Source organism: Nanorana parkeri, unplaced genomic scaffold (assembly GCF_000935625.1).
Source record: "Nanorana parkeri isolate BGI_ZX_2015 unplaced genomic scaffold, ASM93562v1 scaffold2971, whole genome shotgun sequence".
Taxonomy (NCBI): Eukaryota; Metazoa; Chordata; class Amphibia; order Anura; family Dicroglossidae; genus Nanorana; species Nanorana parkeri.
In genome coordinates this window covers 14,730-71,218 of record NW_017309239.1, presented here as the reverse complement: position 1 = coordinate 71,218, position 56,489 = coordinate 14,730, and the positions used below count along the sequence as shown (strand labels likewise).

Below are 56,489 nucleotides of genomic sequence, written 5' to 3'. Positions count from 1 at the left end.
ATACCCGTCCTCTCCATCCCTGCACTCCATTCCACCTTCATGGAGTGGAGTGAACTGACCGAATTTCATCAATCGACAGAACAGATTTTTGTCTGCGCATGTGCAGTGTTCATGTTGAGATTTTTGTTGTACGAAAACGCCACGAATCCATCGATTTTCGTCCGTTTCCACAAAAGTTTTCTAGTCTGCCCGTTCAACCAAATTCAGCCGGTTGTACAGTAATTACTATCATGCACTTCCCATCAACTGGTCGATTATAGTACAATTATAAGCGCATCACATTGGTTTTTCGGACGATAATTGTAAGGTGTATGATCACCTTTTAGTGCTAGTTTTTAGTCTAGGGGCTGAAATAAAAAAAATACTCACCTGATCATCCTCAGGCCTGGTTCACATCTTGACGGCCCAGGACTACACGTCCCAGAACCGCGTGTTGAATTCAATGGGGTCATATTCGCGCGGCAAAAAGGCTCATGCACCTTTTTGGGCGATGAGTGACCTGCGTTTTTTAGCAGCAGTGATTGTGCGCAACTGCACCTCAGCACACAAATGTGTGGATTGCTATCCGCGATTGGGGTGCCATTAGAAATGAATGGCACCGCAAGTGCAGTTTGCATTTGTGTTTCAATTCCAGGATCGCGCACGAAACTGCGAGGATCGCTCAGATGTGAATGGGGCCTAAGGACGGTTCACACCAAAAAGAGTGCGTTCCAGAGCATTCAGCCTCCGGAAGGCAACCTGGCCGGCTCCCTGTGTTCAGGGGCGGGAGGGGGCATGGCTGCGGTGCCATAGACTTTAATGCACTGCCCCGCAGTGCGATCATCGGCACCCGAACGCGTGGCACATTAGTGCCTGTGTTCCGGTCCAGTATGATCTGCAAAAATGCTGCAAGCACTATTTTTGCAGATTGCACTGGACCAGAACGCAGGGAGCCAGCCGGATTGCGTTCCAGAGGCCGAACGCTCTAGAACGCACTCTTTGTGGTGTGAACCAGCCCTAAAACATAATTTGATAACGTTTTCATACCTATTGCTATTCCGAATCCCTCCCACTGATGAGCCTCCACTGGCAGCTTCTAAAGATCTGTTAAGTGCCATACACTGGCAGACTTTTCTCTGAATGGTCATGCAAAGCATCTTATCAGAACATTCGATAATGCCATCAGAGACTCGTAGAATGTTGTTTCAAATTATGTTTGATTTTAACATTTGATTTTGGAATTAATGGAGTTGCTTGAATTCGCAGTTAGAGTTTTGTTTGTTCAAGAAAAGATTTGTGCTCTGTCCCTTCGATTTTTTTCATCATTGTGTGAAAACGATTGTCAATTTGACATTTCTGTTGGTGTACAGCCAGTTTTTTAGACTTTAGTTTTTCCCCCCGAAATATTAAAGGCTCAGGAGCCTTGACTCTAATGTCTGTTGGCCTCTTCAAGTAAACTGTAAAGTTTTTTATCCTGAGGGTGGTTGGATTGCGCCTGTGTGATTTTTTGCTCTTGCAGTTTCCTCATAATACAATACACTCTGGATTATGTTGGAGCTAAAAGAAGGAATAAAGTTTGGGATCTTTTTTTTTTTGCTTACCTTGAATAGTGTTTGGCTAGTTAATATTTGTTAGAACTGTAGAATGCATTAAAGGAGAACTATGAGGCGAGTGCTTTTCACTCACCTCATAGTTCTAGCCGACCTGTGACAATGAGACTGTCACAGGTCGGCTCAGTAGATCGGGAGGTGAGCGAACACATACCGGCGTTCGCTCACCTCTCGATCCTGTCACAGCTCTCTGCCATGACAGGGGAGTGGCTGGATTCCCCCCTCACCGTTCCGATCCGCCAGCGCTGACTGGCGGAACGGACGGCGGAGGGGGGCGCGTACAGCGGGCTCTGCCTCTAGATAGGCAGAGCCAGCTGTCAGTCACGCAGCTGGGCGGATCCAGACATAATTGTCGGGATCCGTTTCAGCTGCGGCGTCTCAGTATACTGAGCTTAGGGTTGTAGTTTGTGTCCTCCCGTTACCCTTACTACCGTTACTATGGGGAAAAGCCCTAACCCCATAGTTCTCCTTTAATAAAAGCTAGCAGTCTTTGTATTACTTGTATCAAACAGTGGTCGTTTGTCCAGTGATTGCAGCAAGAAGAGACAAAATGATCTCCTCATTGACTCTTCAAGGGGCACATCACTTAAAATTGATCATTGTCAGATTTTTATTCTTTGTATACCTTATTTTTCTTTCCTCCCCATTCTTCTCACACTGCTGATGTAGTCTTCCCAAGATGCATCTGTGAGGCCAGGATTACATCTCCAGTGCCTCACTCAACCAGGAAGTGGAAAAACTGTAATTGTAACGGTGGCCATACATTATTAGATTTTCGTTCAAAAGGTTTCCTTTCTGCCACGAACCCTCGTTCGATTATACCTAGATTTTCCCATCAAGTATAGTCAAATGTTGATTTAGGAAATCGCTCGTTAGCCATACTAGCCAACCAATTTTTGACAAACCACAAAAATAATTTCCTTTTGTGCATGGGCTGTGTTCTTGCTGAGATTTTTGACAAATGGAAACCCCACTGATTCATCGATTTTCTTTCGGTCAGAGAAAAATTTTCCAACCTGACCGCACAAAAATTTTGATCACAATATCAAAAACAAAAATCGGTGATGTACCATCAACTGTTCACTATTCATTGAAAAGACTGTTCGTGTACGATTTCCCAACGAAAATCTAACAATGTATGGCCACCTTAACCCCTTCACGACCCATGACGGGATAATCCCGTCATGTAGTTTGAAGGGGTTAAACAGATCCCCCAGGACCAGCATCTCGGGTGTCGTTGGGAAGCTGGGGAGGAGATCAGTGAACATCTGTTCACCGATTTCCTCCCCGTTCTATGGGACCGGGAGAGACGCGTATTGCATCATGTCCGGTCCCTGAACTGTCATTTCTGGGCTCCTGAAGCCCAGCAATAAGCTATTGATGTGCGATCTGCACTTCAATAACTTATTTGGAGTGTAAAGGTGATAGTAGGGGTCTTTTGGACCCCCAGTATCACCTTAAAGAGGACCTGTCACCCCCAATATGCTATCACATGGGGGGCTCATAAGCCCCCCTATGTGATAGCAATTAAAGTTAAAAAAAGTTTAAAAAATAATATTAAATAAATGATATGTAAAAAAAAGATTAAAAATATTTTAAAGTCCCCCTCCCCAGCGAGCAGGCGCATCGTCGCATAAACACGCGTCGGGTGAGCCTACGTATGAAAACGATGATTGCGCTACACATGTTGGGTATCGCCGCAGACGCCAGAGTGAGAGCAATATTTATAGGGCTAATATTTACACGTATCTCTAAATTGATGACTTTTAAAGCGTTGTCTATGGACTTTTTGGGGTACTGAATTCTGTCGCAGTTTCACGGATGCACACGATTTTTAACCTGGACGTGTTGGGTATCTATTTACTTGTTGTAACCTTATCTTTTATATTTTAAAAAATATGGTTTTATATAGTGTTTTGGGGCACTAAATGTAACTTAAGTGCATTTTTCACTAAATTTTTGGGTTTGCTAATAAGTTGTGCAACATAGAAATTTGAAACTGCCACCATTTTATTCTATAGGGTCTTGGCTTTCAGAAAATATATAATGTTTGGGGGTTTTAAGTAATTTTCAGGCCTAAAATGTGGATTATAACATGCGTGCAAAAATTTAAAAAAAAAAGCCTTTGTCCTCAAGGGGTTAAGTAAAAGCAAAAATTGTTTAAAGGAGAATGATGGGGGGAGTGAAAATCACTCATCCCCATCATTCAAGCCGACACTGTCACGGGTCGGCTCTATTAATCGGAAAGTCAGCCAACACATACCGCCGATCGCTGACTTACTAATCCTCTCCCTGCAGAGAGCGGTCACTGTCACTCATGGCTCCCCGCAGGGATTCTCCCCTCTCTGATCCTCCAGCGCTGACTAGAGAAACGGACGGGGAAGGGGGCAGGCACAGCTGACTCTGCTTCTAGATAGGCAGAGCCCGCTGTCAATCAGCCAGCAGGGTGGATCTCAACAGTATTGTCGGGTTGCGGCATGGCTGTGGTACGACTCTGCGCTCTCAGCATATAGCAGGCAACAGTCAGCTATATACTGAGTTTTGGGTCACAGGAGGTCATTAGTATGAGCAAAAAAGGTTAGGCCATAGTTCTCTTTTAACTAATGATTGTAAGATGATTTAATATTACCATGCAGAGCTGCATGCTGATGTGATGTGTTAGTGAAAGAGGGTAGAGGCCTGCTTTAAAAAAAAAAAAATTCTTAACGCTTGCAGTGGGGCTACCCACGCACTGCAAGTGTTAACTGCTCATTTTTGTCTAGGGTCAAATGGGGAGGTGGAAGGGACCAGTCTAAGAGCCAGCCGGCTCTGTAGTTCTGGCGAATATAACTTTGTTATTTTTGAACCTAGACAAAAACAAACACTTAATCCTTGCAGTGCGGGGATAGGATTTTCACATATAGAAATCAGGAAAGAATGGACATAGCATAAAATCCTTTGATGGTTTATTGCGCAAAATAAGATAAAAAACGTACATAATCACAGATGCAAGTCGGCACTGTATAAAAACGGCAGGATTCACAATCTATGCATAGAAATTCCCCTCCATCATTTATTAAACCTTAAAACAATATATCCAGCAAAAAGATATTTATCTCCAAACACTTTGACAGGTGGGGTAGCGTGCATTGCATCATGGAACCCAACAATGTAGTCCAAAGTACATGAAAACCATGCAAAAATGAATAGCAACACACATGGAAATGTGGGAACCCAGTATAAGGCAAGTTAGGTCCTATGTAGTGCACCCCTACCTGATCTCCTTAGTGACTCCATAAGAGTTTGTAGCCAATATGCAGTGAAAGAAAAGCAGGGGCAGATTGCACAGTGACCTGCAAGACAACTAGTCCTTGTTTTACTTGCAAAGTATTTATTGAGAAATAAGATTGAAAACATAGAAACAGTAAAACAATAAGATAAATGTGATTACCCCATGAGGTTAACAGCAAGTCATAACTAGTCCTTTTTTCTACAACAAAGTGCCTGCTATTGGAAGTAAACCAGGCGATTTACAGTGTGCACAAAGGCTTTGGGAGGTGGCTGTATTATAACTGACCTAGCATTTGGCTGTGGCTGGAAGGCTACCCGTTTGTGTTATTAAATAGTAGATATTGCTGGGAAATAACAGTTCCATGTCCAACAATATTAATTTATGAGTAAACATCATGCATGAAATGAATGTATACATGTAAATTAAATCCTAGGACTTGTAGAATTACATTAATTAAATAATAATCAATCAATCAATCTAAACACTGAAAGATTTACGCTGGCCATAAAGTAATAAAACAACCTTGTTCTAAAGGTTTTTAATTGTCGTTCCATGTCTGTAATTATAATTGATCTGAAGAACAATAGGGTGACATCTGTAGTCTTACCACACATGTAATAGATTAGATCTACAAAGAATATTTACTTATCCTCAGACATCCTATCAATAGATTTTAGGAGAAACCCAGACTAGATAACAACTCTGAGAATAAAGTGTGAAAACTGGCAGCTTCCTTTTAGAAAAGTCAGAGAAAAGCAGACAGGCCGGAGTCAAATCTTAAATAGTAAACTGATAAGGGATCCCCGTGTTCTGTAAACTGACAAAGTGTAAAGGGACAATAAAGGGAGTATGTCACAATGATATTTGCTATGTATCATTATCAAAATAAAAACTCATCTTTTTGTTGACAAAAATTTTTTTTGCTGTTTTAATATCTTTATTAAAAGTTTGTCAAAGGCATAACAAATGTTATAAAAAATACAGTAGTCAACAGTTACAATAATAGCATATAAACACTACAAAGAAAAGTAACATAATGCGGTAGCAAATAATACCACAGTAAAGGATTATGGAAAAGTTTTTATATTGTAGAAATCACACAGTTTGATCACAGCAAATATTAGATTAAATACATGATTGTCAGGTACAGCGGTACCAATAAGAACAAAGAAAATAACAAGGCAAGATATCATGTAAACATCATACGGAGTCAGAGAAACACTAGTGGATGTCGGTAGAAGTCAGTAGAGAGCAGCGTATGAAAAACAATATCAAAGTCAATAACATTTGTCTTTGACGTTGACACTGTTCAGTGCACTGTAGTACAAGGTACGCAGCCATATTTTTACAAAATTCCATTGTGTTAAATGTTTTAACACAATGTTAACACTGCACATTGGTGGTATTTAGGTACGTTGTCATTTTTCCTGCTGTCCATGCCGGCTTTGGTTAGAGAGCCTTCTATCCTATAGTGAGATCAGCTATCCAAAGCACCAGTTTAGCATTAGCTGTCAGAAGGTGCCTTGCAAATCTACCTCCTCACATGAGACATGTTAGCTCTCAGTATTTAGAATAGAGTCACCTTACTGTACAAGGTGACTTAAAGTTTTACCAACTACAAGTCCTATAGTCCAATAAGTAATTGTGTTATATGTCTTAGCAGATAGAGCTACTGCACAGAAATCCAGACGGTGATGTACTAGGAAGTAGAGACAGAATGACCTACACCAGTCTGTCTCAACTAGGTGTGGTACCCTGGCCTTCTCAGTTGTGCCAAAAAGTTTTGCACAGGGTCATGCCTTTCCATGGTGCAGGCCATGTAGCACCATGGAGACAAATTACACTAATCCAGAAAGTGTGGGATCCATTCAAAAAAGGTGAACATTTGCCTCAATCCAGTGCCATGCTGCTGCAACTCCTGATGTGATGGTAGAACTCTGATATGAAGGTGACTGCTGATGTAAAGGGGGAACTCTGATGTAAAGGGGGAACTCTGATGTAAAGGGGGAACTCTGATGTAAAGGGGGAACTCTGATGTAAAGGGAGAACTCTGATGTAAAGGGGGAACTCTGTAAAGGGGGAACTCTGATGTAAAGGGGGGACTCTGATGTGAAGGGGGTTCCTAGTTTGAAAGGGAGGGTTTCTGATGTGAAGAGGGGCTTCTGATATGAAAGGGGGGATTCAGATGTGAAAGGGGGGGTCTCTGTGAAGGGGACTCCTAATGTGTATTGCATGTGATCCCCTCTTTCTTGAATTGTATTGTGATTGTAATGTCTTCCTTATATTGTAAAGCACTGTTCAAACTGTTGGCGCTTTATAAATCCTGTATAATAATAATGTGGTCCCCTCTTTAAAACCAAATCAGACCTCTATCACTGATAAGGGTCTGGTATGGATTTTTGAAGGATCACACCTCGTTTTCTATATTTTTACATTTTAGGCTGGGGTGCCTCCAGACTTTGCAAACTTTTAAAGGGTGCTGTGACTAGAAAAAGGTTGAGAAACGCTGACCTACACTATTACTTTGTTAGTTTTCCATCACTCATGATCTTTATGACCCGCCTCATATATGAGAATATGTTCTTCAAATTTCAGAGAATGTCTATTTGCAGGCAACGCACTTATCTGCAAATTATGTTAGAATAAATGTTGTCAACACTCCACAGGTTTCTTGTAAGTCTGAAGTAGTACTAACTTAGAGAATATGTCATGCAGACTTGGATAGCTCTTGAGGAATCCTATCTTTAACAATAGGAAGCACATCCACCCATTGATGCTGATTTACAAAAATGTCTACCTAACATTATATTTGTAATAAGTAACACAAACTAAATAAAATGTTGAAATGTACTTCAGTACACTTAGTACTACAGTATGTCCAGAGTACTATGGCACAGAGAGACATGTGTACTGTATTTCATGGGAGGAAGTTTACATTCTTATACTAAGATGTACATTTAAATATTTGTAATATTTTGCAGAGCCACTTAAACTCTTCAAACTGAGATGCAAAATTTGCAAATGATTGCTTCTAGCTATGCTGCACATGCTTCCCTGCATACCTTTATACAATACATTCACTATCACTAGCAGACAGATGCACAGTGCTAGAGGTGGGGAAATGTAAGAGCTCAATCTTTGCAGCTGGAATTTAAAGCTCTGAGTTTAGCATCTAATACACAGAACAATTTGGAACATTTGTCATCAAAGAAATCTGCAGGCTACCACTGCAGACCACACTGAGCTGAAAAAAACCTTGCAATTAGTGAAGCTACAGTAAAGCTTGCAAGACACTGGTCCAAGACACTGGTCCTGCTGATTCAACCACGTGTGGTCCAGCCCCCCCTACATTCGACTAAAGTCAATTTTTCAATCAGCTGCAGTCACTGTTTGGATATTCTGACAATGGCACACCCACTTCTTTCAGCATACAATAGCCCTGGCCCTGCAGGGCTGAAAAAATGTATCACCAGCTTTAGGTCATAACTCTTGACATGTGTACTTGTTCCTGGTCACTGACTTTGAATCCATTAGAGCCAGAGGGACAGTATGACAGTCAATGAACTAGCATTTTTTGTTCAGAATATGGCACTGCTCTCTTATGTAAACTGAGACCACAATCTGCATTGTCATGCAGTTTACATAAGAGAGCAGTGCCACACTACCTGAACCCTCTTTATTGCTCAGTGGGGCCATCCAATACATTTTATGGCCACCTGGAAGGCACTGGTGGCAGGTAAGAGTAACCTGACTTATTTACACTTTACATGTATGCCAAGACCTATTGCATAGAAGGCATGGGAGTTGATTTATTAAAACCTAATAGGCTGTTCACTTTGCAAGGGAATTGTCTCTTAGCTTAGTGAATGTGGTAAAAATCACATGCAAGGAAAATAAAAACAAAACAGTATTTTTGCTTGCACACGATTGAATGATGGAAGTCATGTTTGAAGCAAGCTGAATAAATGGCTGTAACCTGGTTATAAATCAGCGGTTTTGTTGAATTTGGAAGGGGAGTGATAAGCTGTAAACACCCTTTGTTTTAGAAAAGCAATGTATTTTCACGCAGGAGCATACAGCAATCTAAAGAACCAAAATTATGTTGTCTTTAAACTTCAATAATATAGAGCAGGGGTAACCAAACTCTGGCCCTCCGGCCAGTGGTATAACTACATATTCCATCATGCCGCTGCCTCTGAATGTCATGCCTGTAGCTGTCAGAGTCCTGCAATGCCGTATGAAACTTGCATTTCCATAACAGCTGGAGGGACGAAGTCTGGCTGCCCCTGATATGTGGTTCGCAAACTATATACAGTATACATTAACATATCCACATATTTTTGCAAAATGCTATTGCTACTTGCACAAATCGATATGAAGCCAGATATTATTGGGCCCCATAAGAGTTGCATAGTCTGCTATGGCTAAAAGTAGGATGTCCCGATACTAGTACCGGTATCGGAGCCGATACAGGGCATTTTCATGAGTACTTGTACTCGTGAAAATGCCCTGATGCATAGCGCCGGTACCGGCATTTTAAATAGCTTCACCTGCATGTCAACTCACCCTGCAGTCTCCCAAAAGCCAGCCAGAGAGATCAGGATCATATTTGGAGCCCTGCCAGGACCTCACAGTGCTGCCTCCCACAAGCTACCCACAGAGATTGAGCTTGGAGTGTGAACTCTCCAGGGACCTCTGGATAACGTGCTGGATTAGTGTGATCCTAGTTCATTTTATTACTTCATTGCTGTGCTGTATGTGTATAGAGCAATACCGCGGATGGCGCTCGTGCAGAATAACTTTTTTGTTTAAACCTCTTAGTTGTAACGAAAGCGGAAGTCAGGCGGTCCCAGAACTCGATAAGTTCGAACTTTCGATCGATCACCACCTCCCACAAGCCAGCCAGAGAGATTTGCCTTGGAACGCCCTGGACAGCGCAGACACACCTGTGTATATGTGAGTGACAACACACCTGTGTATATGTGAGTGACAACACACCTGTGTATATGTGAGTGACAACACACCTGTGTATATGTGACTAACAACACACCTGTGTATATGTGAGGGACAACACACCTGTTTATATGTGAGTGACAACACACTTGTTTATATATGAGTGACAATGAATGAGTTACTTTACATTTTGCCTATCTAATTATTATGGGCCAGTTTGAACATTCTGCAGAGACTATCCTCATTTGTTGTGGCTCTGTGTGTAATGATCACTCAGTTTTCCCCACACCTATGAATATTCGCTCATTCCTTATGGTGCAGGAATGTTTTCGGGTGCGGGAAAAATGAGTGATCATTACACACAGAGTGTGGTATTGGAGCACATGGTGTTTTGCGTTTATGAAGACATAGACTGTTTGGAGATTGAGTTATACACTGATTCAGATTGGGACTGAATTGTACTAACTGAAATTGTTCCGATTTTTTCATTGTTTTTTACTTTGAAGATGTTATTGTACACGCATACACTGGTTCTACACTTGGTATTGCACCACATCATTTATATATTGAGTATGCTTTATGGCAATATACTGTATATATTTCTTTAGCTCGACAATAATAGGTTTACTTATTTTTTTTCAGAATGATAAAGTAACTGCCCTAAAATCATTAGTCTGTATTGTTTTAGAAAAAAGTCCCCTGTCCCTTTTTAAGAAAAAGTATCGGTAATTGGTATCGGCAAGCACATGAGGGGCAGTACTTGTACTTGGTCTCAACAAAGGGGTATCAGGACATACCCAGCTAAAAGTACACCCTTGATTGATATATGGCTTTTTATATGTTGCAGAGACAGTACCTGACATCCTTCTGAAAATACCTTCCTCTGTTTGCCATGGTTAGTGCTCCAACAAAGTAACATGTAATCATATTTACAAAACAGTGTAGTGTTGTCGCCTAAACAGTGCCTAAGCTGTAGAATATATTTATGGATATCTATGTTATCACTCCTCTAATAAATACATTTTAATTCATCACCCTTAGGCCTCGTTCACACACAACGCAAGAGCGAAATTGTATATTGCGTATATACGTGCACTATTTGCAATCCCACAATGCATCATTCGTAATAGAAATGTTAATGAACTGTATGTGCGTATATGTGCGCAAACACGCATATATGCGCGTAAGTACGCAGCAATACGCTGCCCAGACGCATCTCGGTTCCATTCTGTTTTTGCGCATTTTTACGCCACGCAAATATACGGCTCCATACGCAGCTATGTGTATGGAGCCATTTATTTGCATATGCTGCATATGGTACTGTACGCGCATGTATGCGCGTCGGTGTGAATGAGGCCTAAGAGGTGTATTTATAAAAAGCTTGCAGAGCCATTTGTTCTCTGAAACTGACATTAACATTTGTTTTGTGCAATCAAGGCAACATTGAATCTTTTTTTGTGTGTGGATCTAATGTAATTGTTGGAAAATACCTGATTATGGCTACTAGATGGAATCAAGGAGCATAGCATATGTCTTTACTCCCTATGCTCCTCAGCTCCATCTAGTGGCCATAATGTGGTATTTTCCAACAATTACAATTGTTCTGCACAAGAAAGCATTAACTTTTACCCTATTCACAAAGAACAAACGTAAATCTCAGTTTTGCAAAACAAATTGAGAACTTTTTAGAAATACACCCCTTATTTTTTCATGGAACAAATTCTACTGATATAAAATGATTTTGGTCTATGGCAGGTCTAACTCAAATATCGGATGTCTTGCCCTTATTTCTACATTATCTAACTCAACTGGCTTGGGGCTACGTCTTATTTCAGCCTCCAGTGCAGAAGCCTGGATAAGTCTGGTTTGTATTGCAGTATTGTCAATGTCTGTGTCATACATTTCCTTTTTTTTCCTTTGTAGTATAAGTCTGGGATTTTTCAAAAGAGTGTAAAAGAGGAGCCATCTTGTTCTGGCTTTAGCTGATGTGTGAGGTCCTATTAGGAAATAAACGTTGCACAAAGTGAATAAACCAAACAAATAAAGAGACCCTGTCACCAGACCATTCATTTACACAAATTAATTATCTGTATTCTTTCTATAAGGTTATATGTACATGTAACCTAGTTTATGCATGTTAGCCTCCCTTATGTAGACATCCAAAAGTCCTGAGACTGCTGCCTGGCACCACCATCTTCGATTTGATGTAAGCAGCCCCAGCAGACACAGCGCCGTCACTCAAGTGATACTTTATATAGTATTCTCTACAGCTACATAAAAGGTTATGTAGAGAGATGAAGGGAGGTGAGAAAGAGCTGGGCCAGCACAGTCTGTAATTAGACACTCCTAGAAGAGGAGAGGGCAATAACGTGCAAGGAGGGAGGAGACTATACTAAGGAGATGACTAGTCAAATTTTCTAGCAAGTTCAAAGGGACATTGCAAGTCAATAACAAATAATGCATGGAAGGAAAAACACTACAAGTAAAACTGTCCATACACTGAACAAATTTCAATTGGTTCTTGATAAACTGGCCGAAAATTTGCTCTATGGGTGGCCCTGCCGGAAGCCTCCCCCCTGACATCCTTCGATCAGAAAAGTGAAGTAGCCAGGCAGACATTTCTCAGCTGAACAGTGTCTGCAGCCAATAAGCTACAGTATAGTATACAATACTGTAATACTGAATACAGAATACAATAGGCGCAGCAGGAAATTCATCTATCTATCTATGTTTAGCGTAAATGGAGGTATCTGTCAGATTGTTCTCGTTCAGCCTAACAGAATATGGCCCGCTAAAGTGTTAAATACTTGATTTTTTTTGTGCTTTTACCTGGGACTTTTTTAAAATTGGGCACAGGGTTTCCAATATAATGTATAGTGCGCAGTTATTTAAAATGAGAGGATACACATATGAGGAAGCATATCAGTCTAAAGCTGGCCATATCGACCATTTAGAATGTCACAATGTTTAGCATGCGATCAGCTTTTGGTGACCAAAATGGTGGCATATTATACCGTAAATTATAAATGGATTGTTAAATGAATCTTACTTACCTGATGAATTACTAAAATTTGAGTACGTTGATAACATATTAAGTTTTCTTTCAGCTGTCGTTGTCAGAAGAATGTTGCAGAAACACACAAGCACTGGGTTTGTATGATAGTGATCCACAAATATCATCCCAATCCATGTGTTGTAACCTTGAAAACATTTAATAGATTTAGTTAGTATTTGCAGTATATGACTTAATGTTGCTTTATACAAAATAAAGGGAAACCATGATAGTTTTTATTCAATGATTTGTATGTGCTTAAATTGATAAACTGACTTTTGTGTTATCTGTATAAAGTTTTTATTGTACAAGTGAACGTTTAATACAGAGTTCTTCCATGCAACACAGTTTGTTATAAGAGAGCCCAGCACAGCCCTCCTGCTTTTTTTCGGCCTGGGTGAACTGACAAGCTAAGATGTTGGTGTGTCTGCTAGAAGAAAGAAAACAGAATGAGGAGAATGTATCAAAACTGGAGCAGACAAAATCTGGTGCATCTGTGCATGGCAACCAATCAGCTTCTCTCTTTCATTACCAAATCTTAACTGAACAGACTGAAGAGAGAAGCTGATTGGTTGCCCTGGGCAACTGCTCCAGATTCTTCTGCTCCAGTTTTGGTAAATTCACCTCAATGTGTTCATCTTCAAAGTGATATTAAACTCAAAAGGGTTTTAAGTTATCTCAAATGCTGATCACTTACAATGGATGCTGCTCCTTCATATTTAAAAGTTTTAGCTTCCTGTAGAATCAGCTGGTCCCCTGAGCACTGGTCCTGATATCCTGTTTTAGGGGGGCGCCTTTCCCTTCCAAGATCCTATGGAGCCACCCTTGTTTATGCTAGTAAGCTTTGTGTGTCTCCACAAACTCATAATATTATATACAGTGACGGAACTATCGCCATAATGACCCAGACAGCTGCTATGGGGCCCAGGCCACAGGGGGGCCCGGCTAGGAACATAGGGGTCCCCCTGATGCCGTGCGGGCCACCTGTGTTGCTATGGCATCGCAGGCTGCTGGCTGTCACTGGCGCCTGTGAGGAGGAACGCGCCACTGTCCAGATCACTGACAATCTGAACGGTGCGTTCCTTCTCACAGTCGCTGCCGAGTCAGTGAGGCCGGGGCCCGGCAGTGGAGGAGGAGGAGGTGGGGCACTCCGTGGACTGAGGAGGAGGTGGTGGAGAAGGCTGGCAGCAGATCGGGGCTGAGAGTTAAGAGGTGTGCAGAGGTGTGACCAGCTCACAGATAGTCTATGGTGGGCTCTGCAGGGTCACTCTCAGGTGGGCTGTGTGGGATCTCAGGTGAGCTCTGCAAGGGGCGTAACTAGAAATCACAGGGCCCCATACTAAATTTTGCTAGTTACGCCCCATATTATATACTTGTAATATTCGTAAGAAATGGCGGGGAATATGATGTCACAATGATGTCAGAAGGGGTGAAATAAGGTACGTTGATTGGATTATTGGTTTCTTCACTGATATATATTTATATATATATATATCAATTTGTTTGTTGCACTGTTATCACACTGATTGTTCTGAAACGTTGCGGTTCATTGTGATACCATGATTATCATACGCCAATAAAAGATGGATTGATAAGGTGGGCCTTGGTGTGCTGTTGGCCTGGTTCCTTACATTGTTCCACACAGCGCCATCTGTTGGTCACTACAGCACCCACTAAAGCAACATGTTGGATACTGGTCCGGAGTGCGATGGGGCACTTCTAATCAACAAACTCACAGGCACAGCAAGGCAATCCACTTCCCTGCTCTCCCTCCCCCTTCTCAAAGCTAGTAGATGGGCAGCCACTGGAGATTGAGCTGTCTCTAGAGGAACTTCAGGGAAGCGGAGCTGAGAGAGTTGGAGCCAGATGTTTAGAAACATGATGACTGTAAGTGCTTAGGGAAAAATGTAAAGAAATACTTTGCTGCAGTGGCGTCTCAAGGGGAATGCGGGGGAGGTGACACCAAAATGACTGACAGTTCCCTTCTTTCTTTGCCGGCGTCCATCACCTCCTCCTCCCCTCCTCTCTTTGCTGGCATCCATCGTCAAGATGACCTCCGGCAGGTAAGTGCATGTGACATCATTACTCGTGCATTATGACGTAGCGCATGTGTGATGACATCCCAGCACAGCTGCTCCGGGTGTCACCACAGTTGGGGACGCCTCTGCTTGGCTGGGCAACGTATATTTGTCTGATATGGATTCATTATTGAAAAAAGTTTGAGAGTTTAATACTTAATTAAGCTGTGCTATGCTAGTCACAATAAGATACACACAATGCTATTTACTAGGGATGCACAGATATCGATTTTTCGGTATCGAGTATGAGTACCGATATTTTGCTTTCAGTACCCGCCAATACCGAGTATTGATACCGGTGCTTCCGCTGGCATGGAGCCGGCTGCTCGGGCAATCAGAAAGCCGGGAGCCAAGTAATGACCCGCCTCCTGGCTTCCTGATTGACTGGAAAGCCGGCTCAATGTTCCCCTATGGCACTGCCGGTCAGAGGAAACCTCTCTCTGACTGGAACTTACGGTATCGGGGAAAGTATCAGAGCATTTGGGTGAGTACGAAATAAATACTTGGTATCGGCACCGATACTGATACTAGTATCGGTATCAGTGCATCCTTGCTATTTACAATAAAAAACATTTTCAGAAAAGATAGAGGCCACCTGCTCCCTGTATGTAATCAACAAATATTCTAAGTAAACAATATTTCAGTAGTAAGGAGCTCAATACATTCCTAAACTACACACAAACATAAGGTAGCGCCAGGGTCGCTGGATGTTGATTTTCCGTAGCTGGACAAATGTAGCTTACTTTTGATAACTATCTCTATGAATAAGCCATTTGGTGAAACATGTTAGAGTTGGAGGAGCCAGTGTTTGTTTACAGCATGTTTTGACTTCGGGAATGAACATTGTCCAGCTTGTGATATCAGTCGTTTGGGCAGCAATTGTTTCTGTGAGAGCCAGTATCAAACGGCAGCGTGCTTTTTTTTTTTTGCTGGGATGGGGCTGTGTGACCACAGGACAAGGAATATGAGGGGTTGGCTGCTTTGTGAGTTTTACTTTTGATATCAGTTTGAGACCCTTTTGAGATAATTCAAAACTCACTGGAAGGGGATTTTGACCTGCAATTGACCTCTGTCTGACTTGTATTTGACCTGCTTTAGGTTGCTTTTGCATCCTTATAGACTTCTATGGGGAGAGAAGCAGTTCTGATGTTAATTATAGTGGTCTAAAAAAAAGGCTGATTTTCGAACCAAAACATATTATTGAGAATATGACTTCTTTCCCTTTTAAGATTGAGAAGATTTAAGCCCCGTTCACATTGAGCGATTTATCGCGCGGTAATTCCCGCGATATTGCGGCAATTTACTGCGCGATATCGCTCTCCAATGCTTCTCAATGGGGCAAAGGGTCCTGCTGTCGCAGGTCGTGTGTCGCTACAGCAGGACCCTTTTTGGAGCGGATTTAGCCGCGAATCAAGCTTGCTCAATGCAAGCATTTGCGCGATATTGCGCAAAATGCAAAAATCGTGCGACATACGCGCGATTTGCGAACCGCTCAATGTGAACGGGGCCTAAGTGAGGCACTTCCTTATACTGCTTGTACATTTTTTAAATCAATATTAAAGTTACAACAGCCTTGGAAGTGTTGTAATCACACATGGAAATGCTTTTAAATCATCAGAAGGATAAAGGCAAGGTCTTCATAATCCCTTGAATTTTCCCTTGTCATGTTAATATTTGATCCACAAAGCTTTTTCACTGTGTCAGAAAGCTTATTTCAGGTGGTAGGTTGTAGCGGTAAAAGCTTTTAAAGCGTCACCTATGGTCAATTTTGGGCATGGTAAATTTTTGCGATTTTGCGGGTGCGCGCAATTTTAAAGCATGACATGTTTGGTGTCTATTTACCCGACGTGACCCCGACTCTTATATTTTAGCAAAAATATGGGTGATAAATGGGTGTGGTTACTGGGGGTGTGGCCGCTATCACCAGTAGCAACTGAATGCAGAGGCAACTATTTATGATAATAAAGAGTAGATGCATAGTCCTATACAACCGGCCCTTTGAGGGTAACCATACTGCTGATGTGGCCCACGATTAATTTGAGTTTGCCACCCCTGCTCTAGCATGTCACCTAACAGAAACAGGTGACTAGCTAGTTATCACATGGCTTGTCAGTGTAGAAAAACAATAAAAACATTTCTAAACTTTAAACAGAAAAAAATTTAAACATGTTAAGATAATAAAACTAATTAAGGAATCCTGGCCATGCTCCTGATCTGTGGATTTGAGATTGTGCGAAACATAGTAGCACAGACTAATGTCCCATCGCAGTCGGATGGCACTGCTCAATATCAGAGAAGAAGGGGTCACTGACACTCCAGTATGCTGATAAATACGCCTTTGTTGACACATGCTCAGTATCACATAACACGATGTTTCATCACCACTGTTTTGTGTGATGAAGGGGACCCTGCGTGGCCCTGAAACGTCGTATTGATCAGCATGCCGGAATGCCAGTGACCCCTTCCCTTCTAGTAGCTCAGGCCACTCCATCATTGCCTCCCAGACTTCTACTAGAAGATGAATGGCATCTTGGCCTGGGGATAGTTTTATTTCCCTTTTGGATACCATGTGAAAACAATCACACCGACCAATTAAATATCTTACCCATGTCAGCTGACTCATATCCACGTTGCAGTATTGTCCTGTCAATCCTTGCAATCAGCCAACTCCCCAAAATCAAACCAATGAATAGCCGGAGTAGGCAAGCACTTAAACCAAGGATCACATTATAGAAGAAGAAGAAATAATTGAAATTATGAAAGGCTTTCCTAAAAAGTAAAAAAATGAGTTAATTAAAGAGGGAAATGATTGCCAATACTACAATTTTAAATGGCTTTATGACACCTTGCTGTGATGCTGAGTTACATTTTTTATCCATTATATTTAACAATTTAAGAGTAGTAATGGTTTTTCAGCACTTGTGGTGGAGTACGGATGATAGGTGGTTATGTTAAAACCTTTTTTCAAAAGTATTTAAAATTGATACTAGAGTAGAGCCTATGTGTTTGATTATGCTAGTGTTAGGCCCCATTCAAACACGAATGACACCCAGTGTCATGTTCGTTATGTGCATACAGAAAACCCACATAATGTATATATGTTCCTAAATATGATTCTTATGACCTTTTTAAAAGTGGCTAAATCATTCGTAAACTGCTTAGCTCACTATTGGAACGCGGTACTAGTTCTAATACAGAGCATCTCTTCATACAGCATCACATGCCATGATGCACTTGCCCTGGAACTAGCACCGCTTCAAAGTGTTGGGCAATAGCCACCTCCAGCAATGGACGTTAGCATTTGCTATGCTGATATGATCCATCCTAAGAGGTTGCTTATAATTTTACATTTTAATCCCCAAGATTACATATGTAATTGCACATACAAATCCAAATAGAAATAATACCTGTTGTTTAGAGCTAGGGGCTTCTGTTTATCTTCTGGTGATATTTTCTTTTGCAGAAAGAATTGCCCAGCTAACACAGTTTGCAGGACCATCAGCAAAATAACAAATAAAATTGTAAGGCTTGAAAAAGAAAAATCATAATTAATGGAATGTGATTTGAAGTTACAGTGAGTAATCTGTAGTTCACAGAATCATGTTTAAGGGCCTGTTCACATGATATCAGGTGCGGATCTGCAGATGCGGTGCTACTGATGCAGTGCGTTTTTGCCGCGTTTTGGATGCGTTCCAGGTTAAAAAAAAACATTTTTTTTGCTGGAGTGGGGCTGTCAGTATGTTAGCTGCAGTGCAGTGCGTTTATGACATGTTTGGCGTTTTCGTTCCATTTCCTGACCGTACAAAATGTGACATGCAGTATTTTTCTGTCGTAACCTGAACGGACTGCGCATGTGAGAACTGTAGCCCATAAAACCCATAGGGATACATTGGGATGAACAATCTGATTAGATGCAGGCATTGTTCAGGTATTTTGACAGCCAGCGGTTTTTTTTTTTTAGCTGGAGTGGGGCTTTCAGTATGTTAGCCGCAGTGCGTTTATGACATGTTTGGCGTTTTCGTTCCATTTCCTGACCGTACAAAATGTGACATGCAGTATTTTTCTGTCGTAACCTGAACGGACTGCGTACGTGAGAACTGTAGCCCATAAAACACATAGGGATACATTGGGATGCATTTTTAGTGCAGGAGCGTACGGATCAGGTCAGCACAGAAAACGGACGTCGTGTGAACAGGCCCTGAGTTCTACCCAGGTCATTTTAAAAAAAAAAATCATTATCACAGGTGATGGTACATGAGCCAACCCAAGACCTTAAATCCAACTTGAAAACCACAAAATGAAGTGGAAAAGAGCTGGCACTCTTAGGAATCCTCTTAATGGCGTTTCTGTATTAAAAAGTCATAAAAGCAGCTACAAAGGGTGCTAAAATGTTTCAGTCCCCCAAGGAACCTTAATCCTAGCAATAAAATCACAAAAATAGGAGCAATAAATACAAATACTTAAGGAACCACCCACTGACAAAACCTTCCTACATGTGTGAGCACATACCTGCTGAGTTAACCGCTTCAATGCTAAAGCAAATACAACAAATTAAGGCAATACGTCATGCCCCAGTTTACGCACAAAGAAACAGCACACTTAAAAGTGACACAGGTAAAACAAACAAGATCACACATGACATCATGTACAGCAAGACTTTAGCACAACTCGTATTATATATATAGAAAGATTCACACAATGCATGTCATCATATGCATATAGCAGAATTTCAACACAACGCTTAAAGAGAAGAGAGCAAATCATCTCGGGATCTAGCAGAAGCTAAACTTATTGCCCTTGTTAGCATCCATTCAGGATATCCCTTCACTCTCAAACGATTTTTTAAGATGAAACACTCCTTATTAAAATGCTCTTCAGTGGAGCAATTTCTTCTTGCTCGTATAAATTCCCCTACTGGGATACATCTAATAGTATGTGGGGGTAGACAACTATTTGCCAAAAGTGTAGCGTTCCCAGAGCATGGTTTTCTATAGGTCTGTGTAATCACCTGTACTATGTTCGCATTGCCCAAAAGAGTAATGTCCAAAAAGCTAATTACACACTTATGCCTAAAGCTGGCCATACACATATAGATTATCTGCAGATTTTCTATGGTCAGATGGAAAAAGTCCAACAGATTCCTCCATCTACGCTAAACTGTGTGGATGGAGGAATCTCCCACTGGGCCAAGCTTCAGTATCTTGCTAGTGGGCCCCGCTGGCTGTCAAAATACCTGAACAATCTGATTGGATGCAGGCATTGTTCAGGTACTTTGACAGCCAGAGGGGCCGGGATGCCTTGTGCACCCCTGTGCCTTTAAGGGAGGTTGGGTTTCCTCTTGACAAACCTGCACCCAATTTGATCTTTTGCCATATGTACTCCGAAGATGGAGACTCTCTAAGGCTGGACACACAGCTTACAACCATCGCAAGACTTTTGTCTTGCGATGGTTGTAAGCTTATTAAAAAAACGTACGATCTGCCCATCTTGGACAGGCAGATCGTAAGGTGTGTGGGCACCTTAAGTTTAGAGCTAGGACCGCACTATTTAGAGGTGCCTTGACGCAGCTGTGCGGCTTTCACATTTTCTGCAGAAGACGTGTATCTAAACCTCGGTTTTTAACCTTAGCGGTTAGACAGGTTTTTTTGCATGCTGGCTGGTGAGTGTGCTGGGAAAACTTTTTGCTGTTTTACATCAGTTAAATAGACACCAAACACATCAAGCCTTAAAATTGCGCCCGCCCGCGTAATCGCAAAAAATTACCACACACAAGATTGGCCATAGGTGACACTTTAAAAGCTTTTACCGCTCATCAAGTTAGAGTTAACAGTGATTCATGGCCCTAAAATTATTGCTCACACTGATGTTTGCGATTATATGTAACATAGTTACATAGTATTTGAGGTTGAATAAAGACATTAGTCCATCAAGTCCAACCTAACATGTGTGGCATAATGAGCACAATCGTCGTTTTCGCACATAGGCGCCCCCGACGCCTATGTGCGTGCATGTTTGCGCGTGTGTATATGGGGGACTTGGGAAAAAAATTGTGGGTTTTTTTTGTGTGACTAATTTTTTTGGCACTTTCATTTTTTTTCATACACTTAACTTCATTGTTATCACATAGGGGGCCTAAGAAGTCCCCTATGTGATATCAAATTACAGTGACCGGTCTCCTTTTATGGAGACATCAGGAGTCTCTAAGACCTCTAATGTCACCTAGGGACCCCCAAAGAAGCTGAGGAAGCAGAGATCTGCTTCACCAGCTTCTCTCCGGCTTCTGTAGCTGGAGAGTGACAGCTGAATGTAAAAGTGATGTAATAAACATCACTTCCGCACTTACAACACTGGAGGGGAGTTCAGAGGGAGATCGTGTACTGAACTCCCTCCGATCTCCCTGCACAGAGCCACGGTGCTGATTCAGGACCCGCACAGGGCACGGGGAGCTCGGGATCGCAGCAGAGAGGGGGGGCACACGAAGGCACAACATACAAGCAATCGGGGGGCTTTACAGATGCCGGACCGCTTGTATGTAAATAGCCAGCTATGTAAACTTTTGACAGTTTCTCGCTCGTGCGCGCCAGGTAGAGCGCGGGCGCGGGCACAAAGGACGTTTTAAGATGCCCATTCACATGTACAAGGCTCCTGTCCGGCCATTTTCCTACATTCGGCGGACGGGAGATGATTAATGAAAGAGACCTGTACAAGATCCTTAAAGGAGAACTATGGGGTTAATGCTTTTTCCCATAGTTCTCCTTAGGGTAATGGTAGGACACAAACTAGCGTCCTCCCGTCACCCTAGGCTCAGTATACCGCTAGCTGTAGCTCCCGATATACTGAGACGCCGCAGCTGAAGCGGATCCCGACAATTATGTCTGGATCCGCCCAGCTGCGTGACTGACAGCTGGCTCTGCCTATCTAGAGGCAGAGCCAGCTGTACCCGCCCCTCCCCCATTTGTTCCGCCAGTCAGCGCTGGCGGATCGTAGCGGGGAGGGGGGAATCCAGCCCCTTCCCTGTCACGGCAGAGAGCCGTGAAAGGATCGAGAGGTGAGTGAACGCCGGTATGTGTTCGCTCACTTCCCAATCTACTGAGCCGACCTGTGACAGTCTCATTGTCACAGGTCGGCTAGAACTATGAGGTGAGTAAAAAGCACTCACCCCATAGTTCTCCTTTTAAGGATGGGTGTACATTTTCTACCAGAAGGTGCCAACATTGCGGTCCATGCTTATTTCAAGCCAAATATTACTAAAGAAAAACATGGCTATCAGTTGTGGTATCTTTTCAATGTGGATTTAATTGTAACACTCAATGGGTGGTTTATGTTATTACATGCACTACCTGTGGCATCCAATATGTGGGCTGTACTATCCCCCCTTTAAGAATTCGTATAGGTGAGCATATACCCTAAATCATAATGCATTACACCTATCAAATATCTCAAAACATTTTAGGGATGTAAATGGAGGGAATATGTCCTCATTTGAGTTCCATGGTAGAGAAAGAATAGTAAAACATGACAGAAGGGGCAGTTCATATTGTAAATTCTTAGAGAGGGAAACATGGTGGATTTTCAATTTGAAATCCTGCTGTACATGATGTCATTTATTATTTATTACAAGTATTTATATAGCGCCGACAATTTACGCAGCACTTTACATAGTTGCACATTCACATCAGTCCCTACCCTCAAGGAGCTTACAATCTAAGGTCCCTATCTCACATGCATACATAGAGGGCCAACTTAGAGAGGAGCCAATTAACCTACCAGCATGTCTTTGAAGTGATTTAACCCCCTCTGCCTTAATCTGGGGCATGATGGATTTCCTTTATTTGTTGTGTTAGCTTTAGTATTGAAGGGGTTAATTCAGCAGGTATATGCTCACACATGTAGGAGGTTAATTCAGCAGGTATATGCTCACACATGTAGTTTTGTCAGTGGGTGGTTTGCATTTATTGCTCTTATTTTTGTGATTTTATTGCTATGATTAAGGTCCCTTGGGGGACTGAAACATGTTAGCACCCTTTGTAGCTGCTTTTATGCCTTTTCAATAAAGAAATGCCTTTAGGAGGATTCCTATAAGTCTTTTCATTTCACTATATTGCACACCACACTTTTTTTTTTTCATTTTTACTTCCACCGCTCCAAGCTTGCTCCTGTGATGGACTGCAATCTCAATACAAACTAGTAGTCCCCATCACCGGAGCCATTTTTAAAAATGTATTTTATTTTCTATCCGATTAACCGATTAATCGAACTTAATAATTGGCTAACTAATCGATTTTGAAAATAATCGTTAGCTGCAGCTCTATATGAGTGCCAACTCTTTTCCACTTCATTTTGTTGATTGGCTCCGGCAGAGATTCATGCTGAGCACCGCTGTCCCCATGGAGTTTTGGTTCTGAGAAGGTAGGGTGGCTTTATTCTTGCATTGAAAACCACAAACGTTTACAACCAAACATGACATTAGCATAGGTTTGCTAACATCTACTAGATAGATACCTTCTGTACTACTACTGCACTCTGAGTTTGTAACTTTCCTACCTACATATATCTCATAAGGGGTCTGAATGTACCAGTGTAACACCTGCAGTCCAGATGGTTTGTGGGTACCAAACCTGATGCAGACCTAGCATTTAAAAAATAACAGTGCATTTAAAATCTAGCATTTAAAATCTAGCATTTAAAAGATAACAGTGCATTATATAAAAAAAAAAAAAAAATACTGAAAATCTTTGTGTGTTACGCTTGTAAACAGTGATTGGTTTTAGGTAGAATGGGCTATCCACTCAGATCTTCAGCCAACTTAGTGCTAGATCCCCAATCTTACCTGTTCTGGAAAGGGCACAATTACGCTAGCATATAAAATAACTTTTTTTTTAACGCAAACACTGTAAAAAAATAGTGCATACATGCACACTTGCAGAACTATGTGCCTTTTCCATAGTGCAGGACCTGTGATTCTCTATGCCCTCTTTGTTTCAGCTCTGCTGACTAAACAGCTCAAAGGTTATAGGCTTTTCATAGCTGCATTTTTCAATCGAGTAACAAGTGGTTTACAATAGAGTGGGATACCAGGAGGATTAGAAGGGGAAAGAACCACCTTATTATTTACCCAGCTCTTGGTAAAGAATAAAAAAAAAAAAAATTCCCACAGAAATCCTCCTGTGAGGGAATGATGATATCACTGTCCTTAGATGGTAGCACCCCTTAATCACCTCCAGCTGATGACGAAAGGACTCTACACAATGGAATATGGATAACATTGTAAGCTCTCACGAGCTACCTTCGGTACTGAAATTGTATTGTTAATTGTATTGTCTCCTTCAGTTTTGTAAAACGATGCGCAAACTGTTGGCACTATGTACATCCTGTATTATAATAATAACTATAACATAAAATACTGATAATGGTAAAACAGATTTACAAGAAAGCATGCACAATTTTAAAATTGTAATTTTAAAGTGTTTGGATTAAAAAAAGATAATTAAATTCTGCTTTAATTGTAGACTGGTCCTTATAGGTGCTTTTTAGTCATACACAGCACTGACACACATGTGCAGTATGTTGTGGGGAGGGGGCAATCTCCATTACATTGTGTATAAGCAATCTTCAAAAATGTTAATAGCTATTGTACTTTCATAAAATTATTAATTAAAACATCTAAAATACACATTGTTCTTACATGGAAATTCCGAGGCCTCTTAGAAATACCAGAGCTTGTCCGGATTTTAATGGAACAACAAATGCATAAACAAAAGCCATGCCGAACATGCACTGGACTATGTGGAGTATTAGGTAACCTGAAATATAAGACCAGCATTTATTCAGTCTAAAGAACAGAACACAATCAAATTCTTCTCTACTTAGCACAGAAGGCTTACCCCATAAAATATATGCTACTTGCCAGCCAGTATATCTTGCTATAGCAGCCTGCAACATGACAAAAAAGGAACATTTACATTTATTTTTTATCAACACAGCATGCTTATGAATTTCAGTATATATAGTAGTTGCTTAAAATGTAAATACATTGAAAACCAAAACCAATAAATGTGCAGTGGCTAAAAAGTTATTCCAGGCAACAAATAAAACCAATATGTGCGCTACTAACGGTATCTAGAAAAGGCCGCCCGGGAGAGAAACATTTCCTCCCGGAAAGGTTTAATCTGTTCAATGCGTTTTTTTTCTTTCTCTTCTGCCATCGGGAGCCACGGCCTGTCCGTCGGTCAGAAAATAAAAACAAAGGCATACGAATGCATAGCTAGATTACTATTGACTATTTCACTTTGCAATAGCCAATAGCAAACTAGCTAATGCACCCGCCCACTGCTGCTTTCAATCAGCAGAGGGGAACCTGAATTTTTCTATCAGGTCCTCTTCTGGTGAATGAAAGCAGCAGAGGGCGGGTGCAATAGCTAGTTTGCTATTGGCTATTGCAAAGTGAAATAGCGAATAGGAATCTAGCTATGCATTCTTATGCCTTTTTTTTTTTAATTCTGACTGCAGCTGTCAGAATACTAAAAAAAAAAAAAAAGCCTGCAGATACCAAAGAAGCTATTGCTTCCTGCGCTCTATCTGCCATCATTTCAGGGGGGTGCTCTCTCCCAGCCCCTCCCTGAAATGAGAGGGACACCTCCCTGAAATTGCTTCTTTCAGGTTGGGATCCCTGTGATGGGGGTACAGTCAACAATAATAAGATGACAAATGGTCTACCCCTTTCCCACTCTATTGAGGAAAAAAAAGGTTTAGCTTAGAGAGAGACAACCTGCTGGATTCTTCTAGTCAAATTACTCTTTGGTCTGTTCCTATAGGACAACAGAGAAGTTGGAGCCTGTTTTTCTAAGATGATAAGGAGAGCTGAAAGTACAGTGATTCCACTTTTGATTATTGACCTTCTTGCTCTGTTTGCATTAACCATTTTTCTTAACTTTAAGCATGCCGCTGAATTAAGTTGCATATTCTACAGTGCAACTATCTGTTTCACTATGTAACAGGATTTTAGGGGTGCCACCAGATTCAGGTAAGAGCTGTACTCGCATACTTATTACAGTCAACACTTTCGTGCGCACTACATGATAATAGAAGCTTGCAAAAGAGCGAAACCTGGTAATAATCTCTGCGCTTTCAGAAAATATATGGTTTGGGGGGTCTTTTACAAACGCTAGCAACGCAGCAGTTGAAAATCAAATCAATAGGAAAAAATTGCAGAAAATTCAAAAATGGCTTGGGCAGCTGATTTGAAAAATGTTCCGGAGGGCTTGGCAGCGAAAGGGTTAAACATCGACTCAAGATATTGCCTATTCATTTTCTGACACAGCATACCGGTGCAAACATTTACACTGAAAAGAAACTTACCACTGACTGAGCAGGTGAAGGATTGTGACATTTTATGGGAAGAAACCCCTTTTCCCCAATCTGGAGTCTCTTCATATGTTTTCTGTGAAAAAAAGGAAACAAACTTGATTTGTTGTACAAAACTTTCAATAATGTCTGTGCACCTGTCTAAACCCAAATACAGTGGTACCTCGGCTCACCAACTTAATTCCTTCCACGATTCTGGTCGCGAACCGAATTGGTCGCAAACCGAATCAAATTTCCCCATAAGGTTCAATGGAAATAAGGTTAATCCGTTCTGACCCCTATGAACGTGGTCTAGAACAGAATAAGATTTTCACATAAGGTTCAATGTAAATAAGGTTAATCCTTTCTTAACATTCTTGTCACCTTCATTACCGCTCTGCACTTTCTTTTTACCCCCATGCTTGTTCTGCACTTTCTTTTGAGCCATGCTGGATTGAATAATACTGTACAGTACTGTATGTGCTAAAAGGCACACAAAAAAGCTTCACAGCAAGTGTGCACAGGTCTGTCTGCAACCACAATCTCGACTAGAGGAAGCCACGACCACGTGCCAGAGCAGGGAAGTTGGCCGCGGTCGTGTTCATCACCTGATTTGGAGATCGCGAACGGAAGCAAAATTTTGCCGAACTTCCTGTTCGCGAACCGAATTGTTCGCGAACAGAAGCGTTCGTGAACCGAAGTATTACTGTATCCCTCACAGCAGCTGTGCCAAAGTGATCTAACCACCCATAAATATATACATAAATAAATATAGCGCCACGCTTTAAAAAAAATGGTAAAAAAAGCTAAATTGATAAATATCTAACCCCAAAATAATTAATGTAAAGAGCCAAAGTGCAAATAAAATCTTCAAAGTGCATAAACAATTAGGATGACAACTCCAATTAATATTCACAATAAATATACAGCTGCCAATATGAGACAAACTCAAATGTCCACAAAAGTGCCATTGCGTATTAAATGTCCAAAGTATATCAAATATGCGTTCCAAAGGTGCTCATTCAATCCTCCTTCCAGATTCAATAGACTCACCAGAGAGGATGGACCATTATTATTGATTGGTCTCCTCTACATACGACTCCCCCAAAAAGCGACCACCATACACCAGCAGATGCTTTCCCCGACTCCCCTTATACGGCAATGGCAGAAGAAAAGATAATAACAGATGTTCCCATATTGTAAGATTGTTAAAACTGTTTATTAAAATGCAAAACAATAAAAACACACAATATTAGGTGCTTAGCCAGCGCCGCAGATCTGCAAAGTATAACAATCATCCCATTCTTCTAGTTTTGGTCCTGTATATTTATTGTGAGTAATAATTGGGCTTGTCACTCTGGGCAGAAGAAGACTTAACCTATGCCTGGTTGCTAGAGCGGTCGCTGCAGCCTCTCCCCCTTGCTCTGGTGGTTTAAGAACCTGTGAGTCCTCACGTTCAATACAAGGGGATGTGAGAAAGCAGAGGGACATTACACCTCCAGAGCGGCAGGGGGAAAGGCTGAAGAGACCAATCTAGCAGCAAGGTGGCATTGAGGTTTGGGTTAGTATAACTTTGTTATTTTAAACCCTAGACCAAAATGTGCACTTAACCCTTGCAGTGCGGGGGTAACCCACTGCAAGGGTTACATTTCCTTCTGCCCAGAGTTTTTGAATGGTTGATGCACTCTGAAGATTTTTTTTTTTGCACTTTGCATTAGTTATTTTGGGGTTATATATTTATCAATTTACTTTTCATATTTTTTTTTCTATAACACCGTGCAATATTTATGTATGTAAAACCAGATCTTTAATCAGATCTTTAGAAATCTATTTTCCGAGCAGTAGTAATGAATAGGCCCAAAAAACCCTCTAAAGATAAGGTAAAGGTAAATAGGCTTGCCTTGTCATTAGTTTAATCTCATTTACCCAGACTGGTTATAGTAAGGTGGGCTTAAATTGAACAAGAAGCTGTCCATTAACCATAGACTAACAATAGGTCTGAAACATCTGATACATTTTGGAATAAATGGCTCTCAGTGATGGTTAACGTTTTTGAGCCCGAGTTCCCAAACTGCAACGCAAAATCAATGTATTTATCTCAAAGTACCAACACTGAAAATAAGTTTGGTATTGTGTTTTCGTTTGAGCACTGAGGTTTAAAAACCTTTTTGCATCACTGACTGGCAAAATAGGGAAACACAGATATTCAAACATTTCTACACTTACACAAACAAACACACATAACCACACATTCATAAACACACACATATCAGCAAGGCCGGATTTACTCCTCAGAAGCCTGTAGGCAGAGAAATTTGAAACGCGGTCACACAGCCCTGGTCAGGCCAGTAGTACTGTAAAAAAAATTGCAGACTGCAGACCAGAACCAAAGTACGGCAGACCTGAGACCAGAACCAATGCACGTCAGACTTCCGAGCACGGCCATACTAATCACTCTAGTGGCGCCATCACTCACAAGAAGGAGTGATTCATAAGGTCTGCATCTGCAAGAGATGCAGATCATGCTGATCCTCCACTGGACCACCACTACATGATTTTAATTTAATATATTGCCGGTTCGGCAATGTATTAAATAGGATCTGGGCACCTTCCAGGTTTAAAGATGGTCGCCATTCGCGGTGGCCATCTCTAAAAACTTAATGTGACGCAGAGAACGGTGGGACGCCGAAGGCCCGTGCTGAGAACCCCAGGTGAGAACCTGGCATGTGCAGGCCCTGGCAACCAGCACCTAGGCTCGCATGCCACCAGAGAGGCCTCTGCGTGCCCTCTGTGGCACATGTGCCATAGGTTCGTCATCGCTGCTCTATCATATAAGGCTGTATTCTGTGCTTTAAAGCAGCCAGGTGCCTAGTTGGCCCTGGGCAAAAAGGAATAATCTGCATGGTAGATCATGCATGGTCTTCATGGTCATCCCAGTGTAGTATCATTACCGTATTTGCCGGCGTATAAGACAGGTTTTGAAACCTTAAAACATCCCCCAAAAATCGGGGGTTGTCTTATATGCCAGGTACATACAGAAGGATATGGTATACTGTATGTAGCTTTGGCTACATACAGTATAAAGCACTGAGCCAATCACGGCAGGCTTTGTATTAATGAATACAAAGCCTGTATTCATTAATACAAAGCCTGTATTCATTAATACAAAGCCTGCCGTGATTGACTCAGCGGAAGATGGAGGACACAGCGGGGATCGTGGACAAGGTAAGAGACTGTTATCCCGATTGTTGCTCGGGGTTACCGCCTATGGTACTGAAAATTAACCCCGAGCCACACTCGGGAATACCACCATGGATGTTAGTGGGTGCATTGAAACATTATTTTGGGCTATACTCGTCTTATACGACGAGTATAACCCAAAACCTATATTTTAACACAAAAAGTAGGGGGGTCATCTTATACGCCGAGTCGTCTTATACGCCGGCAAATACGGTACATAGTATCATTACATATAAACTCAATTTGTTTTGTTTTTTTGCAATTGTGTCAGAATTGAGAGATGCAGATACCTTCTATTTCATGAGTGATTTTTCAGTACTACTAAATTATATGCTAAATTATATAAATAAACCAACAACTTCCTTACACAGGAAATAATAATGAGCATTTATACATAGGAAATAACCAAAGCCATAATGTTTTAAGTTTGAGTAAACAAGTTAGAATCAATTTAATTATGGAAGGATAAAATATAGAAAAAGCAATACATTTCTGAACATCGAGGTCTTACCTGTAGCAGACTAAAATGTGAAAGACATACGACACAGAGACTGCACATGATAACATAGTGGTGAAATACCAGACACCTGAAGAGGATTAAAATACAAAGATTTTATTTATTGGATGCCAAGGCAAATATATTTGTACCGTACGTGCAGCAATCCTTATCTTTTGTCCTTTGGATTATGGCTTGACAGCCAACTAATGTAATTAATACTTCTAGCAGTATACAGTGCAGGGACCTAGAGGTTGCCCTTTCTATGCCCAAATACTGGGCTATTCTGATCTGACAAAGTTATGGCAATTCTTAATAATGGTGTACTTCTCTACCCTCTAGGTGCTTGCACTTTATATATGTGGGTAGCTTATTTTTACTTAGAGTTACTTTAACATATGAGGCACTGATTATTGTTCTTGGTCTGATTACAAATATGGAAAAAAGCTATAGTTTTTAATGACAGATGTATTTAAAGTGACATTAAAATCCCCCCCCCCCTCAAACAAAAGCTGCCGTAAGGACTAGGGTTGCACAGATACCAAGTACAGTACTCGATACAAGTACGAGTGCATGTACCGATACTTTTGAGCTCCAAGACTACACTAGAGAAAAATTCAAAAATTAGGAGGCAGCTGTCATTTGTAAGGAGCACACGGAGCTCCTGGGATTTGTACATCTCTGTTTTAATGTACGATTTTGTTTTTATAAATGTAAAAAAAGTGATGCACAGATACCAGTTTTGCGAGTATGAGTACTGGTACTTGCCGAGTACTTACAAGTACGAGTACTGATACATTTTTGTTTATTGTCATGTGACAGTTTTTCTAAAGCAATACAGACTAATGATTTCAGGACAGTGGTGGAGTGCCAGAGCCCGGTCCTAGCTGCAACCGCTGCAGCCAAGTATCGGCACTGGTACTCGAAACGTATCTGTGCATCCCTAGTAAGGACCTAAATAATGCCTCTTGATCTGATCATCTTCTTCCTTCCGCTTGTATTCAGCAATCCCTCTAGCACTGGTGCCAGTCTCTGATCCAGCGCAGACTCCTTGTGTCCCATGCTGTCTGTCCGACGTGCACACTTACGGCTGAGTGCATTCACCTCCACTGTGTCTCATCTCTTCTCCCCGCTTGTGATCTCTACTGAGCATGTGTCTGCCCCATCCTCCTGCACGGCCGCTCAAGAAACCGATTTCTACAGATGGGAGCTAGCACCGGAGACAGAGGTAAGCTTTTACCTCTTTGGTAACTTTTTTTATTTTTCAAAATGATTTGGCATATATCTACTGCTCGCTAGCAGTGGATATATGTAAAAAAAATAAACTTTATTACACTTTAACTATAGAAATGAAAAACACAGAGCTTATTCTTCAAATGATTGGATGCTTGAAGAGAACACAATGAACAATCTGGCCCAGGTTATTTCATATTCTAGCCACAGCATCATAACAAGTCACCAGAACTGTGGCAGGAAGCAAGAAGTACAGCTCCTGCTACACTTTCCAGGGGCAGCTAAACACAACATTTACAATAGTTTTCGTCAAAACAAATAGTGCATAAAGGGTAATGGTACAAAAAAAAAAGCCCCGCTGAACTTTGTTTATTCAGCTAAATTCAGCAAAATAGTCTTAAAAAGTTTGTTTTGTTTAGACAGCAGCAACATTAAATATAAATTAGTAAATTTATAGTTAACTTTACTTAACATAATATTCTTAAAATACACACAATAATTGTATTATTGTCTTTATTATTGATTGAATATATACTTCGTTTGAATTTTTATTTTTGAACATGGTCGCAAAGGCAGGACAAGTACAGTGGAGGGAACTCGACCGTGAAATTTTATGAACGATCAGCTGTTCCCGCGCATGCGCAGTGAGCCGATTACACATTCCACCACTGTCAAAGTGGGCGGGATTACGGTGGAATGTGTGACCGCGTCACTGGTCACACATTCCAACGTAGTTGAAAACTTTGATAGAACACAGGCAGCCTGTTCTGGGAGGATCTGCTGCGTCTTGTCCACAGCTCTGCTCTCCGCACAGGCTATGTACAGTGTGTAATGATGTCACCGATAAGGTAACATCTGGGTATACAAAGGCATTTGGTGCACACAAGGTGGATATAAAGTATAAGGAGCTATTGAGGAATATATTTGAATGAAAATCTTTGTGCCTGTAGTTCTGCTTTTAAAGGGAGCTCTTTACTGTAGAAGCACTAAAAATGTGAAACTACTCCCTGAAGTAGTATCAGTTGTGTCAGAGTGTTAATAAATATCTTCAGTGAACATAAAGTCCAGGGCAATGAGAATTCTTAATGATTCAAAATGATACACAAATATAGGCTGAATTTGATGTTTTAAAATGAAAGAGAGAAGCTGATTGGTTGCCATGTACAGCTGCTCCATAATCTGCCTGCTCCAGTTTTGATGAATTCCCTTCTATGTGTCCTCTCTACATTTTTATTGCCCTTTACTTACATGTAATGAACACATGCTAAAGTAAAGTCATTGGGGGTAGTTCATCAAAACTGGAGCAGAAACAATTGGGAGCAGTTGTCCATGGCAACCAATCGGCTTCTATGTGTCATTTCAAAACAAACTGAAGGTAGAAGCTGATTGGTTACTATGGACAAATGCTCCAGATTATGTCTGCTCCAATTTCCCCCACTGTCTTATGTTGCCACTTCTGGGCCTTGGTGTGCACTTTACAAACAGTAGGCTGCAAATTAAAATATTTAATCTATTGCATTTATTTCTAATTTCAATGCTCCTTATACTTAGGAGAAGAGAAAGTAAAAACTGGTAAAGGAAGTCCATGAAGGTTTGAACAACTTCTGCATCTAAAAATGTTGGAAGGATATTATATGACAGATAGTCACAGAACTGGAGGTGTTGTAAATTATTATTATGATTATTATTGATGATTATTATGATTATTATACAATTATAATTCACAGTAAACACTAGCTCAATCGAGACCTAAAATAAAAAATATTGCACCTGCTGCTTACCTACTAAGTTGCTATTGAATTCCTTAAATGAGGCAACGGAACTATTGTATCCATCCCAAGATACGTCAGCTGTCTGTGCTTCTAGCCGTGCCTCGAAGCTCTGCAACAGACTCACACCGAATCTAAATACACTGTACTCTATAGTGACCAACTGTAAAAGAAACATGAAAAAAAAATTTAAACAAGTTGTGTGAAAATAAAACCATTTAATATTATAAAAACTGAAGCTATCTAATACCATTACATTGTATTATTATATATGTGCTCATTTTGCCACAAGAAAAATATTTACTTTTACAACTTTTGTGTTCACAGCCATAGGTGCGTATGTCCCATGTTATATATTTAAACAATAAAAAAAAGAATAAAAAAGTATTCTTTTTTTTAATTGTTTAAATATATAACATTTTTAATGCACTTTATTTAACATTTCTGATAAAATACCTTCAGGCAGTTACTAATTTTTGCAAGAAAAAACGAACATTACAAGCTAAATGATAAAAGCTTTTTTTTTTTTTAAAGTAACACTAATCAGCTTGTTAATCACTTAGCACTTGTTATGTAGTGCCTCCTGATTTTACTTGATTATTTGTAATTGTAATCATCCACCCTGGAGTAGAGGAGCAGGAGCCAGTTATATGGTAGCTGTCAGATATTCCCTGCAGCCTCATGGGGTTTCTTGGAACTGTGATTATGAACTTCTTTGTTCTCTTGTTGGAGAGAAGGTCACATGCACATGGGCCTCCTGTGCTTAACACAGGAGAAATTGATCTGAGAAGTGTAAGTAAACCAAGGCCTTATTCACACTTGCTTTGTCAAACCTGAGTTTATAGCACATTTTAAAACACATATAAATGCAGGCAATGAGTTTTCAATAGCATCATACAGAATGGACATTTAGGCTTCGTTCACACTATGCAATTTTAGATTCCTGTGGCAGGAATCCAAAATGTCCCGTTTAGCTGCAGTCAGAGGGAAAGTGTTTTCCATTTCTATGCAGATCAGCTGCAACTCAAAATGGGAAGAAAATATGATGAAAAGTTCTGCATGGCTACATGACTTTCTGATATTGTCACTAGAATTCCTGCTCATAACCACTGTATACAGAACCTTCACATTGGTCTATATGCTCAGCACAATACAAATCCAAAGCAATTGCAGACAGATGCAGCCAGGGGTGTAACTAGAAATCACAGGGCCCCATGGCAAAATTTGAGACCTGAGATCCCCGCACAGCCACCTGAGACCCCACACAGCCCACCTGACACCCTGCAGGGCCCACCTGAGACCCGCGCAGCCCACCTGAGATCCCACACTCTCTGCAGGGTCTCAGGTGGGCTGGTTGGGGTCCCTTTACCTGCTCCTCCGCCAGCGCCACTGATGGGCCTCTTACTCCACCGCTGCCACTGCCCGGCTGCCTACTCCACCACCACAAACGCCCGGCCTCCTTCTCCACCGCCGCAACTGCCCGGCCTCCGCCACCGCAGGGCCTCCTTTACTTCAGCTGCTGGCTGTCTCTGACTCAGCAGTGGCTGTGAGCAGGATCACACTGTTGCGCATTCCTCCTCACAGCCGCCAGTGACAGTCCTGATGCCATAACGGCAAAGTTGGCCTGCGCGGCATCAGAAGGACCCCTTTGTTACTGGTCCTGGCTGGGCCCCCCTGTGCTCCGCGCCCCCATAGTGACCGCCTTGGTTTACTATTGCAATAGGTCCGCCACTGCATGCAGCAATATACATCCATGCAACACAGTGGAATGCAAAGTCTATGGAATGAAGGCTGAGGCCTATTGATAGAAGGCCACCTTCTATCAGAGTCTGAGAGGACTTGATGAGCTTTGGGACCGTACAACAATCACCCCCTTTGCACGGCTGTTTGGCGAGTTTTAGGAATCCAGCTGGATTAAGACAGTCTACTGTGACTTACAATGTAAAGGCAAAACAACGACAACACAGTAGTGCCAATCATTCTGCTCGGAAACTTAAAATTTGGATCCCATGTGTAGATCTTCTTTTCAAACCAGGTTTTCTTCACCCTGCAATAAAAATAATGTTTCCCATTAGAAGTATGTAAAATATATCGAAAAGGAGAAAAAAACCCAAGGTAAATGGTTCTCAGGATTAAGAATGTGATAAACTAAATAATGTTTAAAATGCCAAACTTTTTTTTTGATAGAGTAGGGAAAGGTTAAAACCCCTGTCAGGTTTATTTTTTGCTGTCTATGTTCTGTTGGGGAGATTTCCCTTCATTTGCTCTCCTGTAGACACAGCAAACAGAGAAAATCTCTCCAAAGTAAGGGAAATCCTCTTGCGGCAAGTGTCCCTAGCTGGACATCTGGTTTTTTTCCAACTACACCTGGAGGTTGTCAAAACGCTGCAACCGAGATCGAAGTGCTGGCTTATTGGAGGAAAGGGGAGAGAGATGCCTAAATAGGTGTTCCGTGGACTCGTCGATGGAACTAAAGTAATAGAGACCCGCTTATTATTAATATTTTTCTTGCTTTGAAAGAACTCTGCCTACCCTCCAATCCGTTCTATATATGAACATTGTGAACTGTTGTTTTTAAGCCGATCTTAAGTAGTCTACAAGAACAAGTGAATACGGCCTAATATATATTTTATGTTATTCAAAATATATAGAAAGAGCTCTGCCATCAATTTCTGTTGCAAATCAGACCAACTGATTAACCCTACTTTTTGTATTCCATCGATTGTTTGCGATTTTTCTATCAATTGTCACAAACACCTTAATTTTTGATTATACTAGTTTTTCAGATTTTCTGGTTATACACTTATGTTTACACCGATTGCTGACACTTAACAATAGATAGGTCTATTGTCTGTGATCATTTTTCTTTTATTTTTCTTTTAATGTTCTACACAGTCTTATGTATTACAGAATTTTATGAAATTCACTATCACGGTATTCAGTACTAAAACAACATTTTATGGTATGGACACCAGCACACTTGTACGAATGGTTTAAAATAGCTATAGCGCAACATATTGGCTCACATTGATCACGTTATATACATTGTTGCAGCTGGTAATTTTAGATTTCTCATCCTAGCGCAACTAAATTTGGTGAATATGGACATTTATCTTGTATCTGAGACAACTCACAATTTTGGATTTCCACTCACATCCAGTCGTGGTGGTGGTCAACAGTACACATAGAAAGAGTGAATCTCTGCAGTCATTAGGGATGTAAGAGCTAAAAGGAGATTGTAATTCAGGCACAAAGATCTCTATGAGAAGTCTAAGAAGCTAAATTGGGTAATTCAACTTGTTTAGCCTTACCTATAAAGTGTACGTCAAGTCAAAAACTTTTCAATTAGATAGATTAGATTTTTTTCTGCTACCTGGGCCTCACTTAGAGAGATTTATACACAGTGCCAGTCCTGCTATGCAATGGCTTCAGGAGACAGGCAGTGACAGAAAATCTGCAAGAGGGACACAGATGTAGCACCCCCTGTGGTGGGCTTAAAAGGCAGGGTGGACTGACATTTTACCTTAGCCGGTTGTTCGATGCAAGTGTAAAGTTGGGCGCCAGTCACTTTAAGGATTTCTTTTAAAGGTTCCCAGCTTTACACTTCAGAAGACTTTTATAACTGATTGCATTAACACTGTGTATTGTAGAACAGGGACGTGCGGTTAGGGGAGGCAGGTGAGGCATCGATCAGTGACGAGCAAGTGAGGGACAGGGAGGCTCCTCTCTGTCTCCTCCCTTCCTCCTCCCCACATAGCTTGGTTACCGAGCTGGGGCGGGGCTTTGACGGGACAGGAGCTTTGGCAGGAGGGGGGTGGAGCTTCGGTGGGATGGGGGATGCCTCACCCAGCACAGAAGGCATGGCACCTCACTGTTGTAGAACCTTAGCTGGTTAGCAGACATAGCACAGAATTCTCTAGGCGAGACCTTTCCTGCAGGCTGTGGTCCCACCCTAGGAGGTAAGATTTGTCCTCACTGATCCTCTCGATGGCTGTCCTGGAAGATGACTGGGGAAAACATGAGTTGATTACCTGATAACTCTGTTTCCAGGAATCTTCCAGGACAGCCAGTCCCCGCCCTTGGTGTGTATCCAGGTGGCATCCGTGGTTGGATGAAGGAGGGGATACTTTTGTGCATGGGGTAGCCTTCGGTCCTAGAGGTTACTGACTTGGGATGGAAGGAGTCTATTTATTTAATGTGGTTGATGTGTTTCCTGTTGCAGGCAGGCGGAGCCTATATCTCGATGGCTGTCCTGGAAGATTCCTGGAAACAGAGTTATCAGGTAATCAACTCATGTTTTCTGCAAGCTCCAAGCCCATCCTGGCTTCTCTGGCACCTCAGGCAGATGAAGTTAATCCATGGTTCTCTATCTAAGGAACAGTTTCAGACCCCAACTGGGTTCATACCTGACCACCTGCAGGCCTGGTCAGACAGCACAACACTCTATGCACTTGTATGTTATGTACTATATTGGGTGATATGAATTATTAACTACTTCCTGGTGTAGTGTTAGTTTGGACTCTAAAGTGGAATGCTTCATAGGCAGTCCCCCCTCTAAAGCGGAGGCAAGTGATCTTCTAAGAGCCATAGGGATTACATGACATGTTACTTTAGAGAACACCCCTTTTGAGTCTGGTGTTGAGTCTGAAGTTTGCATCGAAACATGTCAAGGGACATGTGCTCCATCCATCACTTAGGCCTACCTGGTTTACCCACCCACTGACTCCCATGGTATATCACCTTGTACAGACAACAGTTATTAAAATTAGTCCATATTAACTTTGCAAATACTGACACATATATTAAGGAGCCACATGATAACTTTATCAGCATATTTGCCTTGAAGTGACATATCTCATACATAAAGCTGAGATTGCATTTCCATGCATGATTTATCATAGCTGCAAACTGAATACAAAAATGACTTGGTGGAAATATGTGGGATCTCATTTATATGGATTACGCTGCATTGAAGTTATGCATATTGAAATTAGTTTGCTTGAATGGACTTGAACTGCATTTATTTCTGAGTTACATTGATAGACTATATGGAAAGGCGTGTGGTCACATGTCAAATACATAAGACATCACTGAAATCTGCCTTCTATCCTAAAACCTAAACCAGTGCAAGCAGATGTGTGAATACCCCTCCGGGTTTACAGACAAACAAAGCAAATACAGCACTAAGTGATTAATATATATGCAATGATGTGAAAACGTATCTTCTCTGTCAAATGAATACACATTAGAACAATCCATAAGTTGAAGATATTAAACTAAAAATTACCATAAGCAAGGGATAATATATAATAATATAGTATACTGAGACACCGCAGCTGAAGCGGATCCCGACAATTATGAAGGAGAACTGTGGGGTAAGGACTTTTCCCCATAGTTCTCCTAAGTGTAACGGGAGGACACAAAGTAGCATCCTCCTGTCACCCAAAGCTCAGTATAGCGCGAGCTACAGCTCGCGCTATACTGAGACACCGCAGTCGGAACGGATCCCGACAATGCTGTCTGGATTCTCCCAGCTGCGTGAGTGACAGCTGGCTCTGCCTATCTAGAGGCAGAGCCAGCTGAACCCGCCCCCTCCCCGTCCGTTCCGCCATTCAGCGCTGGAGGATCGGACAGGGGAGGGGGGGTAATCCCTGCAGGGAGCCGTGAGTGACAGTCACGGCTCTCTGCACGGATAGATCGAGAAGTGAGCGAGCGACGGTATGTGTTCGCTCAGGTCCCGATCTACTGAGCCGACCTGTGACAGTTTCACAGCCGACCTCTGACAGTTTCATTGTCACAGGTCGGCTCAGATTATGAGGCTGGGTGAAAATCACTCGCCTCATAATTCTCCTTTTAAAATGACACTAAAAGGTGTTAAATCTTAAAAATACATTCACGTACCCTATTAACAAAAATGTATCTTATTTGTGCATCACTCAGCTGTAGATCCTCAAATAATCTCTGAATTGGTGCTGACACTGTCCTTACTTTTTGAGGGTGGCTACTTTTGTTCCCCATGGTCTCTGTGTGTGTTGTAGAGTAGCCACCACTCCAAGCTCACTCCTGTGATGGACTACAATCTCAATATAGTAAGTAGTAAAGTAAATGTGAGATTGTAGTCCATTACAGGAGTGAGCTTGGAGCGGTAGCTACATTACAACACACACACGGACCATGGGGAACAAAGGTAGCCACCCTGCAGAAGGAAGGACAGTGTCAGAACACATTTAGGCCTTGCTCACACCGAAAGCGGTGTGCTTTATATATTTACATTTATATATATTTACTATTTGTATACACTTTTCTTAGAAACTTAATTTTGTAACATTTAGAAAACAGTTCCTTATATTACCATTAGTTTACAGAACTGGGCAGCTAAACAAATCTGTGGTCATACAGTAAAGGGCGATCCAATTAAAGCTAAATGCTATGAATGGTGTTTAACTGAAAATAAAACATAACCTAAAATGGTATTAAGTGCTTTAAGTATAATGCACAGTGTGCTAAAACGACACCCAAACTTACTCTATAGGTTTTCTGAAGAGTCTTTTTACATGCTCAGCTTGATGGTTTGGTAGAAAACATATTTCTTCCTGGAGCAAAAATAGAAATGGTAAAAAAAAAATATTAGAAGGTAAAATAAAACAGAATCAAGCATCTGGTTTAAGCAACTGAACAAAAATATTTTTAACATGATGCTAATGTAAAACTGACATTCAATATTTAATGTGTCTGAACTGTATCTGAATTAAGGTTTTATTCACTTCCTAAAAGCAACTATAAGGGCTCATGAACACGGGTGTATTGCAGAACAAATACAGATGTATTTTCATATAGCGTAAAATTGTCCTATATGTGCGGTGCCCAGGAGCTGCAGCTACTGTGGTTTTCTGTCCATTACATTGTATGGGCAGAAAAGCCTGTACTTGGGTGTACACCTGCAACGGCATTGGTGCGCACACAGTGGTATGTTTCTGAGCGCTGACGTTTTTTGTATTAGAAAACAAGTGCCAGTGTTTGTGGGCGTACACCTGAGTACAGGGTTTTCTGTCTATACGTTGCTATCGACAGAAAACCAGAGGAGCTGTGGCTCACAGGTGCCACAAATACAGGCGTATTGTACGCTGTATGAAAATATGCCTGTGTTTGCTGTGCAATACATGTGTGCATGAGCTCTTAGCGAACCTAGTAGCAAACAGAACCATGATAACTGCAGGAATCTGCTGACGTGTAGCTAGTGTGGCATGGACCATTGTCACAGAGGTAGAGACCAAATGCTGACTATTGCGAGGGTGTTAGCTCAGCAGCGAGTATGTGTGACTCTCTGGATGAGTTCACCACAATAAATAGGCACAGAAAGCAACAATTTTTCAGGTGAAAACACACGTGCAGTTTATTTACAAACAAAATTAGTAAAAGAACATGACAATAAATCCTTGCTTCTTGGCGACTGACTACACACAATTTCCTTCCACTGTCTATCAACTAGGTGCAACCTTGTGCTGCCCTTGGCACCTATCTCCCTACTGAACAAACTGCCACACAGGCTGTGTCTCAGCTCACAGTTTGGGTTATTCCACCATCATTCAATTTCTAATTTGATACAATGATTAATTGTTCAATGGTAGTGTTGTCCTTAAGGGGCTGATGTATAAACGTTTTTTCCAGTGTATTGCTGGGCAAATGCCTTTTGCATGTCATTCTACCACTAGAGGGAGCTGAGGGGCATAGGAATTTCCTATGTTTCTTGGCTGCTTCTAGTGGCAGGAATGCTGTGTAAACAGCATTCACCCAGCTATACCCTGGGCAGATCCTTTATACATCTGCTGCTAAGTGTTTTGCATTAAGAAATCCATACTTACATTTCTGATGTCAGCTCCAAGCAGTATTCTAATGGACTTTATAAACTTGTGAACAAACCGTCCCATCAAGAAGATTAAGCACAAGAGAGATGGCCAATAAAAAATGACCTTTTCATATTGACCTACGATCTGAAAAACCCAATAAAAGTGTAACACGTTTATACTGTATAAAGATAAAAGGAAATGCATAAATCTTTCACTGTGTATCTGCAATCTCTAGTATATAACTGAAGATAAAGTAAACATTTTACAGTGAAAATAGCGTAAACTTAGAGAAGTCCTGAGACTCTATGAAAGGATCTATAGTACTTACCTCCCCATGAGGGCATGATGCAATGTCAATCACTGTGACTACAAACCTAAAAACATTTCTGAAATTACTACAAATTGAAATATGTACAAATATATTCATAAATACTTCAGACTGTGTTAATGACTGTTGTACCCATTATGATCATTGAACAAATGTGAACAGGTAGCATAATCAGCTTTATTATCTACAGGAAAATATGCAAAGTACAAAATCAATACACACCAGGTAAGAGTATATAGAAATCCTGTAAGGGATCCAATTATTGTATTGCTTGTAGAGAGACATGCAAAAATTGGATAATAGGACAATCCAACTTCAACAGCTCCCGCTAAAAGGCCAAGTGCTAGAAAATAAATAGAAAAAGGATAAATATCTGTAAAACTATGCATAAATTAATTCTACACTAAAATCAAGAGCAATAAGTAAATCAATGAAACATTACTGTATAAAAAGATATTTAGTGGTAAGCTTGTAATATTTTATAAAATTATGGGATAAAATCAGCATCACATGCTACTTAACTAAACATTTTATATTTTCTTTTAACTATCATTTTATTTTTTACCTAATATATATAGTTAATTACAAACTAATGATTGTTGTGATATGACATATATGGGCATTATTGTATATGTTTAGTTGTATACCTATCTTCAGTATAAGAAATTTTTATTTTAAGCCCGCGATTGGTGTGCAAAAACTAACACCAATGTGAACCAAAAAGATTTGTGCACCTTTACTTGAACATAGTAGAACCACGTTTTGTACTGTTCAACCTAATATATGTGCAGCAGAGATGAACAAATCCAGTAACAATAGCCATGTCTAGCCACAGACCCCCCTGTGCACAGTATGAAGCATTTGCCTATCTACTGTATCTTAGCAGTGTAGCAGTGCCCTCTGAACTTCTGCTACAGACTGAAATGAACCCTGTATGCCTAATACCGTCACAAATCCCAGAGTTTGCTGGAGGAATGGTGAGGTTTGAAGTTCTACAAAAAAAATGTTTAATGAAGCTAGAGTTTGTATTATGGTTAAAGAGTGTGTGCAAGAGCATTATTAATGTTATCATAACATCATACAATATAATAAGTGTTATTATTACTGCTATTATAACCTTTACCCCATCACTGCTCCCTTGTAGTGTACTGCCTATGCTAACAGCTCTCCTAATGCCTGTCCTTGATACATACTTCCTGTTAAGATCAATGACATGTATTGTTACAGTTGACACTGCTAGCTGCTACAGCCAAAATTAGCCTGGGGGCTATGGGGCTCCATGATTTGTATTTACACCCCTGCCCATTATATCTGTTAGTCTAAGGGTTCACACCAGATGCAGTGCGTTCTGGTCCGATTCTGGCCAGAACGCACTGCATCGCATTGCCGCCGGCTCACTTTTTTTGTGGGGCAGGAGGGGGCGTGGCGGCCATTGAAGTGAATGGCACCGTAGTAATTGTAATCGCAAGGCACATTGTGCCTGCGGTCCGGTGCGATCACAATGCTGCAAGCACTATTTTGATTGCACCGGACCGGACTGCAGGCACAATGTGCCTTGCGATCCCGTGTGGGCGATAGCATTGCGGCCGGAGGGCGTGGCGGGCCATTGAAGTGAATAGCACCATAGCCACCCCCTCCTGCCCCATAAAAAAGTGAGCCGGCCAGAATCGGACTGGAACGCACTGCATCTGGTGTGAACGTACCCCAATAAGGGCAGTCCATTGCAAGGAACAGAGTACTGTGTGATCAGTTTTAAATATTCTTTAGTTAAACTCCACAAAAAATTACTTTGCTCCCTCCCCTCCTGACATCTTTCAACATTTCTTCCATATGTATGCATATCCTTTTGCTGCATTGCCACCTCGTAAATGTCAATTAGATAATCTTGGTGTATCTGCAGTATATTGTAGTTACTTCCCATTTTTCTACTGCTTCTTGCCACATCCTACCATAACCCCGTCTGCTTTATTTGTTCTTGTCTGTTGTTTTTCTGATAATACAAATTCATTATTGGTTAAAGTCTTGGCTGCTATTTTAGCGTGGATCACTGTGGATTTTTATACTGAGCAAGGTAACTGACAAATTAAAAAAACAAAATGACTTAATTCACTAAAATACCTACCTCTTGCCCATGATGGCACACCTGGTGGCAGGTATTCCTCAGAAAAAAGTGATATAACTTTGTTCGCAATTGCCCCAAAGGCAAAGCCATATGTCCATCTATTTTTGAAGGTCCCTATTAGATCTAAAGGACTGACCACATAAAGGCAGTAGATTAGAGGAGCATTGATTCTATAAGAATACGTGCAAATCAAAGGATACATAATTACTCCTGCTGGTATTACATAGAGACACAAAAGTGCATGGCAATTGGGCTTGTGTTGATGACATTGACAGGTAATGTATATTTGACCTGCAGTTGACCTGCTTCAAGTGGGTCTTGCATTCACATAGACTTGTATAAGAATGCAAAATTCATCTGATGTGAATAAGTCTGTTAACACAGGTCCTTATTGTGATTTTTTTTGTTAATGTTGCTGCAGAAAATTAGATATATACAGGGTATAATCCCTGTACACCAAAATAATTGAAAGCAAATGATAATTGAACATTAATTCTATCAGGTGTTGACATTTTCTATTGAATCTTAAAGTGTCTCTCCAGTCAAAAAAACAAACAAAATAAAAGTATATGCAATGTTACAATAAACTATGCACATTCCTAATATGATCATTTTTGTTATCTTAAAGGAGAACTATGAGGTGAGTGAAAATCACTCATCCTCGTAGTTCGAGCCGACGTGTGACAATGAAACTGTCACAGGTCGGCTCTATAGATCAGGAAGTGAGCAAACGCATACTGTCGCTCGCTCACTTCTCCATCATTTCCCTGCAGAGAGCCGTGACTGTTACTCTACGCTCCACGCAGGGATTCCCCCCCTACACACGCCGATCCTCCAGCGCTTACTGGAGGAACGTATGGGGGAGGGGAGGATACAGCTGGCTCTGCCTCTAGATAGGCAGAGCCAGCTGTCATTCACGCAGCTGTGTGGATCTCTACAGCATCGTCAGGATCCTTCCCGGATGCGGCGGTCTCAGTATACCGCGAGCTGTAGGTCGCTATATACTGAGCTTTGGGTCACGGGAGGACGCTAGTATATGTGATCCCAAATAAAGGACTTAAAATTAGGTATGTACTTGGCGATTTTTAAAAAATATTTAGACTATATTAACATATGGTCTATATTAATATAGACCAGAATGCTTTAAGTCACATTGACCTGTTTTGTAGAGGTTAACCCAGGGGCGTCCCCAGGCATGGTGTCACCCGAAGCGGACGCCGGGTGGCACCCCGTTGGGATGTCATCACACATGCCGTGACGTCATCGGCAAAGAGAGGACGGGGCGTTCTCCCGCAGGGATAAGATATGCCGCTTGATCCCCTCCTCTTTTGTGCAACTGTTGGGCTCTCGGTCCATGACCGAGTGCATGCCTTTTTTAGAGGGGGTAACACCAAAGTGACGGTCAGGCATTTTGGTGTCACCCGGTGAAGGCCACGCCCCCCGCACCCACCTTGTGACGCCACTTGGTTAACCTATGTGTGTGATATCCTTTCAGTGGTATCTGACTCCTGACTCTTGGCCAACTCTCTGGGCACTGGAACATTGCAGCCTGTCAACCTGGAACTCAGGATGGAGAGCGGTGAGGTAAGTAGTAGTTTTTTTTTTTCTTCCAGGATGGAGAGTGGTGTCCCTCGCAGCCGACGAGAGGACATGACACACAGTTCAAATTCCGCGGCTACAAACCGTGGAGGCGTCAATGGGGCAGATCCGAGTGACGTCGAGGGACCTGATTGGGACTTGTGCACCTGCTGCTTGTTCCGTGCGGCCGGGCAGTGCAGTCAGAGCGGCAAAGGGAGAGACTATTTTCTCAGGGCGGCGGGGGTGAACTGGGCATTTTTTGCTCCCCCCCCTCAGAAAATAGACTCTGCCTTTGCCGCTGTCACTGCGGTGCCGGTCGCACCGCAATACCGCATAGCACAAGCAGCGGGTGCATAGGTCACACTATGTCCCTCGGATCCGCCACTGTTAGCGGGGGGGGGGGCATACGGGGGGGCAAGCACTCACCTGGGGGGGCAATTGCCCCCCATCGCCCTCCTGTAGCGACGCCACTGGCACCATGTCTGATATGCCAACCATAGTAGGTTGCCAGGTCCTGTTCCTCAACCATCTGTTCCTCAACCCTCCCCATTTACACAGGCTTGGGACAGGTATGTTGAATGTGCATAACCAATTTGTACACACATACTAGGGCCAATTTAGAGGGGAGCCAACCTAATGGCATATCTTTTGGAGGAAATTGAAGTACCCCATGCAAGCACAGGAAGAACATGTAAACTCCATGTAGATAGTGTCCTGGCGTAGATGTGAACCAAGGACCCCAGTAGTACAAGGCAGGAGTGCTAATCTCTAAGACACCATGCAGTCCAGTCATCTTTTTAAGTTGGAGAACTTGCACAATTGGTGGCTGACTAAATACTTTTTTGCCCCACTGTACATGAGATAATGAGGTCACCAGCACACCTAGGTTTTGCCTGATGAAGGGACCGCATATGGTTCTGAAACATTGCATTTGCTTGTGACACCATTGATTGTGACACCATGTTTATCTAAACATCAATAAAAGATGGATCGATGAAGTGGACCTTGATGTGCTGGTGACCTCATTATCTCCTTTAGTCTTACAGCGCATCTGCTGGCCATTTTAGCACCATCTGCAGTCTCTAGTAAAAGGTTACCCCATATCACTGGTCCCATATTGTGTGCCAGCTTAATTCACCATTTAAAGTTAGATTTCAGGTAGATATAAAAACTGTTTTAGTTGTTTACCCCTTTAAAAATAATTAAATAAATCTTTACATACAGCTAGCATAAATACCTGACTCCTGATATCAGCATCTTACCTCTCTTGCACAACAGTACTTAGACTGAGAGAGATTGAGAGGGAATACTAGGACTTGCTGACAGGAGAAGAAAGCAGTGTAAGCAAAGTTGATGACTTATCTGTGCACTGCTGCCTCTTCATTGACCAATCAGCAGCCTAAAGGTAGGGAAATATCACCCTAATATTTCTTACGTCTAACAAGGAAAGTGATGTCATGCTCCTGACTGGATTAGTAGGAATATATGAATCACGAAAATGGCTGGACATAATTACAAATCCAGTTCACATATGCATGTTTTAACTCTGTATTTAGCTGTTTGCCAAGAGTTAAGTTTTTAATTAACTGCACATTCTTCTAACACAAAGATAGCAACAAGGCTTTATAATCTCTCTCATGACCCCTACTGAAACATATGTGGTGTACAGTAGTTCCCTTTAGCACATTTTGCCAGACAGGTTATAAACTAGAAAAAAATGACAGGACTAATGACCTGCACCAGGGGTGGGGAACCCTCGGGCCTCCAGTTGTGGTGAAACTACAAATCCCATGATGCATCTGTCTCTGGAAGTCATGCTTGCGGCTGTGAGAATCTTGAAAGTGTTCTTGAATCTTGAAAGTGTTTTATAATATATTTAAAAACAGAGGGTGCTTGCATAACATTAAGTATTTCCTCATTGTTGTCCTTGCTGCTATCATATATTGCATTTTCTATCAATGACAGGGCTGTAGTGATCTTCAGTGCTAATCATTGCAGGTTAGATCACTAGTCATACTTATGGTAGACTTGGAAGTATTTTGTATGTACTTACATTACAAATCCAAACCTTCTATCAAGTAATTGTATTTTATCATCAAATCTTGTCCTAGTAGTGCGTCTCTCCAGAAAGGAAAGTAGCAGGATTATTAGAACCTTTAAGAAAGAGAAACATAATCTGGTTTACACATCATATGTTTAGAACCAATCAATCATTTTTTATGCTAACTTGTAATGAACAATTGTTACTACACAATGATGAATGGTCACTGATTAGCTTTAGTTTATTACATATTCAATCTAAAGGAGTTTTTTTTATTCTCTTTCTCTGTCAAGTAACCTATATGTCCCAATGGGTCATGGACAAAGAGTTATATCAGAGATACAATAGATAAGAGACGAGCACATTGAGGGGGAAAGTATCAAAACGGGAGCAGACATAATCAGACAGTTGCCCAAAGTAACCAATCAGCTTCTGTCTTTCATTCTCAAAACTTAACTGAACAAACTGAAGAGAGAAGCTGATTGGTTACTATGGGCATCTGCTGCAGATTGTGTCTGCTCCAGTTTTGATAAATTACCCCCATAGTATTTATCTCCATCCTTTTTTGAATATCCATCTATGCCCAGAGGTGAAGATGGGTAGTGAGGTTACTACCACCCTGAGAGCAAATGTGCAGTTTAATCGTACCAAAAGCTACACGAGGAGCAGATTTATTAAACATGCTTGTGACAAATTTTCTTAATTAGTTATACTTTAAAAAAAATATTTTTAGAGGTTAATTGAAGAAATAGGTCACCAGCACTCAAAGAGTTAAAAAATGAATAAGTCCTTTTTATTGGACAATGGTGTCACGACAATCAAAAAGAGCCGACGTTTAGGGGCCACGCAGGGTCCCTTTCTCAAAGAGGTTAAACATCTTTCTCAAATCCCTAGATATACTTCTCTAGATCCCATTCTTTTCTTCTAGTTTTTATGCAGTCTTTTTTATTTTTTGTTTAACAAATGTAAAGTGCTCCTTTCTTCTGAACACATGATTGCTGAGACCACCTACTAAGCTATATGTTGAGTACCACTAAAATACTGAATACAGAAAAATACGTTATGCTTTTAATGTGGATTGCTGCAGCTATGTAACTTGTCAAAGCAAAATTCTTAATTTTTAGAATTTATACATACTGGGTCTGCTTCTGTTTATATCTTAAAATATAAATATTTTATTGAATATTATACCACACATAATCATAAAAAAATAACATTTAAGAATTATACTCTGTCATCTTATATAACTAGGGAAATCCACATTACAAGTATTAAAAGCATATTCAAATGAACTTTTTGTATTTTCCATTCCTCTGAACCTTTCAGTTCAATCAGGACCAAAATGTAAACACAATGGGGAACATTCTGTAGCTCAGCAAGGCAGTGGAAATAAGGAGCAGGGAGACAGATTTTGAGACAAATTTAGTATATAATTGTAGCTTTAATAATACAATCCTCCCTCAGTTGTTCTAAAGCACTTCAACAGGATACAACCTGCCACTGACCAGTTCTTAATTGTGCATATGTTTAGAGTTAAAATCTATCTCATCTTCACTGGTTAATCTGCTACAGACCTGTGCAAATCTCTCTCAGGGGTCACAAATACACATAAAAACTTTCCCATAGAGTTTGCCAAGTGAGAAGCTGCTTGATTTGTATCTATTGTTGTCACTAATTTGCTTGATTAAAATACCATAGTTTATCTAGTCAAAGAAAATAACGGAATATTGCTATGAAAATAACGTACAGTAATTATTTTACCAAGAGCATACTACTTACTGAAGGAATAAGAGAATAATGCAAAAATAAATCCATATCGATTTTGGACTGACAGGTGTCATATTCCTGGTTGTTGCTGTGGAAACAGATGTATTATTAGGATTGATCAGTCATCTTTACATTACAAATGTAACACTGTTGTAGCAGGCACTGTTTATCAATTTACAGTGAAGCTTTTCCAAGCCATATATAGTATGCAGTTGAAATGGTTGCGATATTACTACTACACTGGTGCCATAGAGAGAGTATGGCATACACATCATAATTGGAAAGGAAAGTAGCTGCGCACCTTCAAATCAGCTTATTGGTCTAATCAGAAGTTAAGGGAGGTACACACGGGCACAAGATGACGGTGGCAGTTGTAGTTAATGTATATGCTTGCATAGAATGCAATCTTCAAGCAATATCCAGGCAACCTAATTTCTTTGCCATAGGGTGTAGCATTTATTACATCCCAAAAACAGATAATCAGAAAAAGTACAACAGGGTATATAGCACATAATACAAGTAAAAAAACAAAAAAAGCCATGTGGGTTCCAGTCAGCTAACTTGAAGGGCACAAGATAACCAAAACTCAAAAATCAAACACTGGACTAAAGTTGCTTGATCTGACAATCTGCTGCAACATACAGATGGTAGTATCAGAATAGGATATGTCATAAAGTAAACTACATAATAACTACAGAAAATGTAGCTGAACCTTTGCACTTTATCTGACTTCTTGTACAAATATTGTTAGACTGCCAGAGCGAGTTATGATTATTCAATGTCTCTATTGTTTATCCTTGTTAAGTACACATTTCTTATTCAGGCACATACAGTTTTAGGCAGCCATTCTCAACCAGGGTTGAAAGAAACCATAGGGTTCCTCCAGAGGTCACTAGGGGTTCCTTGACCCCCCCATCTGATGGTGCCTGCTCGGGCCAATGTGACTTGGCAGAACCAACTTCATGGCATCAGTTGAGCCTCTCCATTTTTCTCTCAGGTAAGTTACCAGTAACAGTAAGTAACAGATTCTTCTCACTGACCTTCAATGTAGGGGTATTCTTCACACTGAGCATTCATGTACAGAGGATTTTTCTGATTGACCATCAAAGTAAAAGGGGGAAATTTTCACAGAGCACCTATGTATGGGAGCACTACACTCATTTCCAAAGAAAGGGGGGGAGGCTGTCTTCATTACCTTTCTGGCCATTATTATTCTATTCATTTTATTTTGTGAACATTACTGAAAATAGTTTTGTTGAATAGAAAAATGTTTTAAAAAATTGATCTTGATGAACCTGCACAGCTCACTGTTTGGGTATTCTGACAGCAATGAAGACAACAGGGGATTCTTTGATCAACACCTGTAAGTGTAGATGGAACACTCTAGTTTCTTCATTCAACCTGCAGGAAATATTACAGTGTATGGGCAGCTTAAGTAAATCAACTCCATAGACTTACAATATGAGGAGGAACAATAAAGAATGATCCTTGGGGTTGGTTTTCTAAAAGACTTGGGACTTTTCACTTAGCTTAGTGAATTGGGTGAATATATATTCACTTTCCATACCCAATCATGTGCAACAAAAATAATAGAAAAAACACAGGATTTCTTTTTTCTTGAACAAGTGGGTCAGTACTAATACAAAAGGCAGCATGTAAACAAAGAGTAGTTGATCCACCTGCAATCCATTCAGACCACCGGTGTCTCTGTCCCAAATTAATAGCTATTTGTTTACTTGCTTCCTTATGTGTCTGTAATCGCCCAGCCCTGTCTTTTCTAATTCTCCCTGTAGCTTTAAAGGTCGCCGAGCAATGTCAGAGTTTGACAATCACCGGGAAGCTGTGCTTGCTCCTGCATGTACAGAGATTGCAGAACACATGAACTCTGTTTGCTCTGTACAGGAGTGAAGACAATGGCTGGAGCAGCTGGAGGGGCACAATCAGCTCAGCTGCTCTCCAACCACTGCAGGTTTTTAGTCAGATTGAAGGAATACCTTGCCACAAGCAAGTGTTCTTCTTGCTGGCTCAAAAATCCTGTAGCGAAGTAGAAACCATGCATGTGACAGGAGGGGCAGGTACAAACCTTAAAGTGTAGAATACCTGCGAAGTCTGGGGATCTCTAAAGCAGCAGTATTTCAAGAGACAGGCTGTTGGAAAAGTAATTATAGTGCCTGTTCTTTTATAGGGCTACTGTTGTTTTTTTTGTAAGTGACCCTGTGATCATAGGGTCACTTGAAGATGATTAAATTCATCTAATAAAAATTATAATTGTTAATTTATATTGTGTATTTTATTTTAAACATATTCTTTTATGTATTTATTCCCATGTGTACTTTCATGAAATGCAGAATTAGTAAGTGATGATGAACAAGATGCTTTGCCCATTTTATTCATTTAGAAATCATGAGTACAGACCTAAGCTACACCTATCAAGACTATTTCTGTTAAAGGTGTAATCTTTTATATAGCCTAGCTCCATCTCCTATAGAGCAGTAAAGGTGAAACCTGGGAATGTCTGTCTATTCCAGCAAAATAAGCTGGCTCTATATAGTGAAAAAGGTAAATTTCGCTACTTGGAGGGTGTATTAATTTTAAAGTGGAAAATGCATTTAAAGTAAGTGTATTGACAGCAATAAATTATATGCCATTATACAATATCAGATTACCAGACATTTCAATGAGATTATAGAAATGAATTGATCAAATCTGCCACAGGGAATTAGTGAAAAAACTTGGTATCATTTACTACTTCAAATTCATATGCTAATCATTAATGCTTTTGTTTACTAGCGTGCCATTTATGGGTGATAAGATTTACCTTTCATTAATGAGGTCCGTAATATCCATCTGTAAATGTTAGTGAGAGCTGTAGTAGATGAGAGTTCCAATAATGGAGAATGATTGAATTCTTGCTATAGTTTCACTTCTCTTTCCTGAACAGGATGTACTAGTCATGCTGAGGTCATTTTCCATGTGAAACGCAAGGTATCGATGTCTCTAAAAGTTAATAATGCTACGGTTAAACTTTTCTTCTGCTGCTTCTTTCGACAGAGTAAACATACTGTAAAATATTTACCAGAACATAAGATTAGAATTTCACCACTCCATTCCTCTTTGTTAGAACACTCTTTGAATCGTTGAAATGTGGGCGAGGTCTGGCCATATGAGGCAGCTCCCACTCACATCATTACAGGTAACTAATACACCACATTGTATTCAGCTTTTTTCAGCCATATGGCATCTCAGTGTGTTGGAGGACCTCCTTGCTCCTGAAGCAGCCACAGAAGGTTAGAAAATGACACACACAGTCCTTTCTGCACCCCATTCAGATTGCTTCACTGTTCCCCAGGGTCCACAGTCATTTTTCAAAAGGGATCCTTTTGATGCCTTATGCTGGGACAAACAGGACATATTCACTAAAACTGATTTGGCTGCATCTACTAAACCGTTACAACTAAAGTGACTTATGATTTGACTGCATCTACTAAACAACTGACTTATTAGCAGCGTATTACTGAAATCAAAGAGGAGATAATGGCTATTGCCAATACGGTATCTGCTTTGGAGTCAAAATATGAAGAAACACTGCACTCCTTGCAAGCTTGGAAGGATAAAACTGGACAGGATCTTAAAATCGAAGCTGCAACTTTATGACTTTGAGAAGAGGAGTCACCAATCAAATATAAGACTCAATGGCCTTCCTAAGGTGACAGAAGCAAAAGATCACTTTAATAGATTACAGCAAAAGCAGGATTTTTAAGGTACCACCACATAAACTGGAATGTATAAGATTCACAACTTTTATTAACAAATATATTGAGATAAAATCATCAAAGATACGAAAAACAACATGGAAAAAAACTCATGATCATGGATGGTGACATATATTTTACTAACATCTAAACGTGCCCAGTATAGACTGATAGCACCCAAATAAATAATGAACTGACTCTTGATACTAATGCATTCTGAGGTTTCATCAAATTGTTGCTGGACGTTTTTTTTAAACGGATGTGCAGTTCGGGTGAGCGTATGGCCGCATACTCCCATAGAGAAGAACAGGCTGCTGCATGCAATCACACGCAGAACCTGTCCTTCCCGGGAGCGGCCCGATACGGCCGTGCACAAGTCTGTACGGGCCGGTTCTTATCAGTGTGAATGAGGCCTAAGTCTGCATGTAGTGGGGGGAGCTAAGGTGTCTAGGGGGGATGAGAGCGAGCTGTTGAAGACAGAAGTAGACAGGTCAGGGCAGGGGAGAGATTTTGTCATAGAAGTAGTCAGTAGCAGAATACCTGTGTGGAAGAGGAGAAGGGATCTTAAGAAGATGAAGTCATTATATGTTGTCCTTTCCTAAGTGCGTAGATGATGACGACACAATTTCAAATAGACACTTTGGGGTCTATTCACTAAGCTGTCGTAGACAGCCAAGTGAATGACCGACCTGAAGCGAAGTGAGCCGAACGCTGGTCGGCTATTCATTCAGGCTGGTACATCGGCTGGCTTCGCGCATGTTCGGCCGACCCGGAGTGCAGAAGGGGTTCGACTCAGTCGATCCAAGATCTGGTTCGGCTAAGCCGAACCTCTGGCAGTCTACTCACTGCTGTTCGGTCTATTCTTATAGATGCCGAACAGCAGTGACTGGATAGCCAAATGCCGCTGAGCAGCATTCGGCTCGGCTGTTCTGCTCGGTCTCTCTGTGGGACCGAGCAGAACAGAAAAATAGTTAAAAAAGTAGAAAAATAAAAATAGAAAACAATTGTGCGGAGCTAGCAATGACAGCTAGCTCCGCCCAACAGTTTTCTATTGGCCGGCGGTTCTGCTGCCGTAAAAAAAACCCCCAAAAAAACAAATTTGGCCATAGGAATACATTGCTAGATTCCTATTGGCTATTTCAATTTGCAATAGCCAATAGCAAACTAGCTATTGTACCCCCCCTCTGCTGCTGTCAATCACTAGTGGGGACCTGATGGAGAACTGCAGCAGAGGGCAGGTACAATAGCTAGTTTGCTATTGGCTATTGCAAATTGAAATAGCCAATAGGAATGGATTCCTATGGTGAAACATTTTTTTTTTCTATTCTGACACGGCTCCGTGTCAAAAGAAAAAAAGAAAAAGAAAAAGCAGTGTTTCTCTCCATGGCGGCCGGGAGCGGGAGATTCCCGGAGTGCCCGGGAGAGTTAGGGAGAGCCTTTCCGAAGGATCGGCCGAAGCTACGGCTAGATCCTTCGTGAATAGACCCCTTTGTTTTAAATAGACATTGCAAAAGTGCCTGTGCATATGTTTCTTTGTATGTACTGTGTGTTTATATACACTGAGTGGCCAGATTATTATGACCACCCGACGTTTGTAGGCAAATTAGCTATAAGTAGCTATAATTTCGCTCTAAAGTTGCTAGAGGGCCAGACAATTATAAATAGGGAAGCGGGTTGTTTACCACGACAGTAGAAGTGATTTTTTTCTAAAGATATGGGTAAACAACACGATTTAACAGCCTTTGAACGTGGGATGATTGTTGGCGCTCGGAGCCATGGAGCGAGTATCACCAAACAGCAGAATTTGTTAAATGTTCAAGAGCAGCTGTTGTTAAAGTGTTTAAAGACTGAACTGTCAGCCGAAAATCTGGGTCTGAACGTGCGAATTGTGGCCGTCAGCGACTAGTCAATGTTAGGGCAGAACGTAGAGTGGCAAGACTGGTACAAGACAACAGGAGGGCAACAGTGCAGTGTCAGATTCCTTGCATCACCTTTCAACATCTTGTGGAGTCACGAGGCGGCCCAACAAAGTCATCTCGTGGCCCAACGAAGTACTGATGGGGTGGTCATAATAATCTGGCCACTCAGTGTATATATCTATCTATCTATAGATAGATAGATAAATTATCACTTTGGTGAGTGCATGCAGCAATGAGAGATGACCCCTTTCTCTCCAATTGTATAACAAAAAGTCAAAACTCGTTTTGTCTGCAGCACTTCGTGTTTTTATACATACATCTTTTCAATATCCCAGAAACCTCTCACACCTGAATCGAATTAAAGATAACATCTAATAATCAGTACAAGCTTTATTATGAGCAATGCATTTAATAAACTGTGTCCACATAATAAATGGATCCACGAGCTTCCATATTCAATATCATCACATGAGAGTGGAATCTTTAAAACATGCATACAACGCATGCAAATATGTACTGTATGTCATCCTGAATAAATATATAATAGTACACAAACAGTTCAACAGTTCGTAGAAACAAAAATAGGTCTAAATCAACGTTTAAACCCTTAGGCTGTACCATGTCAAGCCATGCAATCCATTTGGTTTCTTTTTGTTTGAAAATAAACTTCCTATTACCTCCCCTTCGCAGTTTTGGAACATGATCAACGAGGATGAACTTCAACTGGGAAACAAAGTGCTTGTATTGTGCAAAATGTTTAGCAACTGGTAATATTGGCTCTTTAGCCCGTATAGATGATTTGTGTTGGGACAGCCAATCTGTGTAGGGAGAATTAATGATCCCTGCTGAATCACATTGTCAAATTTTTATCATATTACCAGTGTGATTTTTTTAATATTTTGCATTACATATTATAAAAATTGATCATAGTTAAGACTGCTTAGCAAATGTGACATAAGATAAGGCGCACCCTCAATTTGAGTGTTATGATAAGCGGAGTGACAGTTAAAAAATATTCCACTATACGGCCACAGACCACATGTACAGTATTTGATATTCTAGAAAGGGATATACACTGAGTGGCCAGTTTATTATGACCACCTGACGTTTGTAGGCAAATTAGCCATAATTAGCTATAATTTCGCGCTGAAGTTGCTAGAGGGCCAGACAATTATAAATAGGGAAGCAGGTTGTTTACCACAACAGTAGAAGTGATTTTTTTTCTGAAGATATGGGTAAACAACGCAATTTAACAGCCTTTGAACGTGGGATGATTGTTGGCTCTCGGAGCCATGGCGCGAGTATCAGCAAAACAGCAGACTTCGTTAAATGTTCAAGAGCAGCTGATGTTAAAGTGTTTAAAGACTGGACTGTCAGCCGAAAATCTGGGTCTGAACGTGCGAATTGTGGCCGTCAGCGACTAGTCAATGTTAGGGCAGAACGGAGAGCGGCAAGACTGGTACAAGACAACAGAAGGGCAACAGTGCAGTGTCAGATTCCTCGCATCACCTTTCAACATCTCGTGGAGTCACGAGGCGGCCCAACAAAGTAATCTTGTGGAGTCATCTCGTGGTCCAACGAAGTACTGATGGGGTGGTCATAATAATCTGGCCACTCAGTGTATATTTGGCATTAATTAAATAGTCTAAAACATCAGAACATCTATTAATTAATGTACTTAATGTAATGTATTTATCAGGCTTGGGGCTGTGAGACACTCCTCTTGATAAGATGCCAGCCGCCATCTTAAGAAATTACATAGGAGCTTAATGGAGAGACGAATGCCATTTTAAGGTTTTTTCAACATTATCTTGTGTAAGCACCTGTTATGTGAGCTTATGTAATGGTCTGATGTAATGCTATTCTATGATTGGATGTATTTTTTAATCCTTGATATTATTGGATGATCAGTTAATTGACCAATGATGTATGAGCTTAATTTTTTCTTGATATGTGAATCTTTAAAAGTACTATGGGGTCTATTCACTAAGCCGAGTGAATAACCGACCCGAAGTGAAGTGAACGCTGTTCGGCTATTGACTTCAGGCTTGTACGGCTGATTTCATCGGCTTGCTTCGTGTGGCTTCGGGTCGGCCGAACATGCTCAACAT

The 56,489-nt window shown here is 41.0% G+C and overlaps 1 protein-coding gene across 1 annotated transcript; it reads right to left on the bottom strand.

Moving 5' to 3' along the window:
• Positions 1-11,548: 11,548 nt before the first annotated feature.
• On the bottom strand, positions 11,549-48,795 carry LOC108802580 (stimulated by retinoic acid gene 6 protein homolog; the record flags this gene model as incomplete). The annotated part of the gene is made up of 17 exons (XM_018574437.1): positions 11,549-11,810; positions 12,867-13,013; positions 17,549-17,712; positions 18,351-18,470; positions 24,629-24,746; positions 24,828-24,876; positions 26,302-26,383; positions 30,038-30,113; positions 33,037-33,187; positions 34,963-35,071; positions 39,550-39,617; positions 40,887-41,015; positions 41,200-41,245; positions 41,422-41,542; positions 43,322-43,452; positions 46,953-47,053; positions 48,720-48,795. Coding segments are annotated over 17 exons (1,939 nt in total), but the record flags the coding sequence as incomplete, so codon positions are not given.
• Between the last annotated feature and the right edge of the window lie 7,694 nt (positions 48,796-56,489).